General features: G+C 37.8%; 1 protein-coding gene and 1 pseudogene across 1 annotated transcript; one reads left to right on the top strand and one right to left on the bottom strand.

The window, feature by feature from the left end:
• The first annotated feature begins 20196 nt into the window (after window positions 1-20196).
• Window positions 20197-25020, top strand: LOC149832285 (peroxidase 9-like; annotated as a pseudogene).
• Window positions 25021-25404: 384 nt separating this feature from the next.
• On the bottom strand, window positions 25405-44594 carry LOC149832286 (uncharacterized). The gene is made up of 18 exons (XM_090012410.1): window positions 44537-44594; window positions 43786-43853; window positions 43477-43565; window positions 43342-43380; window positions 42024-42077; window positions 41418-41495; window positions 39760-39825; window positions 39584-39629; window positions 39420-39468; window positions 38703-38796; window positions 38561-38613; window positions 38161-38245; window positions 37943-38045; window positions 37781-37873; window positions 27086-27152; window positions 26010-26076; window positions 25837-25890; window positions 25405-25687 (listed from the first exon to the last, which is right to left on the bottom strand). The coding sequence occupies exons 2-18, from the start codon at window positions 43823-43825 to the stop codon at window positions 25550-25552; spliced, it is 1215 nt and encodes a 404-aa protein (XP_089868536.1). The 5' UTR covers window positions 43826-43853; window positions 44537-44594; the 3' UTR covers window positions 25405-25549.
• Window positions 44595-72089: the final 27495 nt, after the last annotated feature.

Genomic DNA, 72089 nt, shown 5'->3' on the forward strand with positions numbered 1-72089 from the left:
AAGTTAGATATTGATAAGCTACACGTAATGCAATTTACATGGGAAGCAATATAATGTATTACATACTTGTTCATGCAAAGGGCTTGGTTGCTTTTGCTTAGAGGTTGGTTGTTTCTTAGACATTTTCTTGCCAACCAATTCTAGTACACCCTTTGTCCTCCGACGACTGCGATCAGAGGTAAATTTTCTTTTGATACCCTTCGTTAGGTGAATTTTCTATCATAATCTACAACATTGACTCCTGACTTGTTGAAGATGATGTTTACGCTTCAGCGTAACTTCTCATGTAGGTCAAGGGAAGCATCATTTTTACCTATGTTGTTCGCTTTCATTTTCTTGGACTGGTCTTCATGAGCTGCAACAGACTGATGGTGAATTAACTGCACATTTTCAAGTAACTCCCTTGACACTTTTCTCATACATACATAGGCTTCTTCACTTTTCAATGCCAAATCTGCAACATGCATAAGTGACTTACATAGTTGTTGGTAACAGAAGGCTATGTGGCACTTCTCATCAACACCAGATTGACTGACATTATTTGTATCCAGCAGTTCAATCTTTACTTGTCTAGTTCATCTTCACATTAAATATGACTCAGGTATTTCTTGTATCTTCTCTTGATTAAGTGTCTTTAATGCATATGACATAAAATACCTTTGAATTCATATATTTTGCACGTACATTCAACTGTTTTGTTGTCAACATTGTACGTAATATGTGTTTTTTGCCTTTTTAGATGCTCTTCATCCTCCCATACAATATGGTATTTGTGCATATTCTCGGTTTGCATGTGTCCTTCTATGTTGCAATTCATGACCTGCATAATCCCATTCTTAATTCATTTAAATACAGCTAGTGTATACAGATCTACAGGTCACATCAATATTTATATGTCCAAAGTTACAGGGCGTGTATTGAAGCATTTCATATCTTGTTCAAGCTCATTTTGTCTAAGATCGTCTACAAATAATTTATATTGTTCCATGAAGTGAAACATTGTTAAACAAGAATACATGGTTTTCTTCAGTGTGGCATGCATAGATTCAATTTTTTTTGTGCTTATCATACATGCATAAAAGTATTGTCTTCCATATGCCAATGCTCACTTCTCTTTTTTTGTATATAAATTTTATAACCACACAGTCTTCAAGGTCGTACATCTGAATCATTTTCTCCCAATCAGACATAAAGGTGACATCGTCTACGCTCTCAAGTACACACCTTATAAACTTTTTGTCAAACTCTGTCTTCTGATTAAATATGTGGCATATGTTCTTTGCTGCATTTTGAAAGATATGCCACAAACATAGGAGATGATGTGCATCTGACTATGCATGAGACATTGCAGCCGCAATTGCGTGATCACCATCTGTAAGTACAGCTTTAGGTTGCTTCTCATTCCATGTATGTGTAAATACTCTGAACAACTCGTGAAATAGGCTCAATAAGCCTTACACGAACAAGAAGTCTTCTGCTCAAATCAACTTGTGTAGGCTCGATAACTAGTAATAAATATGTTTTACATATATTTTATAATAGACTGTAGAGTTGAAGTCTTTAGCTTGCAAGCACTAAGACTAATCTTAGTGTTTACAACATTCAAACAATGAGCTTATTTTCTAAATGAGCCAGTTTGAGCTTGGATAGGGTTTATAATCCATTAATTTTAGCAATGAAAAATATAATTGTTTCTGTAAATGAGCCAGCTCCAGCTAGGGATGGTAGTGGACTAGGGGGAAATGGGGCCCCGCCTCGCCTCTCCCCGTTTGGACCGGGGATGGAGGGCATGAAACGGGGATGGAGGTTAAAATCAAAACTTGTGCTGGGATGGAGGCAGAGATGAACTTACGCTTTTCCCCATCCCCATCCTCGATCCTCGACTTGTCGCACCCTGCTCTGCCCTGTCCTCGATCCTTCTTTAGAGATGGCAGTGGATCGAGGAGAAACAGAGCCCTGCCTCACCTCGCTCCATTTGAACCAAGGATGGAGGACATGAAATAGGGATAAAAGCGGGGATGGAGCTCAAAATCAAAACTCATGAGGGAATGGAGGCGAGGATGGAGGGTAGGATTTTGAGATGGGGCAGGGCGGAGACCTTGTCCCACGCCCCGGTCCACTGCCATCCCTAACTCGAGCTTGGTGGCTCACCACAAGAACTAGTCGAGAGGGTCGATCCACTATTCGGTTTGTTTGACTTATTTAAGAATCTCAATGGGGAGTTGTAATTGAAGGTGGAATATGGATCATGCTATGTCAGACTCAGTTCGGGCTTTAATAGGACTGATCAGCAGGTTGTATCCAGCATCAGCCAGGCACAGTAGAACCTGGTAAAAGTGGTAGGTGATTAAGAAGACGACTTTGCCCACCGTTAGCCCAAACCATCTCTAGCTGGACCTGAGTCTTGTAGGGGAGATCCCTTCTCATTCATGTATAGTTGTGCTCATCAGGGCCAATTTAAGTATGTTAAAACTTTTTAAGTCCCATACCAAGCATGGCCATTGGGCCAGGCCAGACTGGGTCTAATCAGGTCTCTAGCATCACTAGCAACTCAAACTCAGTCCGTCCAGACTCACTCCCCTAGTTGATCATTCAACCAACTCATTTTTGTTTTCTTTAATAACAGATAGGGATGGCAGTGGACCGAGGCGAGGCAGGGGACAAGGTCTCCACCCCCGCCTCATCTCTAAAATGTAACCTTCATCCCTGGTCCACCCTCGTGGCAAGGGAGACTTTGGACCTCCACCCCCGTCCCATCTCAAAATACTAATCCCCATCCCCACCCCCGCCTCATCTTTGCCTCTCCCCCGCCTCGTCCCCGTCCCCTACTTCTGCAAGTCATCTAAAAAGTTGGCCATAAGTCATCTAATAAGTTTTCCGGAGTCGGGAGAGGAGGATGAGGTGGATGCCGAGGAAAAGGGTCCTCGGTGTTGCTTGGTTTGGGCAATGGGTGGCGGGTGTTGTTGGCGATCTATGAAACAGAGAGTTGAAACTTTGAAGATGGAGGTCATGAATTTGAAGAAAAAAAATGATGTTGGTAGTTTGAATTTTGAAAGAAAAAAGAAGATGGGGACCAAGAATTTGAAGAAAAAAGATTAATCGTGAACAACATATAAGTTAAATTGATAAAAAAAATGAGAATTCTTACCAGAAGAGGACAAAACCTCTTCCAATAGTTCAAAACCTTTTAGAATATACTCGTTCCCATTTGTGGGGTAGATCAAATCGTCTTCACAGAGATCGTGCCACACGAACCCGTTCTTATAGCCTCTGTTTTTTCACAAAAACAAGAGAAAGATTCACAAAACCCTAATCTTTCCAATGCAATATTTAAGGAAGAAAAAAGAGAGACAAAAATACCTAATTAGCATTGCTAGCCACAGAATCAAAGAAAATAGAGGTGTCTGAGAATAGCATTAAGTGGGTATAAGAATTTTACATTTAAAAGATGAAAGAATGGAGAAAGAAATGGTGCCAACCAAAGAAATCCCAGTTCTGTGTGTTCATTTTCATACCTTTTGCAGGACCACGAGTATAATGCAGGCATCCCCTTCCCGCTTAGAACATTTAGACGGTCTACAAAATCTGAAACAATATAACCACTGGTAAGAATCAAGAATCTTGAAAGAAAAAAAGTAAAAACATAGAAACCCATCTTGGGAGTTCCTGTTTGGGGACTCGATTCCGTTCACGATCACCTTTAAGGAAGAGGTCGTGGGAAGCGGAAAGGGGGGCCTCGATGAAGTGCGGGTGTTCAAGATGCAGAGGTAGTAGAATGCAGATGGAGAAGGGAAAGAGGCGACGACGATGGCTCCGACTGATAAAATAGGGTTAGGGTTAGTAAGAGAAGATAAAATATGAAGGGGTGGGGGAAAGTGTCAGTCCATCCCCTCACGGGGATGAATTTTAACCTTCATCCCTGCCTTCATCCTTGTTTTATGCCCTCCATTCTGTGAACACCCCAAATTTTCCAAAAATCCAAAATTTCCCTTTTTACCCCTGACCTCCGCCTTTTGAATAATCGGGTCAATTTTTAACCAAAATTCCATTCATTTCTCGGGTTCACTGGAATCCAAACTCAATTTTTATTTCTGACTCAATTTCTAATCCAAATCGGGACCGAATCCATTTTGGAATCCCAGTTTTCAAATTTAACCTGACATTTTCCAGAAACCTCATTTTTCAGAAAATCTTACAATTTCAAAACAAAAAAAAATTGTAAAATTGCTTCAAGAAGCTCATTTGGGTCCTGCTTGTTAAAATCACACTTCCCTTATATTTCTGGACCCTCCTTCCAAAAAAATTAGAAAAAATAATTCATCCACTTCACAAAAACACCTTTTCTTTTTGCTAAAAAACCCTTTTGGAAAAAACCCTTTTTGAAAGAAACTTTTGGAAAAAAATTGGAAAAAATCGAGGAGCTCCTTTGAAAAAATTGCAACGGTTTTTTGTTGCGATGCTTCTCGAGCTCTCTCCCTTTCCCTCCCTGAAGCTCTCAAAATGCCTTCTTGAGGCTTCTTCTCCATCTTTAAAAAGTGGCACACAGGGTCTTTTTCTCTTCATCGCTTTCACCTCTCCAAAGTTCTTCTCTTCTCAAATCCCCTTTCTTCTTCATTTTCAGTTTTGAAGGGAGTCCAACAGCAGATCCTCCTTCACCCCTCCCCTTGTGTATATATGATTCCTTTTTTTTACCTTTCGATATCCTCTTCTCTCTCATAGTCCTCTGACCTTTTCTTCTTTCTCTCGAATCTTCTCTGATGGAGAAGATGAGATCAAATCTTCAGCGGTAACTACAGCCTCTGCAGCAGTAAACCTGGAGGTAAGCCAAAGGAGGTAGGCATATCTACAGTTGCAGGGCGCACAGAGGAGATCCCACTCCCTCTAGATCGACTCTCGGTAAGAACCATTACTCTTCTATTACTTTCTTTGCCTTCTTTACCCTCCCAATTTCTCTCATCTATGCACCCATGTGGGTTCAACTTGCGTATAGCAAAGATTGGTCCACGTATGTGCAATACAAACAAGAATGACCATATTCCGACATAACATCAGTGGAATCATCGTATTCCAGTATTTTTTTTTTAATTTAATTTGTTTGTCTGAACTTTTTCCATTTAGGGAGATTTAAATCTCTGTTCATGATGTTTTGATTCAATATTTCGTTTATAGTTTGCCATTAGCTAACCACCATATTTTTTGCGATTCTCTTTTTTTTTTTTCACCACGAGTATTGTTTCCTCCCAATTTCAATGGCTTGTTCAGTGTTATTGGTCTGCATCGAATCATGGATTGCATGTGTTAGTTGTTTCCTCTGCTTTAACATTCTAGATTTGTTTCACTACATTGTTGTCTTACCAGTCATATTTCAGCATCCATTGTCCCCATTCCAATTTGGTTAGCTTCTACAAACGAGAGTCTCTGTGTACGCTATTTCATGTAAGGTGATGGCTCAAGCCTATTGGGTTGTGTTAAGGTCCCAGATCTGTTCAAGGTTGAATGATCTCAAAGCGATAATGTCGATATGCTACAGTAGTCATCAAGTTATTTCATCTCCTGATAGTTCATGTTTAATTTGCATTAACAGCAATCTGGCCTCGAGGAGTGGATTCTCTTGCCCTTATGAATCTTATTCTTGAAAATATATGTATTAGCTTGAATTGTAGTTTAAGCTACCATCATTGGGTAAAAACAACCAAGTTTTGGTTATAGATTGAACTCTTATTTTTCTAAGGGTTAAAGAGATAGTTTTCAAATGGTGAGAAAGTTCAAGGACCGTCATGTACAGTAGATGGTCATGATGAAATTGGCATATCCAGTCGCTGACTGGAACTCAATTTTCTGCTGAACATCCAGTTTTATGATTTCTTCTTGGTGGATATCACTAGTTCAACTGGATTTTTGGAGTTTCTAGAACCTTGTCGTGAAGTTCAGTGTTGTTTGTTATTGAAATGATCTTCTGAGCATATCTGCAGAATTGTCGGAGCACATGGTGCTTAGCTAGATTGTTGTGACCCTCATAAAGCATCCACCTCTCATCTTCAGTACATGCATTCTATTTATCACATATTCCCATTTCTGTATGATACACACATATATTGGGGAAGAGTGAAAATGTCCATTTAGTTTATATTGTTTGGAAACTCTTTCACCCTTGATGTTATATGTTGTTTCTTTCTGAAGGAAAATCTTCAAGGCATCGAGCATTGCCAATGGCTTTGCCACTATTCATCACCACCCATAAATGCATTCTTCATTTCGCTGTTTGTGTTAAAACTGGAACAACCTGGCTTGGTTTTGCAAGAAGAAGTTAGGCATATTGTTCCACATACAAGGGAACCATTGTCCTTGGTAAGTTATTGAGAACTTTGGTATACACGTTATTACATCTGCCACCATTGACGGTAGAGATATAGTCTACGTTAGGCAGCATCCATTCATTTTGGTTGTTTTCTTAGCATCATACTACACTGATCCCCAGCATCAGCTATGTGTTTTGATCTCCTTATTGCATATAGGCACTCACATGTCATCATCGGTTTTACAATCGTGTTTTCATTGCATCTATAAAGATTTTGGAATATGATTCACCTTGTATTTCTTTTTGCTTTAGTTTATTCTCTTGCCCCCTCTCCCCCTGCATTTGCTCTGACTGTTTGGATAACTTATCACATTTTGGTTTCCAGTTTGCATTAGATTTCTTTACTTACTCTGGGCTATACTTGATCGATCTTTTTAGTTACATTTTTTTTTCTATTGTTCTCTGTACTGTGTTCATGCTTGTTTACCTGCCATTGGCATCCAATCCATTGCAATATAAATGTCTGGTAGCTTTACCTTCCATGTGTCGCCATTAGCTTTATTCTGCATTATTATAATTTCATTAACAATGAATACATGGGAGAGTTTATCATCTTTCTCAAAGGCAAGACATAATGTGATTTACGTTTGGGAGTGGGTTCCTGGCTTGTCATTTTACTAAACAAAAATTTCAAATGGTCAAGGAAGAAGAGATTGCGTGTGCAGGAGTATACATATATATACGCCAGTGTGTTCCTGTGTGTGTGTTTGTCATACTACATCCCCTCAAAAATTTCATGATTTCAGTTGTCATCTAAAGCTCTGCATAAAAGCAAAGTTGGGCAAATGACATTTCTCAGGCTCCTTGGCTCACCTTTCTGAAGACTCAACTTAATTGGGCTTGGCCAAGGCATTTCCTCTTCAGCTGACTCTACTTGCAGGGGTTTTAGGAAGGCTATTGCAATGGCTTGAAGAAGCTACTCAAGCAACTGACGTTGTTGTTGTTCTAGCATCTTATGACAATCTTTTTTTTGAGGATGCTAAGCTCAAATGCAGTATCTACCATAACAGCAGGAACTGTGCTTGGTGTCTACGAGGGTAACAGGTTTAAATCAGAATCGAAGTCATCATTTAAATTTGTGGGTACAATTGGCCTTTCTGCGATTTAACACAAGTAGGTGATTTGCTTTGTCGTAATTTTGGGTTGGGAGTTGGTGAATTCCCCAGCCAATGTGCTCACACCGAGTGCACTGGCAGATGAGGCTTCAAAGATGGCTTCCATATTTAGTGATGTGTTGACAGCAACAATGTGAGATGCTGAAATGGGTTCCTGCTTGTGTGTTGGGGTTCCTGCTTGTGTGTTGTTGTTACATTTACAAATCCTCTTACTGCATTCATATGTACATCCCTTGCACATGTCCAGCACACACGCACTTCACTTGACTATAGCTACTCACTAGATTTGCGCCAATGCAACACTTCTACACCATGCTCCTTCACACCTCCAGCATGTAGACACATGCAATACCTTCACAGTGCCATTGCCACCTGTGAGCTTTCACCTAAACATAGCAGCCACCAACTATGGTTTCATTTACTTAAACACTCACCTACTTCATCTATCAAACCCATCTTCACAACCTCACCTAATATTCCACCGTCTACTTCACTTCCATTACATTGCCTTCACCTATATTCACATCATTCCACCACTGTTTCACATATACCCCCTGCAACTTGTTGTCCACCTATCACCCACACTGACCTCCATTGGCCATATTGTTGTCCCCTTTTTCCTGCAATATCTCATTCTCATTAACACTTAGTCTCCATTGGAACCGCCTCCATCCCTGGTACACAGTAGCATCACCAGCATATGCTTTAAACACCTGCCATCACAAGCCCTCAGCCCAATTACCTATAACACTCCACCTACATGTTGTCACCACGTTGCAGCAACAGTACACTCAATACCTCATGTGTTTCATCCTCACTCCATCTCATTACATTCCCAGCTGCAACACTTCCAGCAATAACCTGTCACATTCATACACAATACGCTCACTTCATTGTTCAACATGTCATTCCCATGTACATCGATACACCATTTCCCTTTATGCATTTATACTTCATCTAGCACATCTCATAGCCTCGGCAGTATATGTATTTAGCCTTCTCATTGAAATTACATCATAGCTCTAGTATGTATATATGCCAAATCAGCTCATGCATGTCTTCTTATGACTCCATCTCATATGCATTCTCATAGATGGATACTCAATGGCATTGACATAGCATGTCATGTATCACTTAGGCATCCTCACATATATGTGTATATCTCCAATAAAGGATATGCATGACATTTAGATATTATATATGTATCTTTCACTGAGAGTAGGCTTAATATGTGTGTCTGCATTTTTTTCATTATCTCTACCTTGTACTAACCCAACTTTACAGGAAATACTTGGAAAATGCCACTTTCCATCCTAAATTAGCGATTTTGTAATTTTTCAATTTCAATTTCAATAATGTAATAGTTAGATATCAATGAGAATCTTTATATTTTTAGCTTATAATAGAATGTATGAGCATATACATTTTCTAGAAATACTTGTCTTCATATCATTTTCCTCTTTTATTTCAAAAAATCATGAATGGAAACATGAATGGCACGTGCACCATTCTAATAAAAGATGATTAAATCCTAAGTTAATGATTTGCATCAATGACCATAGTCAAGGTGTGAACAAGACTTAGGATTTTCACCTTTTATGGAATAACATTGGATCCACACTGGATCTCTTTTCAAAAATCATCATATTTTTAAATATTTTCTTCCTTTATCAAAGTTTAACTTAAAATTAACTCAAAATATATATCAATGGCCATAGTCAGGATATATTGAGAGTTTATTTCATTTTAAACTTTACAAAGGCACCAAAAATGTGTTTTATTCTTCACTTGAATTTAAATACGATTATTATATAATATATCTAATGACCATAGTCAGAGATGTATTATATTTTCAATCTTATTTCAATTCATTTAAAGAATAAAATATGCTTTTCAATATCTAATTTTCAAAATTCTTTAATTCATTCATCATTTAGGATAGAATTACATCATATTTTCAAAATTCTTTTTCAAAATCCAAGTGATTTTTAAGATATATTTTCAAAAATCTTCTTTACTTCTCAAATCAATCTTCAATTTGTATCTCAATTCATCTTTCTATCTCATTTTGAAATTCAAACTTCAATTTCAAAGTCTAATTTGACTTTGAAATTTCAAATTCACTTCTATATTCAAAATTCAATTTCCAACTCAAATCAAATTTCAAAGTTCAAATTCAAACTTTGAAATTCCAAATTCATTTTCAGGATTCAAATTCAATTCAATATTCTATTTCAAAGTTTAATTCAACTTTAAAAATTCCAAATTCATTTCCAGATTCAAGATTCAAGATTCAAGATTCAAGTTCAAATTCAATTTAATTTCAAAGTTCAAATCAACTTTGAAATTTCCAGGTCCATCACCTGATTTTGAAACTTAAATTTCATTCTCTATCCTTCTTTCCAAATTTCTAGAATCGATCTTGGATCTCTAAAATCTAATTCTAAATCCCATCTGAATTCCTCAAATCCAATCCCATTTGGATTTCTCAAAATTCTTTTTTATTTTCTCAAGTCCAAATCCATGTTTTCGAGTTCCATATTTCAAAATCCAATTCCAAATCCCATCTAGATTTCTTAAATCTCATCCAACTTTCATTTTGACTTCAAACTTTTTCACTGTATTATCGAATTTCATCTTGACTTTCAATTCTAAACTCCTCTTTTGAAATCCATATTCAACTTTCAATTCTTATTTTCTAAACTCCCTTCTTCAAGATCCAGGTTTATCTCAATCTTTGATTATTTCAAAACTCAAGATCTATTCTAAAGTCTTAAGTTAGAAAATCTAACTTCTCCAAGTCCATCATCAACTTTCAAAATCCATTTCTTCATCATTTATTTCAAGATCATTTGAAAAATCCTAAAATTTCTAAATCATTCTTCTAAAAAAAAAGCATACATTTCTGCATTCGCATTTACACAAGCATGATTTTTCGTGCATTCTAGACTTAGAATAAATTCTTAGACGATATTAAGGCAAAGAAAAAGGCATAAATTCGATCCTTGGTTCGATTACCCCTGGTAAAGGCGCCAGGAATGGTCGAACCTCATACCGACGAGCGAGCCTCATCTCCCAATTTTCCCGTAAATATTTCAAAACGGAGGCGAGTAATCTTTTAAAATCTTTTTCAAAATTAAGGTCAAGTGAGACCTTCGCAAAAGATTTTCTCTCTCTTCTTTCTTTTCTTTTCTCTTCTCTCTTCTTTTCTGTCTTTTATTTTCTCTCTTCAAAAAGGGAAGAAATAGACACTGGAAAGGAAGAGAGAGAACACCAAGAGAGGAAAAATTTTGCGATGGTCACACATTCCCAGTCCAAACGAGGCGAGGGTGGGGGGGCTTTCCCTCGGTCCACTGCCATCTCTGATAATAGAGTTTTCACCTATATACCAGCGCTGGGTTTGAACTTGAAACCTCCCAATACATCATGATGTGCACTAATTGATGCTACCAGATGAGTGGAGCTCTCATTTGTAACTCATATATTTTTGTGTCAATGACTTATTGACTTTGTACGTAGGTCACATGGACCCAGGGACCCACGAAGCTTATAGCAATACTTGTGTTCAAGCTAGCCTTCAAACCACAGACTTTATACGTAGGTCACATGGACCCAGGGACCCACGAAGCTTATAGCAATACTCGTGTTCAAGCTAGCCTTTAAACCACGTAAAAGAAACCAATAGGGATCATTTTAAGTAAAAATGTCAATGTGTCCAATTGAGTTTTAATATACTTTCAACCATTGTGCAAAGGTCAATGCCAAACCTATGGATGCAGTGCAAATGGATTGGATTCAGTCGGCGATCCTATCTCTGATCTTCGATCAGACACCTTTTTTTATCGGATATCGAAAATCCATTCACACTGAATTCCATCTTATCCATCATAATACGTTTGGAATTATATTTTAACTAGGATCAATAATTTTGTTGGATCTGTATTTGGATTTGGAGCAAATTCAACGTGTTGTTGTTTTTAATGTGAAACTCTCATTTCATGTTTATTTAACCAGATCTAGTACTAGCATATAAAATTGAAGTTGGTTCTATGTGATCTAAATGCATCCAAATCTGGATTCAGACGAGCTGCTTAAAAGTTAGATTCATATCTGCATCAAATTTGATCCCGTCCATGTTCATGGTTAAGTCATGACCTTGTGGTCAAGGGGCAGTCATGAAATTAATAAAAGGTTAGACCAACTTTTTTTGTTTTTCGATGATGAAGGAAAACCCTCACAAGAACCAGGTCACTTAATGGGCCTGCCTCCTTGCAAGGTAAAACTCAGAGTTAGGCAAACTTGGGAGACCTCATGAGCTGCAACTTTGAAGGTGACAACAAAATATTGCAGAAACTTTTTCTCTCATGGATCGGATAAATAGGATCCATTTAGAAAATTAATGGTTCTTTGGGTCCATTTGCTAGGTGACAGGCCAACTCTTCTACTCCAATCCACATAATAACTTCACCAGGCCCGAACTAGGAAGCAATGATCCCTTAAATGTGGCCATGGCAGCATTTTGATTGGAGCCTGCATTCCACTGATATGGGGCCTATAGAATGCATCCATGTAATTGACATAATGGGCAGGGTGGCCCGCAGACCAGCCCACCACGGGCTCGGCCCAAACTGGGCTTTTGGCCCTGCCTAGCCCAAACCGGGTCAACACGGGCCGGTCGGGCCCATCCTGTGCGTGTATATATACCCAACCCAATTAAGCCCACGGGCTTAACATGCAAGCCATGGGCTGATTCATTAGCGGGTTGGACATGCCCACCCTTAGAAATAACTCCATACAAGATTAAGTTAAGAGATTAACTGATCCCCTTTTATTTCATAACTTGCATTGGATATAACTTCCTACGAGATTCCTACATTCATCATGGACATCACAACTCCATTTAGGCTATGTTTTGTTTTGTTTTGTTTTTTTTCATGAAGCATGCGTGGGGAGAGGGCCCCGCCCCAACCCTTTATTACCGTAAAAATGGTGTACAAGGAATATATGATGGAAAACAAGAACCCAGTCTTTGTTAGCATGCAGATTTTACTCTCGAAAAGATTAACACGGAAATCAGACTTAAGAAAAGTGGTTTCTCCCTCGCAAATCATCACACTCTTTGTCAGCATGCGGAGGAATCTCTTTCCCATCTTTTTTAGGAATATGGCTTTATGAGGCACTTGCTGGAACAAGCTTGGGGTGGTATGTATCTTGACTGGGAGGCGGTCAACTTCCCTCGTGACATTGGAAATATGTGTGGCGGGTATGGGTGCTAACTGTCTGAAAATGATCTGGGCTCAACACAATTACAATGTTTTTAGTGGACATGTTGATGTTAAGAAAACCGAATTCAATCAAGGAAGTGCACTGGACTCTACCCAGACAGATAAGGCAAATGACAAGGAACGAAGTGCATTGTACTCTACCCAAATGATAAGGCAAATGGCAATGAACAACAAGGCTACATTCGTGGACCTCAACCACCTCAATGCATTATTAGGAAGAGAAAAAAAATGTGTTCATATTTGATAGTGATCAATGTAAAAACAATTCCCTTACATTGGGACATTTATCCAAAACGTCATCGTGTAACCAGTATGATTCTTATTTATCAATGGCCCCTCATTCTACGGTGAACAAGTGAGAAGAGAGAGTTTTTCAAAAATGTCTCGTATTCTTTTATGGTATCAGGGTTCTCAAGGTTTGCAAAATCAAAAGGGTCTGAAAACATGCCAATTTTATGAAAAAACTAGCCACATAGCCAAGACCTGCTATGAGATACCCAAGGCTTTTTTTGTCATGTCCATGCACTAAAGCACATATATATGACTACTAGTATTCTGACACTAGTGTCACAAATCACCTCACTATGAATGATCAACAACTCTCAAACAAGTAACTGTATCAAGGAAATGAGTCCATCATGGTTGACAATGGTCAACATTTCCTATTTTTAAAATAGGTGACCTAGTATTGTTGTCTAATGGTTCACAATTCACTTTAAAAAATATCTTACACGTACATGACATTATTCAAAATCTCTTATTTGTGGGTCAATTTACTGAAGTTAATGATTGTGTATTCAAATTCACCCTATCTGAATTCTTTGTCAAGGATCGGTAAACAAGCAGGATACGAGTTAAGGGTCTGAAAACTAGTGTGTGCTTTTATCCAATTAAGGCAAGTGAATCACAATGATAGCGACCTATGCAGGAAGGAAATGCATTGTTTGATCTTTGAAGCTAAAGGCTCAATCATGCCAACAAGATTTTTTTTTTTTTGAATTCAAAAAATGTTTCTTTTAGTAGAGATAGAAAAATAAAGATGTGTGAAAGTTGCTTAATCAAGAACGCTCACAAGCTCCCTTTTGGTCGTTCCCTATCTTGCACGTCTAATCCTCTTGAGCTCCTGCATGTTGATGTTTGGAGTCTAGCCCTAGTGATCTCTCGTGAAGGACTTCAGTACTATCTTTTAATTATGGATGACTTCACACGTTTCTCATAGTTTTTTCTCATGCAATTTAAATCTCAAGTATTTGATCGTTTCAAACATTTTAAACAAGCCGTTGAAAATCAATGTGAATCTATTATTAAATCTTTTTAATTGGATAATGCTAGTGAGTTTACAAGTCATGACTTTGAAAAATTCCTCCAAAATCATGGTATTTTCCATAGATTCACATGCTTACATACACCAGAGCATAATGGATTAGTCGAGCACAAATACATGCATATCATAGAGACTGGCTTAAGTATGCTAAATGGAGCATCTTTATCATACGACTTTTGGGTGGATGCCTTTTAAAGGATGACCTACATTATCATCAAGTTCCCAACCTTGGTCCTTAACCGTAAGTCACCCTATAAACTGTTTTTCAAACATCCTCCAGATTATCAACATCTACGTGTTTTTGGCTCACTTTGCTACCCACTAGTCACCCCCTACAACACGTTCAAGTTTCAACCCAAAACTAAGGCATGTCATTTTCTCGGATATGCATCTCGCCATAAGGGATACATTTGCTATGATCCCCTTTCTCACTGAACCTGCATCTTTAGACATGTCTACTTTGATTAATCCAACTTTTCTCAGGTCACTCCTTCCATAACAATAACCTATGTTGACCTCTCACCATGGGGTCTTGCTCTTCTAGTTGTACTTGTTCCTCCTTCCAGTGGGAGTTTCGCTCAACCCCAGATCCCCCCCCCCCCCGACACACACACACACACTATTTCGCTTGACAACGGCCCCACTAGGCCCACTTTCTCACCTGACCCTATGCTCGCCTCTCATCAACAACACTCGCTAGGTGGTCCAGTTCTCATTCTTCCCAACATTTTTTAGTATGAAATAGTTAGTACTAATAGCCCTTCTATTTCTACTTTTGTGTCACCCTCTCCTACTCCATTATCATCTGACATCTCTGATATCTTCCAGCCTCTCTCATCCCATTGATCATCCTCAACACATGATCACTCGATCCATAGTTCCCTTAAACTCAGGTTGTTTTTGTCTACTTTGTAATCTATTTCTTTAACTTGTTTCAATGTTCAATTGCTTGAACCCAAGACTACTTCTTTCAAATAAGCTACCAAGCATCTCAAATGGAGACCAGCAATGGAAGACGAATATCAGACCTTAGTCTACAACCATATTTGGCATCTTGTCCTCCCCAATCTGACTTCAATGTAATTGGCTCTAAATGAGTCTATTAAATTAAACATCATGCTAACAGTTTCATCTCTCGTTATAAGGTTCAACTCATCGCTATAGGATTTCACCAAAGAAGAGGTTGTTGATTTTTTTAAAACATTTAGCCCGATTATAAAGCCTACTATCATTCATGTGGTTCTTACTCTAGTTGTCTCTATGCAATGACCAATACATCAGTTGGATTTCAACTATGCCTTTTTAAACAACTTTCTTTCTGAAGATGTTTATATGTGTCAACCTCAGGGCTTTGAGGATGTTAGGTTTTCTCATTATGTGTGTAAATTAGATTGGGCCATCTATACGCTAAAATAGGCATCTCATGCTTGGTACCAAAGGCTCATCTCTCATGGGTTCTCGGTTTCTCAGTATGATGCCTCTTTGTTTATTTAAAAAAAAAAAATAGTTCATGTTATATTTATTGGTCTATGTTGATGATATTATTATCACAAGTAGCTTATCGCTTGGCAAAGCATTCTCTATTAAAGATCTTGGTTATCTTCACTACTCCCTTGGGATTGAATTTATATATTCACCAACCAGTCTCTAATTATGCCAATGCATTTATGTTCTTAACCTCTTAAGAAGTGCATCTATGGCTAACTCTAAGCTCATTTATACTCCAATGAACTCAAGCAATAAGCTAACTCGAGATGACTTTTCTTCATTTCGTGATGTCACTTTGTACTGAAGCATTGTTGATGGACTTAATTATCTCACCATCATTCAACCTAACGTGGCATTTGCAGTTAATGTTAATATATGCACCAGCCATCATTGGTCAGTGGTAAAACACATTCTTCGATATTTCAAGGCTACTATTCATCATGGTCTCTTGTTCATAAGATCTGCATCGCTCCAACTCAGTACCTATTCAGACGTTGACTGGGCTGGAGATCCAGATGATTGAAAATCCATTGGTGATTTTGCTATTTTTTTTGTCCAAACATAGTATCCTGGTCCTCTCCCAAACAAAAGACAGTGGCTCAGTCCAACACTGAGCTAAGTACAAATCTCTGGCGTGTAGCTTAAGTCGTTGCTTAAGGAACTTGGTTTCTTATCTTACTCATCACCTATTCTTTTGAGTGATAATGTTAGAGCTCTATATATTGCTGCTAATCCGGTATTTCATACTCGGAACCAAGTACGTGAAAATAGATTTTCACTTTGTTTGTGACCATGTCAGCAAAGGCCATATTCAAGTTCGTTTTCTCTCGGATAGTTGATGGTTTAAACAAACCTCTTCCTCTTGCAAAATTTGTTGCTATTCATACCATGATCAACGTGTGTAACCCGAGCTTGTAGGCACGTTAAGGAAACCGAATCCAATCAAGGAAGTGCACCGGACTCTACCCAAATGGATAAGGCAAATGACAAGGGAACGAAGTGCACTAGACTCTACTCAAATGGCAAGAAACAACTCTACATTCGTGGACTTCAACCACCTCAACGCATTATTAAGAAGAAAAAAAGAATGGGATCACACATGATCACATTTGATAGTGATCAATGTAAAGTCGATTCCCTACTCATCTACATTTGTAATCTGATAGGATTATCGTTCTATCTTTTCTGTTTTGATTTTCTTTTTTTGTATATTATCATTGGGATGTCTATCCAAGACGTTATCCTGTAACCAGTATGATTCCTATTTATCAATGGCCTCTCATTCCACAGTGAACGAGTGAAAACGGAGAGTTTTCCAATCTGTATCGTACTCTTTTAGTTGAGGTGGGAGGTGACGAACAAAGCGCGTTTTAAATGGCCTGATCACTCGTTGGACTGGATTGGCAGTAAAAAAATGTTTTCTTGATACTTCTTCATTCAGCCCTGCCATTGCAGCTCCTGTATTTTCTTCCTTCGTCTGTTTATGTTCTGAGTTTCAGCTGATCATTGTTGCTCTCTTTCCCGTCTGTCGGTCGCTGGTCTTCAAGCTCTAGGACCACTTTCGGGATCCTCTGTTACCTCTGTTTCAGCGGGTGGGATCTCTCATCACGCCCTGCTTTACTACCTATGTATTTACTGCTATATCAATTTAATTTTTACTTCTCTAAAAAAAATAAGAACCCAATAAAAAATATAGCATCTCACTAACTCTGCAAGGGCTCCCAATCACAAGGCAAGTAATGCCATGATTTCCCTTCTCCTTCATTGAACCGGCAGTTTAGAGAACTGTGTTCTTTAGGTTACTGCCCTAGGTTGCCACTTGACACGTAAGGGAGTGAGCAAAAGAATGGAGCAGGAATGGTGATAACATTAGTATATGCCCAAACTTTTACCATCCTGGAAGCATCCCTTGACCAACAGAGATCTTCCAAAAAATTTCTCGACAATGGGGCCAAACCTCCTTAGCTTTGATCATAGAAATGCTGGAGTCATGGAGGATAGCATTCCTCATATTCTAAACCCTCCAAATGACAATGTGAAATACTAAGTCCCAACATTCTTTTCACCATGGAAACTTTATTTTAGCAGTGAGCCACCACATCAGTTCCTCTTGAATAGTGGAGCTTGGACTTTGGCATTTTCCAAAACGAGATTCACTATCTCCAGATCGTGGCAACAATATAGGCTATGTGTAGCTTATATATAGCGATATAACACTATTTGTTCATAACCTATAAATTTCTCAAAAAAACAGCCAAAAAATAGGTATCGCGATATATCACTTGATAAGTTATGAATACAAACAACTATATTTTCCTTTCTTTTGTTCTTTCTCCAGATTTTATCTTCTCAAATGACGTGAGTTTGCGAAGAAACCAATTTCTAAGGTATTCATTTGAGAGAGTTCATGATTCCTCAATTTATTTATATTTTGTCACTCATTTTTATAGAAAGTAATTGTTTTTTTATCTTTGCTCCCTTAGCTTTCTTTTTTTTGTTCTTTATTTTTCTTTTCACTCTGTGGGTTTGCCGTGGTTGGAGGTCTAGTCTTCTTAATTATGCATATACACATTCTCGGTTTATATTTTTTTAACTGTTGGTTGCAGCTACTGAAAGTAATTTAGTGCCTCAAATTTATTGATGTTCATGTATATTTTAATAGTAGTAATGCTATGGTGATGGGGAAGCACCTACTCCCGCATATTAGAAATCATAGTTGTATGTTGCATCTTCTCAATCATACCTTATATATGTACTTAATATAGTTTATTTGATAGGAATCGTGTTTTGGATCATGTTTTTTAGCATAAAAATAGATTCTTTCAAGTCATACAATTTTTGCACATTGTGAGCAATTGATTTTTTGAGATAGTAAAAAACCTACATGTATGCCATAATCACATTATCCAAAACTTGTTTTCTACTAAATGATGATTGTAGATCATATATATATATATATATATATATATATATATATATATATATATATATATATATATATATATATATATATATATATAGGGTTGATCAACAAAAAGAGCTCAAATTTTTTGAAAATTTGAAGCTTCTATTAGGTGGGACCGTGGGAGTAGGTTTATCATTGCTATTTTAATAGTGACTAAGTTGCCGATAAATTAATGATATATGGGCTATATATAGCCGATATGCAATAAGTGTGGCAAACCATAAGTTGCCGATATACTAACTTGTGACCATGCTCCAGATAAAAGCAATAAGAAGGTTACAATATATAAAGAGGTGCTTGGCATCTTCTTCCTCCTAATTACCACACAAAAGACACATGTTGGCCAGGGCAATCCCAAAAAACTGAAGCTGATTTTGAGTTAAGAGCTTACCTTCACTAGCTAGGTATAAGGTTCATGGAGCTCTAGGTAAGGTATTGGGCCCCAGATAAGGCACCTTCATCTCTGCACCGGGCGCTTTTCACGAACCTCTTCCCATATGACGCGTTGAGATGCATTATGAGCACCACAACTCTTCCACAAAAGTTTGTCCTCCTCTAAAGACCGATAGCTAGTAGTGATAGTCGTGTGGTGAAGAATTCTTTGAGCGGTCTCCCTCAATTGAGGATTTGAGGCAACATGCATGTTGGACGAGAGAGTGAGCTGACTTTGTCCAAAATTGGGTGGGACAAGCTCAGTAGAATGGGCTGGGTCCAAGGCGATGTCCAAAATTGCACCTTGCCTGTTTGGAATCTAGGAACTGGGATAGGAGTTAATGCATTTGGCAAAAAGTTGGTCAAACTATTACCTGATGGCTGTTTGGAAACTGGTAGCTAGGATGGGAAGTGACATTGTATTTACACTAAAGCATGGAATTGACAGCTACCACCTGTAGAAGGTGGTAGGTGCCAATCCAGGATTTGGCAGCTGCTACTTCCTGAAATGCCACTTCCCATCCCAGCTACTAGTTTCCAAACAGGGTTAACCAAGTTGCTTATAGCTCCCTAGACCCATAAGCCCACGAGCCTCAAGCTCTACTCTTGACAGTCCATAGGCTAAGATATTTATCATGTATGAACCTAGATCATTATAACGAGTCTAATGGATTCAATATATCACAAAGTCTAGAGCTCAACTGATTGTCAATGCCAAGGGGTACAAACAGCGATTTTTCAAGGATCCACCACCGTCTCCCAATCATCTGAGGGTAACCCATGCCAACCCTCACTACAGCTGGTTCATCATGTCCTGAACTCGGCTTTGCGATGTCCATGATCGATTCCGGCTCCTGGTCTGTGGACAGTGAGACCTTCTCCAGTTCGATCTCTGCAGCAGAATTAAGGGTGTCATCATTGTCAAGGACGACAAAACTATTGGGCTGATGAGCTTGTTGGATCCAACCCTGGGTGGGTTTAATATGTTGATGCATCTTCACTTGTTTCTACTCATCCTAAATCCTAAGGAGGATCAACCTTAACAAAAGAGCCTGCCTGACGAACAGGGCATGTGAACGTCGAATGATTCATCGATCCACAGTGCGAACAATATTTGATCTTCTCTCAAATAATTTCTTAGGTGAAACTCCATCGATTCAAAGTCGTTATCTCTAATTAAGGAACGAAACACAAATGCTGGCAAATGCACAACGTTCCATTGCCTTCGTATGACTGTCGATATCCAGCAAGTCACCCTGAAGGAACCTCGTGATTCTCTCAAACACATCTATGATCCAGCATTCAGCGGACAGACCCAGAATACAGATTCAAAGAGGGACTTGATTCGGCGCTTGGAGTTTCAAGTCCATGTTGAGAGTTCACTGATGCGCTGCCAAGGTGAGACCAGCCACCTTCCATGGACCGCCATGGAAGATCCTAGTCATCTCCTTCATCTTGTTCAATCTAATCAAGGACAACCCATGATTGAGCGAAGAAAAATTGATTGAAGAAGCAAATTTTCACAAGGCCAAAAGCTCCTTTACTACCCGAAAATCCCACCAGCAGAGCCCACTTGAACATTTTTGCCATGTCACTTAGTAGAGATCACCAAGTGCATATGCTCACCTTGTTGAACCACAACGGCATTTGGCATCGAAACACAAGGCCATGGTTGTCGGAAATAGAAGATGTGGAAACACAAAATTGATGGGCTGAAGTGTGCGCTGTTACGCTCGAAATCGCCATAAAGGTCCTCACTATTCAGCACTCTTTCCTTGCATTGATTCTCTTTTACTGCTGAGAATTGCACACTAGATTCACTTTTCTTCCATACAACACATTGCACTTATAAGAGGTTCAAGATGGGAGAAATCCCTTCAACCCCAAGAGACACATCTCTTGTGTTTCACACTTGTAAATGTATTTTAAGCATGATTTAATTATTATCTAATTATTTATATGTAATCTGTTTATTCTTTAATGAATGCTTGCGACTGTCAGAATGACCTCTCAACAATCATCTTTCCAACCTGTTTGCATCCTTGGTTGTTGCGCTGGATGCATTTTTTACCCTTCTCCAATTAGGGCTCATGATACTGTTAAGCGCCGAGTCTCTCAAAGCAGTTACACATCCACTAGATGTATGTTAATGAGAGAACACTACTTAGCAGATTACTCCTTATTCGCTTTTACACTACACAAATGACACTGTTAAGCGCAAAAAATTGGGCCTTGGAATTTAGCCCATGACAGACACAATGACCCAAGCAACCTATTAGCTACTGCCTGACGCGGTTTCCCATTGGTCAAAAAAATCAAATCTGGGCTTGGGTATGGATGTGGTGTTATTTACATTTGGGGACATATAGTGCCCATGTGTTGTAGGGCTACAGAGGGAGCCTGGTTTGGTATGAAAGGGGGGCACGTGAACTACCTACAGCTGTCTTTCATATGAAAACTCTTCCCCAACCCTCCCAGTGGGCAAAACTTTTCACGTGAAGTGTTGAGACCTGCTAGAAAACTCAAGGCCCAATGCACTGCCACAAAGGCAGTATGTTTTTTTCCCAGATTTTGTCTGGGAAAACCGTTTCGAGGACTGGAGATGATGTCGCCATTCCTGAGGCATAAAATGATAGGGCTAGGACCCTCACCCCCAAGGCCTATGCAGGGCTTCTGCATATGCAAGGGTGTGGGAGTCGAACCCTGACTGCCTGTCTGACACCCAAGGCCCGCTCCAACCCCTTCGGGGTCACATAGTTTGTGTTAGTCCTGCATTTTCAATGGGACCATTTGTCTCAAGCAGGTGGCCAAGGGAGCCATTTTGATGTGAAAAATGGCTCCTTTTCTAGTGAATCAAATGGGCCCGTAAAGATCTATTGCTAGACGGATCAGACACTTATGTATGTTAGAAATTAAACACGCATATTTTTATTAAAACTAGTTTTGGATACTGGAAGCACATGGCCTTTGCACTACATTTGTATGGATCCACATCTAATTAAGAGATAAGATATCCAGATCCTTATCCTGATTCCAGCCGTGGGCCTTTCCTAGCTGGTAAAGCATCTCTCTCTCTCTCTCTCTCTCTCTCTCTCTCTCTCTCTCTCTCTCTCTCTCTCTCTCTCTCTCTCTCTCTCTGCTTTAGTGGACCCAACCTCATCATCCAACGGAATGGCATAGTGCATATGGAAAGAGTCAATTCTCTTGAATCAGCCACAAGTATCGCTATCAGTGGATTCGGTGGGGAATGATCGCCATACTGCCCTCACTTTGCCCACCAAAACTACAATGCTTCTCCATTTGATCTCACATAATAAAAAAAACATGGTTTCCACCATATACTAATAACGAAAAAAAAGTGTAAAATAGTATTATGTGTCACAACCCAAAACGGGAAAAGAAAGTTCCTTGAATGCAAAAGAGGGCATTCTCATGTTGGTAGGTACAGGTGAAGTGGAGATAGCATTACCTGCACCATGTTCATGAAGCAGGTAAAATAATAACCAACTGATTTTCTTTTACACATACAAAAGAAGTAAAAAATAAAACTAGTAAAAGAATCTGAAAACCCACTCCACAAATCGGTCTTAAGAGTTGGAATTGGTCATCACCAACTATGTACTTTCTTATGTTTTGGTGTTTATCTCAATATTATATAAAGCCTTGAGTAGCCATGGGATGGCTGCAAGTGAGAACAATGGCTTTGTTTAGTGGGTCTTCTGTGGCCTTGGTACTCAGTCTCTTGTGTTTCTCACCTCTGATTTCAGCTTTTCCTGGCTACAACTGGGAAGGGGACTATGGTTTGTGGCCTGAGTTTTATGACTATACATGCCCACAAGTAGATGACATTGTAATGTCTGTGTTGGAGAAGGCAATCTCACATAACCCAAGGATTGCTGCTGCTTTGGTGAGGATGCACTTCCATGATTGCTTTGTGCAGGTAAAACAAAAAAAGGTGGAACAATCCTTTTGGTTAAATAAATCTTCTTTGCCAAATTGATGGGCTTGTGCTACTATGGCATCTTCCCAAGAAGCAAGACCCCACCCATTTTTATTTTTTCCCTAGTTGGCAATATGCACCAAGTCTCTTTTCAGGTGGATTCACACTTCTTAACATGTTCATTATTGGAATGCAACACTAGCATCTCTTTAGAACCCGAGTTGCACCCTTTAAAACAAAAGTATTGCAGCTTGAAGTTTATTGTTTAATTATGAGAGAGAGGTGTGTGTGTGTGTGTGTGTGTGTGTGTGTGTGTGTGTGTGTGTGTGCTCGTGCTAGTCTAACAGCTAACCAAGTTACTCAGTGGAACTGCTTAATTTCTCTTTTTTACAAAATACAATTTCAGTTAAAAAGATGCTAAAAACTTGGTAAGTAAAGTGGTTTCTTCTGTATCATGTTTCTTATGGAGCTGCTTAAATTTTGAACTCTTGGTACTTGAAGGCGAGCATCATTTGTTCACAAACTAACTATTTACTTCATATGGCTTTACACAGGGGTGCGACGCATCTGTACTCTTAGACGATGGCCCAAACATTGTCAGTGAGAAAAACTCGAACCCTAACAGGAACTCCTGGCGAGGGTTTGAAGTTATCGACGAAATAAAAGCTGAGCTGGAGGCAGCGTGCCCTGGTGGTGTTTCATGTGCTGATATCCTTGCTCTTGCTGCTAGAGGATCCACAAGTCTGGTATGCTTAGAAATACATTACTGGCATAACTAGTAATACAAGATCTCATGAGCCTTACAGTTCCTTTAGTGATTATAGGAAGGCTATCTTTATGAACATATACCATTACGTGTGTTTGTTTCTCTAGTTTGGGCACTTGAGAAATCAACTACTCACAACATGGTTTTGGTACAGGCTGGTGGAGCAAGGTGGGAACTGCCACTGGGAAGAAGGGACTCAAAGACTGCAAGCTTGAGCTCGTCAAACACTAACATCCCTCCACCAACTCAACCCTCCAAAACCTCAAGAACCTCTTCAGTCGCCAAGGACCTGATGAAGTAGACCTTGTTGCACTCTCTGGTAATTGTCACAATCACTTATTTTGCCAAGTTGTACTTCATCTTTTTAGGGGAAACCACTTGAGTGGGATGTCCGGCAGAGAAGGATTCGCTGGTATGCTTCGTAAGGACCTCAGGTCCTCAACCACTCCCTAGCGAAACCATTCCCACCAAGGTGAAGAAACCCCAGGATTGGGTCCTGGTGCACTCAGGGTACACCCCGCTGTCTCTTTAGTAGTGATTGTCACTGTAAAAGTGCGTAAATTGGACATGACCTATTCCAGATTGCCGTTAAAATGCACCACAGTTGATTGGTGATGGCATTTATTTGTGGATGATTCTCCCATTGTAATAGCCATTATTTACAAGTTTTTCCTATTTTGTGCCATTTTTTTCTCTCCATTTCCTTCTATTGGAAATGCCTAAACAATGTATCAATCCGTGCAGGCATCAGGCCTTTCCTGATCCAATACGATCCTCTTGGGCTTATTATAAGCAGGTCCAAGACCTCTCTCATTGAAAGGTGCATGGTGCTCGCACACACACATACACACGCGTGCATAAAAACATGCACATTTACTCGTGAAAAGGTTAAAAAGCATTCCCTTGATTGCTCTCAATCAACTTCCACAGGTGGCCATACAATTGGGGTGGCAAGGTGTGTTAACTTCAAGCAGAGGCTCTACAACCAGAATGGAAATGGTCAACCAGATGCATCATTGGAGCAAACATACTACCAAGATCTCAAATCAGTGTGCCCAAGATCAGGGGGAGATAACAACATTCTCCCCTTTGGAGTTTATAACCCCTAACAAGTTTGACAACTACTACTACAAACTCATACTCTGGGGAAAGGGACTCCTGAACTCGGATGAAGTGCTCCTGTCTGGAAATGGAGCAGAGAGCAGCATGAAGTTGGTTCAAAGCTATGCAGAGGATGAGCATCTTTTCTTTGACCAATTCGCAAAGTCGATGGTTAAGATGGGGAACATCAGCCCTCTAACTGGTTCCAATGGGGAAATAAGAGCCAACTGTCATAGGGTCAACTGAAGAGTTCCATTGTAGCTTGGGATGCTCATGCATGTGTCTTAATCTTGTAGGCTGTCAAGCCTTTAGAATTGTGTGTCATAGATGAAAATTGGTCTTCTGAGTTCTGTTTTTCTTAAGTTTGGTTGATCTTCTGAAACAAGTGAATCGACTAAACTCCAACTATATCCAAGAACCGCAAAGTGCAATGCAGAAGCTGGTTTAACGTATAACCCTTTTGGGAACTCCTGGCTGGCATCTTCACTCACCTAAATTCATAGTCAACTCATGCTGCACGTTGCCTAAGTTGCTGATTGGCTTCTTATCATAGCTGAGCTTCAGGCATTTGTGCTACTCAAGCAAGCTGACAGAAAAATCAAAACCTTGAAATACCATATGGCCTCAAGCTGAGTAGCAATTTTTAATTCTAATTAACATGGCAGAACAATAGCCAGGCTTTTAATACCAACACATGGGATGATATTGTGTATATGAACAGTTTGATACAGAGATACGTTTAAGCTGATAAGAAAATGAACATATGAGAAAACCATCATATGGACCCATAACCTCGGTTCCCTGACCTTTGTGTTCCTTGTGAGGAAACAGGGAGGTGATCCCATGCTGCTTGGTCGATGAACGTGCTGCTAAGATTCTCTGAACGATTGTGGCCTGTGTCCGGTCCACTCACCTGAAATATAACCGATTACACCATTGTGACAACTCAGCAGAAAAGAAGTATTTTACCATTTTCTTAAAAGTTGATGATAACAAAAGCAGCTTGCTTAATAGCACTTGTAGTATGATAATACTCAAGAGAGTAATGATTTAATAACTTACAGCTTCTAAACAAGCAGAAAGAATGGTCATACCAGGCAATGCATTCAACCCATACTGCAGAAAGAAAGCAGATCATGTAAATTTAAATAGCGCCAGCATACTTTTTTATATCTAAGAATAATAAGAGCAGAAATATTTTACTGTTTCTTGCAAAATGTTATCACCAATCTTACCTGATGCTCAACTCTAGTCCTGTAAATGAAACCCGCACAACAAAAGACTGTTGATGCTACAAGTAATCTGCTTGGAAAACAATTCATGTCATGAATAGTAAATAATGTAAAAAAATAAAAACTTGCAAACAATTAAAACAATTGGCCAGTTAGAAAGCAGAAAGAATAGCACCAAAGACCTCTTCTTTAAGCTATATCACAATGCCATTATAATCATCATAGCCAACCAGTAATAAACAACTTATTTCCCCAATGACGAAATGATGGAGAAGATTTTAAGAGATGGAACCCATACAAAAGAGAACAAGACTCCTTCCTTATTATGCTATATCTTTCAAGGTGACCAGATAGGCAGGCATAAGTCAGCAAATGTCTCATGGGAATGAGATTGAACGAGTTCAACAACAGAGAAACAAAATGCTCAATAAACTGACCAGAGCATGATTTGAACTTACACCAGAAGCACATAAGCCAAAATGCATACATTAGATCAGCTTTCCTTTAAAAATCATAGTTGCAGGTGTTTTTTTTTTGTCTGCTTAATCTGAACCAGTAGATGTATTTATCATAGTTAACTTTACCCAGTAGAAAAATTGTTCTTAGGTACTTTTCATGCTCAGATGTGCTTTAGATAGATAAAAAGTTAACAGATCAGGTTACACTAAAACTCGATGATAAAATATTCAATATCTTTCAATAACTTAATTTGATCAAAAGCACGCCTATGAGTAAATAAACAACAATGATTACATCTATGGGTTTAGATTAAGCAAAAAAAAAAGCTTGCAACTATGACCCTTTGTAAGAACCTAACATATATATATATATATATATATATATATATATATATATATATATATATATATATATATATATATATATATATATATATATATATGCTGCCTACTGTATATGCAATCTAGTTGGACAATCCTAGATGCAAGTTGTATCCACTTGATCAGATTTATCAGTTTCATCCAGAAGAACAATACCTAACAATGAAACAAGTGACTCATGTCACAGATAAAACAAAATACCAGAACAAGCTATAGTACCAAAATGTAAAATCAACATACACACAAGAGATCACACCAAATGTAGCCCATCCTCTTGTACCATCACTATTTTCCTCTTGCTTATACTCTGCAAGCAAAAAGTAGGAGATAGCATCAAACACTTCAACAATTAAAAGAAAATTTGTAACACAAAGAATTAACTAAACTTAAAAAATGAAAATGAATCTTTAGCTGGCCATGACCAAAAACCGCCAGTTTCACTTGGTGGGCAAGGAATGCCCAACTTATCAAACTGTCCAATAAATTACTCAAAGCTAAACATGGCCCATATGGATTAACTGCATTCTGAGCTGAGCTCATTTCATACTGGAGAAACCTATGTATGAACAAGGATTCATTTGACTTCCCCATCTATCTACTAATGGCTGGGGTGGGTCCGAACGGGCAAGTTTTGAAACCTGAAACACTCTTCCATACTATGTATCTGGATTACATCACTTCATTTTCTCCAGTATCCTAAGCTATGGTGGTATTTATCATGTGCTTCTTGGACCTGAGACTCTTGAAGAATCCTTTCCATTCGCAGTAATGCACAAAGAGTACAAAAGAAAATGACCATGGTAAAAGATATTCTAATTGAAACACAGTGCCTTTACCTTGCAGACCAACTTTACCTTTGTTCGGTAAATAAACTCTTCTAAATAATTGAATTCCTGAAAAGTGTCCAACTAGATAAGGACTATAAATGCCTGGAACTTGATGCTTGTTTACGTAGAACTTTTGATACATAGTCTTCAAAAGATAAATACTAGTAGCCCTTCAAGAATGATTAAGTAGAACTTCCTAGAGTGAAATTTTTTTCAGTTGCCACGTGCTTAACCATCTGTAAAAATCAAACTTCAGGTGACAATGTATCTTTACAATCATTAAATTTCCAGAGGACCAAACATTTCCTTGATGGAATCTGGAGAACTTTAACCCTCAAAATTGAACCTTTCAAACATGCAATGGCATCATTTTCTGGTTTGCAATTTTCTGTATGCAAGTTAAATTGATTATGTCATGAATTTACTAGTGAGAGTAAATAAATTTTGTTGAATCAAAGATTCAGATATGCATTATCATTCCAAAACAGATATAAATTGTCATTATGCATATTACCAAGAAAATGTGCCGTGGTGTATGTTGTTTGCTGATGATATTGTTTTGATTGATGAGTCTAGAGCTGCGGTTAATGCTAAGTTAGAATTATGGAGACAGACATTGGAAGCAAGAGGTTTTAAGTTGAGTAAGAGCAAGACAGAATATATGGAATGTCGGTTTAGTAAGCAATGAAGTAGTGATGGGAGTGTAGTGAAGCTTGGTGATCAAGAAATACCGGTGGATGATTGTTTCAAATATTTGGGATCTATCATTCAGAAGTACAGAGAAATTGATGGAGATGTAAATCATAGGATAAAGGTTGGGTGAATGAAATGGAAAAGTGCAGCTGGAGTGTTGTGCGATCGTAGAATGCCATTGCGGTTGAAGGGAAAGTTTTATAAGACGACTATTAGGCCCGCTTTATTATATGGTACGGAATGTTGGGCTGCCAAGAGACATCATATTCAAAAAATGAGTGTAGCTGAGATGCGTATGCTTAGATGGATGTGTGGAAATACAATAAAAGATAAGATTCGGAACGAGGAGATACGTAAGAAGGTAGGCGTTGCACCCATTGAAAATAAGATGAGAGAGAATCGTTTACGGTGGTTTGGACATATTCGGCAAAGGCCTAATGATGCTCCAGTTAGAAGGATGGAGAAATGAGAAAATATATTTGTAATAACCTCAAATTTTGTAATTTATTTATTTAAATTTATTTGAAAACAACGAATATTTTTTCTAAATTTGGGCCTCGGATCCGTTACCGGATCCATAATAGAACGTGTAAATAACCCACAATGGGGTATTAAAACTATACTTATAATAGTTAAATAATTAATTAATAGTATAAAAGAAAAGAAAAACCGAGTATTTAAGGTTGGATCCGTGTTTGGATCCAAATGGATCCAACATATGGATCTAAGATCCATAAAATGGCCTTTATATCCATATTCATAATAAAACTAATAATATAATATATAAATAAAATTTAAATTTTTATTTTTTTTAATTATCCGAGGATCCACAGTTGGATCCATTCGGATCCAACTGATGGATCCATATGGTTGGGGGTCGGGTTACGGGCCTCGGGTCCAGACCCTAGCCGCACCCCCTGGGTAACCCTTTTAAAGAAAGGGGCAACCCGATAGGGTTGCCCGATAGGGTTGTAGCAGAGCAGAAAAGGGGAAAGAGGGGGGGTTACGCAGGCGTAACCGAAACCCCCACCCATCTCGGCAAGAAAAGAGGGGGGGGGGGGGGTCGGCGATAAATGGGAAGTGGAAGAGGGGGGTCTCACCCTCTTCCCTCGTCTCCCTCGTTTCTCCCTTCCCTCATCTCTCTCTCGTGTGGGCGTACAGTGGAAGGCTGGGGGTCGCCGGAAAGCTGCAGCCACCACCAGCCCTCTTCTCCTGTCCTCTTCCCTGGCGTGCGACCATCACGACACCGGAGCAGTCGAGGTCGGTGGAATAGCTCGCCTCCTCACGTCAGCCGCAACCCCCAAAACATCGGATTGTAAAGGTACGGGTTTTTCCTCTTGATTTCGAGTGGGAAAGAGGGTGCGAATTTTGTTTTCCATGGAATATTTTAGGAAAATCGTTAGAGGGGCAGATTTGGGGGTTTGAGTCGTCGGAACCCCAAATCGTCAGTTTTGTGAAATTTGAGGCTATGGGTTATACTGGTACCTTATTGGGTGGGTTGAGGATGCTATCGAAATTAGTTTTGTGGCTGATAGGTTTGTCTAGCAGAAGTTTTCTCCATGATCGATAGTCTAGTAATCTGATTTTCAGTTTTTTTTGAGGTATCGAGTTGCACATGTTGAGATTGTGTGGCTGGTTTGGTATTGTTTAGCATAAGTGGGGTCTATCGTGATTTTGTGGGGTATTTGTTCCAAGGATGTGTAAGGGTTTGCAATACACTCCCTATGAGTGGACTAAATCATTTCAAAACCTTAGTTTTGTGTGTATGCTGAATATCATAAAAGGTTTTTTTTTCGTAGGTACTGATTTTAGGGATCCCATTTCTTTTAAGAGTTTGTCTATTCTATTGGAATGTATATGACCTTGTGTAGTATATAATTAGACATGTGCTTGCTGAAATCAAAAGTTGTCCAGATCTTTTATGGTTTTGGCTACATTCATTTATTTTTCAATAGACCAGTTCATTTAGATATGAAATGGGGATTAGAAATTCTGTTTTGTCTATACTAAAAAGGGGTGTGTTATTTTTATTATCCTGCATATATATATATATATATATATATTGTAATGATCCAAGTTATCTGGTCTTTTATTAATAATATCGATTACTTGATCTTTTTTTTTATGGTCTTGCATATTCTGTTGTTTTGAGTAGGCTGCATTTCTGTGTTTTGTTTTAGCTGCTGTCAGTGAAGAGATGAATAATAATAACTTAGAAGTTATGATTATTATGCCTGCAAACTGAAAACCTTTTTGGTATGCTAATGCTCACTCTTATCAAATACTCTGATATGCTTGTTGGGTCTGGAAGTCTAAACCAGTCTGTTTTTGGGATGCTAGATTAGACCATGTAACCTGTACATTACATTCCACCCATCCAGTTAATATACATCATGTTATGTTATTTTCTTGTAAGTAGAAATACCCCTATTTAATTGTAAAGTGCATAATAGTCATTCTTTATATGAAGGCCAAACAAATTTTAATTGGGGGACCAGACTTAACATATGTCCAGATTGTCTGACTGCAACATATGCATACACGCTCGGTTGGTTATGTAGGGGGCTGAACCTATCATTACCCCATTATTGTACACACACACACAACAGTTATACCGATTTTATAGTGTTACCCTGGTTATATTTTATCTCATGACCAACATGTGTATAATGGTTTCTTGTTATATGTTACTTTATGTTCAACATATGTAAATGTTCTGGTTATACTTTATCTCGTGAACAATATATATATGAATGTGACTACCTTTGCAAAAATCTGTTTCCAAGTTCAGTGTCCTAGAAAGATTGTACATGGTTTACTAAGATTGTGGTGTATGATTGGTGAATTGTTGACTCGTGTTTTGGGTGACTTTTCTACATAACTCTTTTTGGTCCAGTAACCAGTGCTAGAAGCTTCTGTTTGGTAAGCCAACATGGTCTTGGTCCAGGCCGCCCAGTGTTCACCAGTGCTACTTAGACCATATGCCTAATATTCATATTATTTGTCAACCTTCAAAATTCTTGGAAAAAGTTTTGGTGCAAGGGTTGTGCATTTTTATCATAATAAAAAGAAATCTTAGGACACCAAATCTATCTTGATTTATGTTTATGTATTTTGTTCATGCCCATTTACATGGTGATCAAGATACGTAGGATAGCTTATGCTGCGTTACTAATGGTAACACTTGGCTGTTTTCTCATGCATGAGTCTACATGGAATTGAAGTATGTCTACATGCGAGTGGTTGTATGAGTGTGCACATAGCCGTTGTACGTGTGTATTGCAGGGAAAGCATGCATACAAATACTCAATGAAATCATGTCGTTGACATGAATATGCAAATCCGAGGGACACATGCAATAAATATGAGACTGCGAATTCATATGCATGCATATGCTTATCATTGTTTAGTGCGCATTTTTAATTGGCATGCATAAATGTACATTGTGAAACATTCAAAAGTGATGCTTTGTGGTATGCTATTCATGGTTTTTGCATATGGTGCATCGATGATAAATTGGATCATCAGGGGCTGGGTGAGCCTCGAGAACTAGTTGTTCTCCGTTTTAATTTTTTTTGATGCATTGCAACAAATCAAATGTGATATTGTTGTTTTACCGCACTGTTCTATGTTGTCACGGGCTGTGGTCCCGTGAAAAGCTTAGCATGCTGATGTGCAAGCGTATGTTATTAATTCTGCATGTAAAATTCGCAAATGTAAATGAAATGAATTAATAACTAGATTAAAGAAAGTAAAGAACAGTGTAATTCACTTTCTCCTTGATGTCCCTGCTCTAGTATGGGAGTCTTGGATATTGCGGTTTAGGGGAAACCGTGAGGATACAAAAACTCCGTATGCATTTTGTTGCCCCTGAACCCGATATTGAGGTTCTTCTCCTGCCCACGGTTTTAGGGAGAGTCCGCCACTTTACCCGGGAGTGGTGTGTTAGTCACAGCTGTGAGTTTGTTTTGGTATACCAAGAAAGTGGCGCCAGAGGATGCTGTTTTCCCTGGTGTCCCCGACTTTGGATGCTGCTTTCCAAGGTTCCGATGGATGGTGCTGTTTCCTGATATCGGTCGAGGGCTAAGTTTGGAACCCGGTAACAAAATACAAATTGTGTGTGAAGCTACCCCGGGAACCCTACTTGACCTCGGGGATTGTACCCGTTTGGTGTATCTGCGGGCCACTGTAATTAAAAAGAGGAACTTAATGATGTGTGCATTTAATAGGACATGCATATGGAAAGAGGAAAACTTAAATGGAAGATAATAAATAGTTCATGCATTGCACATAAATCATGCATATTCTTGTTATGCATTAGTTCATGCATGTTTACCTGTTCACTTAGTTGTTTATGTTGATCATTGTATGATGTTGAGCTCTTTTGCATTTAATTGCCTTATTGATTAAGTTGTGATCAATGTTACATATTTCGTGTTCCCTCCTGTTAAATGTTACATGTTTAATTATGCATGAATGGTTAATTGACTTAGGAATTAAGTATAATCGTATTCCTCAAAATATTACATGAATCTTATTTATTCTCTTTTTCTTATTTGATTCATTAGGGAAACCTGTACGCAGAATTCTTCGGATTTCTGACCCTCTTATTTTATTGGTTTTTCACAGGCACAGGTGATCAGTGAAGTCGACTCGCTTCTGAGGGATACTAGGGTCACATTTGTTTCAGACGGCTTCACTTACGGACAGAGTGGCTCTACTGTTATTTCTTTTAGTTCTTCTGATTTCCTGCAATTTGATATTTCACTTTTGACATGGAACATATTACTCTTATTGATTCATTAATAAAAGAATTCAGTGGATTGGTTATGATTGATAAATGTAAGTTGCTTTCTGGTGTGTGGTTATCCAACTGAAATTGGAACTGTAGGGACCCCAGGTCTCTAGGAAGTTTTCCGCGACTCTTAGAAAAAAAAAAAATATTCCGCATTTTTCAAAGGTAGGAGTTGGGGTCGTTACAATATTAGTTAAAAGCTATGTCACACGGACTCGGCTAAAGGGTTGCCGCACCCGCGTCGACACGCACGGACTCGGGTGCGGACTCGGGTGCGGCTTTGGACTCGGCCCGGACTCGGTCAACGCCGAGTCGGACTCGGTCAACGAGTCCGGGCCGAGTCCGTCCACATTTTGGACTCGGTCAACTTTGACCGAGTCCAAAATTGTCCAGTTCGAGTTTTAAATTTTGTTTTGGATCCGGGTCGGGTCGGGTCGGGTCCAAACCCGACCCAGATCCAATTTTTTTTTGGCAGCCGAACCCTAAAAGGGGTTTATCGACAGGGAGAGGGGCTTACCCTCTCGATTTTGCCTCTCCCCCCTCAGCCCCTGCAGCTTTCTCCTGCAACCACGCCGGCGATCCGAACTCCGGCAACAGGCAGCCACCGTCTCCCCCTCCGTCAGGTATGTCGACCCTCCTGCACCCTCTGCTCGTAGCCTCCCTCCTTGCACCCTTTGCACGCAGAAGAGGGGCTCGGCCCCCCTCCCTGCACCCTCTGCTCGTAGGGGAGGGGCTCGGCCCCCCTCCCTGCACCCTCTGCTCGCAGGGGAGGGGCTCGGCCCCTCCCTGCACCCTCTGCTCGCAGGGGAGGGGCTCGGCCCCTCCCTGCACCCTCTGCTCGCAGAGGAGGGGCTCGGGCCCTCTCCCTGCACCCTTTGCACGCAGAAGAGGGGCTCGGCCCCCCTCCTTGCACCCTCTGCTCGCAGGGGAGGGGCTCGACCCCCCTCCCTGCACCCTCGGCCCGCAGGGGAGAGGCTCGGCCCCTCCCTGCACCCTCTGCTCGCAGAGGAGGGGCTCGGCCCCCCTCCCTGCACCCTCTTCTCGCAGGGGAGGGGCTCGGCCCCCCTCCCTGCACCCTCGGTTCACAGGGGAGGGGCTTGGCCCCCCTCCCTGCACCCTCTGCTCGCAGAGGAGGGGCTTGGCCCCCCTCCCTGCACCCTCTGCTCGCAGGGGAGGGGCTCGGCCCCCCTCCCTGCACCCTCTGCTCGCAGAGGAGGGGCTCGGCCCCCCTCCCTGCACCCTCTGCTCGCAGGGGAGGGGCTCGGCCCCCCTCCCTGCACCCTCTGCTTGCAGGGGAGGGGCTCGGCCCCCCTCCCTGCACCCTCTGCTCGCAGAGGAGGGGCTCGGCCCCCCCTCCCTGCACCCTCTGCTCGCAGAAGAGGGGCTCGGCTCCCCTCCCTGCACCCTCTGCTCGCAGGGGAGGGGCTCGGCCCCTCCCTGCACCCTCTGCTCGTAGAGGAGGGGCTCGCCCCCCCTCCCTGCACCCTCTGCTCGCAGAAGAGGGGCTCGGCCCCTCCAATATTCCCTGTTTTATTAACTTTATTTTATTTACTTATTTAATTATTTTCTTTTCAGTTTTCACTTTTCAGATATAATGGCGAGTTCTAGCGGTAGTGTCAATACATTTGGTTTAAGTTCTAACCCTGAATTAGATGTTTCTCAACCACTTTGGAGGCTTGTGACAAAAGGGATAAAAGCTAGTAGTGGTGGTGGTGGGAATGTGCAGTTTCATTGTAATCTATGTAAGACTGTTTTCACAGGTTCTTATACGCGTGTGAAAGCACATCTTTTGCATATTCGTGGTCAAGGAATCAGGGCATGTTCTGGGGTTGACAAAGACATGTTAAAGCAATTAAAAAAAGAACAAGAGGAAGCTGAAAAGAAGAAAATTGCAGAGATGAAAAGCGATTCGATTAATTTGTCTTTTCCTACTGCTAGTGATACACAAGAAGAGCTTTTAAAGAAAAGAAAGATGGAAAGCAATAAAACAATACAAGCGTCATTCAAAAACATGGCAAGAGCAGAAATTGATAAAAAGATTGGTCGATTCTTTTACTCAATCTCAATTCCTTTTAATGTAGCTAGAAGTCCATACTGGAAAGATATGATTACATCTTTGGCTAATTGCAATTTGAATGGTTATGTGCCTCCTAGTTCAGAAAAACTAAGAACAGTCATTCTTGCAGAGGAAAAAAATAGAATTGAAGACTTGCTAGAGACCCAAAAATTTGCATGGAAACGACATGGAGTGTCGATTGTTTCTGATGGGTGGACTGATATACAAAGGCGACCACTGATAAACTTCATTGCTTACTCACTAAATGGGCCAATCTTTTTGAAGACTGTTGATGCATCTGGAGAGTATAAAGATGCTGAATATTTAAAGAGATTATTTGTTGAAGTGATAAAAGAAGTGGGTGAAGAAAGTGTGGTGCAAATCATTACTGACAATGCTCCAGTTTGCAGTCGTGCAGGAATGAATTTGGCAAGTGAAGATACATATTCACATATTTTTTGGACTCCTTGTGCAGCACACAGTTTAAATTTGGCACTTAAGAGTATATGCAATCCATCAAAAGATGATGCACATGCACATGCACATGAAATGTGCTTATGGATTGAGGAAATAGAGCATGATGTTCGAAATATTAGAAATTTTGTTGTAAACCATCATCATGCCCTTTCTATATTTAATAGGCATTCTGATCTCAAGTTACTGAAAGTTGCTGAAACTCGTTTTGCTTCTCTAATTGTTATGAGAAAAAGAATTAAGCAACTCAAGAATGCATTGATGATGATGGTGGCTGATCAAGATTGGGATTTTTATCGTACTGAAGATGATGTCAAGGCTCAAGCTATCAAAAAATGCATCTGTGATGATTTTTTGTGGGATAAAATTACATATTTTGTTGAATTTACAGAGCCTATTTGGGAAATGCTGAGAAAAGTTGACAGAGATGTACCCATGCTTCATAGAATTTATGAAATGTGGGACAATATGATTGAAAAAGTTCAAAGTATCATTTTTAAACATGAGAAGAAAGATATTGCACTTGATGATTCAGAATTTTACAATCATGTACATTCAGTTTTAGTGAGAAGATGGGATAAAAGCAATACACCTTTGCATTGTATGGCACACTCTCTCAATCCAAAATATTATGCAAAAAAATGGTTGACAGCAGGTGTTGGTCGTGTTTCTCCAAATGAAGATCCTGAGATATCAAGAAATAGAATGATATATTTGGAAAGAGTTTTTAATGATCCTCACATGTTTAAGGTTGTAAATAGTGAGTTTGGCAAGTTTTCTACTGGAAGATTTGATTCTTTAGCAGCACTTGTGGCAAGGGACGAGGAAGATCTCCTTAATTGGTGGGCAACATATGGATCAGAGACACCAAATCTGCAACGTCTTGCAATGAAGTTGTTATCCCAACCTGCTACATCATCTTGTTGTGAAAGAAATTGGAGTACATATGCTCAAATTCACAACATTAAAAGAAACAAACTCACTAGTAAAAGAGCAGAGGATTTGGTATATGTTCACTCAAATCTACGATTAATTTCTCGCCGCACCAAAGAAAAGTATAGGTACTTTTTTTTCTTTGTATTCAAAGTTTGTATTTAAATATTTCATATTTGTATTCAAAGTTTTAAGTTAGATACTAATATAGTGATTTTTTGATGCAGTTGTGGACCATCCAAGAATTGGGATGTAAATCCAGAAGATTTTGACTTGGAGGGAGAACATAATTTACATACTCTCAACATGGACTACCTCGATCTTGTTCTTCCTTCTAATTCAGACGATGAGGCAGATTTATGATAAGTTTTGTTGTTTATCACACTCACAAGCTTCTTTATGTGTTATATTTTGGTAAGTTTGTGTTGTTAAGAATTGCTTTTTTTTGCTTTAAAATTTACAATCTTTATGTGTTAATTTATTGTTATATATATATAATTATAATATTTAAAATATATATATTTATAATATATATTTTTTAATATATATATATAGCCGAGTCTCCGTGTCCAAATTTTTTGGAATTGCGCCGCACCCGTGTCGCACCCGCACCCATGTGACATAGGTTAAAAGAGGTCGGGGTAGGCCTAGGAAGACATGGATGGAGATGATAGGAAAGGATATGAATGCTTTGAACCTCACCGAGGACATGGCATTGGATAGAAATGATTGGAGGAGAAGGATTCATGTGGAAGACCAAGAATGATTTTCTTTTTTGGTTCATATCGCCGACCCCAATTGTTTTGGGATGAAGGCGTAGTTGTTGTTGTTGTTGTTGTTGATGATGATGCATATTACCAAGCAAGTCTAAAATCCTCAGGCATCTGATTTGCACTATTCACGTTCAAGTTATTTTAAAGCCATATATAAAACCATGTTGGCTCGGAATAGAGCTGTGGCCCAGGAAAAACAGCATATTTTTAGGCTGAGTGATTGTTCCAAAGAGAACACCAAACTGCTAGTACTACTACATATCTCAGACACTCAACATGAGAAAAATGAGAATGTATCTGTGAGAATATTTAAATCATTAACCTATAACACACATATGTTCAATATCATTAAGCAAGAGACTTGGAGGTGACAGAGAAACAAACCACATGATTTCATAAGGGTGAACTCAATAGGTTCATAACCCTTGACTGGGATTGAAATGGAAACTTCATATGGAGCGTCGAGGGTTTTTTCACCTGAAAAAGGAACATAAATAAATGTCTAGCACATAATAGAAGGGAGATGACATATAAAAGAAGACTCACATCTCCAGCTAACATCCAATATGGTAGGTGACAAGGTTGTAGGTGGGCTCCCAACTGCACCTGATCCAGACAGCTTAACCCCTAGACCCTTTTCTGGGTATACCTGTAGTAAGAAAACAAGACCAACCCATTATGATCAGCAGGGCCAATGATGACTAGAAAGTAAAAGTTGCAAGTCCAAAGAACATGTAGATGTGTTATATAACTTTGAAGAGCACCTTAAATTCTGGCTTTCCCACTAGTCCAGAAAGGGCAGAGACAGCAGTAAGGTAAAGAGGAACATAAGTGTGTTCTGTTGCAAAGCTGCGAATTTTGAGAGCGCTTCTAAGTATGATAAGCCAATAAAAAATGGCAGCTCGTATATTGAAGTCTAGTTGTTTTGGAGATCATTTTCCAGTGTTAAAAACAATAAAATACTTCCGTATTTCAGACAAAAAATGTATTCAGGTATTTGCTTCATATAATGAAGAATGCAATGAAATCCAAGTTTGAGATCATATGTTTCTGCTAAGCAACGAAGAGCTGAATACTTGTAACTTATCAGCATTTTGACCTAACATATAAGCACATATATGTTGAGTATAAGGAACAATGAGAGGTACTGTATAAGCTCCAGACCTGAATTCCTGGTGAGCTTTGTCAAACCCATACTGAGTCATTCCATTGTATACCTGTGCAACCATGAGATCATTAAATTATTCTGTAAAGCTAGATTAATTAATAAGTTTGCAGAAAACAAGGTTCCATAAATATGACTTACAACTTCATATGACCTTGGATGAAACCCAACAGTGAAACCTTCAAATACTCGTGAACCTTTCTGACCACAGGAGAGTGCAAGCTCAACAAAGACCCTAATGAAAAAGAAAATTAGACCCATCTTCCTAGAGTTTCTAGCATGTTAGGACATGAAATGCAGAAAAGAAATTTTAATATCAAAACAGGCAAAAAATAATTTCCAAATGTTGGAGAAGGATGCCTAGTATAAGGTAGGAGCATAAAAATATACAGAAAGGATGTTAAGTGGGACAAATACAAAAAACCAGTCATTTAAAGGAAGATTGCTCGCAATTCCAGTTGGGGTGCATGAGACTCACTTATAGTGTTCTGAATATGCTTCTCTACTGCATTTTGTAGCACACAGCCACAAAAAGACAGTTTTTCAAGCTCCCTCTAATTAAATCTTGCTAGCTTCTTAGGCACTAACCAGCTAATTGAAATAGTATTTATGTTGAAACAGTAAAATGTAAACATTGAAGTTGGTTTCTTTGAGACTGAGGGACCAAGGTAGATCTCCTCATGCTACTGGTCATGGTAGACTAGTTCTATCATTTGTTGATCTCCCCATACTGCTAAACATTGTTGATCAGTTATGTGTGTGTGTGTGTGTGCAAGTATTACAAGAACAAGCATGTGCACACGCAGGGACAAAAACATAAAGCTGAGAAAGAAAGATATCAAGGTCAGGTGACCAAACCTGCACATTGTACTGTCGTAAGATACATTGCATATGCAACCATACTTGTCTGAAATAGCATAAGGCACAACAAAATATATTGAGTTCAATAATGTATAGAGGCGAAGTAAAATTCAACATTTGGAAAAGTGAAACAACACACACACACACACACACCAACCTACCTGTGCATGCCTCTGTGTTTGAACAACTTCCACATTTTATATCAACCTGAAAAATATAGAAGCATCAGGTCGTGCAGTAATGCTACATAACGAACTCTAAAATCTGCAAGATGCAGACACTATTAGTAATTTATTTACAAATGTCATTACAAGTATCAAATAAATGTTATTCCAACCTGAGCAGCACGACCCATTTTATCAAAGCTATGCTCACAATGCTGCAGATCTCCACCATAATATTCCTGTAAATACAGCTGTTGATGTTAAGAAGTAGAATTTTATGATTCAAACAAGCCTTTCAAGGAACAATTCCAAAGGAAATATCAAACACTATGATGGATGCAAAATGATATAATAATCAAGTAACACAGGCATTGCCCTATGCCAATTGGATATATGAATAAGTGCTGAGATACACAAATGTTTAAATGCTGCATAACGGTGTTGTTTAATGGATCCATTATTGGTGATTCACATGCAGGGGCAGAACGAGGGCCGGCTGGCCTCTTTGAGATTTGAGGCCACCGCCTAGGGCATCCTATTTTGGAGGGGCCTCAAATCTCAGAAAAATTAGAAGGGGAGATACGTGTAAAAAAAACAAAGCAATTGGAGTGAACTTTATTGATGTCTATTACAGGAAAGGAGTTTATAAAGCTAACTTGCCTTTCACTCCAGGTGCATATAGGACATTTTGCCTTTTCCTGACTGAAATAGGATAAAGGAAAATTTTGTTTTGTGTGAGTATGTTCATCTAGTTTGATGGTGTGTATTTGCATCATATGAATTGCAATGTATTGAAATTGCTGTTCTGTTTATGTGATTTTAGGAAAAAAAAAAAAAGCACTATTATCCCATTACATGATTTTATGAGTCTTTTAGAGTTTGTTTTTTCAATTTTATGCTCCAATCGGACAATAGTTCCATTTGAAGTGTGGTTTTACCTTCATAACGGATGTTCAAATTAGTAAATATGGAGGATATTAAGAATTTAAGAAAAAAAAAAGGTGCAACCCCTTTAATAAATAATAGAATTTTTTATGTACAATGAAAAAAAAATAGTATATATATATATATGAACCCAATTAGTAAATATGGAGGATATTAAGAATTTAAGAAAAAAAAAAAGGTGCAATCCCTTTAATAAATAATAGAATTTTTATGTACAATGAAAAAAAATTTAGGGCCTCATTTGGAGGCTTCGCATAGGGCCTCAACTTCTCTTGAGCCGTCCCTGGGCAGAACCAAAGGATGGGAAATGGGGGCACTTTCCCACCTAAATGCCAATAACTCTCATATATCCCAAAACCTTTTAGATTAACATCACTGAAGCTACTAATTTGGACTCATACTTCCCCTTTTATTATATAGATTATCAGAAAATAGTAAATATTATTTTGCTACATAATTTCCATACCTGAAACGCATGTGGGGTCTTTTAGGCATCAGAAACAAAGAAAGCAAACAACCTAATCATTTTTTAAATAATTTTATGTCTACATGCCCACATTATACAACCAAAACATTGTCAAAAAAGTAATCACCCAAAACAATTGCTCAGGTTTGACTAGCAAAATGCATACACATCCATAATTGGATTCATCTGCATTAGGGCCTGGACCTGGACCCAGTTCCAGAATGAACTTGGACTGAAATCTGAAATTGCTTAGCTCTGACCAGTTTCTCCAAAGATAAAGAAAATGGACAAAAATGACTTACCTATTAATGTGTATAAGAATTTCTAGCTTCTCAGTCGTAGTGTTTCATGATACTGCTGAGTTGCAAGAGTTCAATGAACGCTAGAGCTGATCGACTACAATTGAACTGACATACTTACTTGAACAAATTTCCCCACACCACTAGAACTTGCGACAAAATAATTAGAGATGTCATAATGTCCAAAATCTGCATAACCCTGCAAAAGCATGCCATAACATAAATCACCAAAAGAAGTCTTGAGAAATTATCACTGTAAAGAAAAATAAAGTACTGGGTCAGAGAAAAAAAGAAGACAAAAGGCCTATTTATTGGTCCTACAAGTATATTGGGATTGGAATCCACATTGAAATTGGGCATAGATTCATAACAATTATACTTGAATGATCATGGAAAGGCGCAATTGGCATGTGATTCCAGTGCCAAAACCTCAATTGCCTAATAGATTAAATGAGAAGAGACCACTGCCAGCATGTAACACAAATCTGGAAAGAATGTAAGGATTACACAAGCAATAAGCACAATTAACCTTATGCTATGCAGTTTCACAGAACAAAGACCATTATAGTTTCATAAAGTAGTAGATCATGGGCTCAAATGATGGGTCTAGGACAGTACATTTTTTCCCTTTACGATCTATGTTGCAGTTGCACATGTGAAACTAACACAACCTCAGAAGAAATTATTTAACCAAATCAAAACCCAAGAAAAGCATGATCTTCTGTACCGTCTGTGATCTTTGCTCTACATCCTTGCAAAAGCGAACAGCTATATCAGAGTCCTGGGTCATGAAAACCATAAAATACATGAACCTTTGAGAAAATTTTCCTAAGCACTCATATAAAGCGTCAAAACCAACTACAGTTCCAAGTATCTGAATTGTAAGAATTAAACCGCCAAGCAAAAGAAAGAAAAAGAAGAGATATCACCCAGACTGAACACAAATCCAGCACGAGTACTGCAGAAAAATTCATGAATTAAGCAAAAATGTAGCACAATAATGGCTATCATATCATTTGATTATACAAGGGGACTAGATATAACCGAGAACAATCTATAGCATGTGCGGTTAAAGAATAATCAAACAACCATACATTTGACAACTAACAATTCCGTACATGAGAAACTTTATGAAGAAAGACAAGCTCGGGTAATAGAGGGTATAACACATCAAAAAAAAAATTGAACTCCCTTTCTTTGTGTCCTGTGGAAGTGAGATTCTCATATTTTTCTTCAGCACACAAAGTTGACCAATCAAGAACAAATAGATTATCTAATTGATTCAAAGTAAAGTGCATGAAGAAACAGAAAACTCATCCAAATTTTTCTTAGGAGAAATAATGGGTTGTTGACAAAGTATAAATAATACAAGCATCAGCAATAGCATTAAAACTTCAAAATGTTGTTCAATAATAACATACATGCAAAGATCATAAAGATTTTTTGTTCATATAATAGCTTAAGAATGGGAAACCGTATCATCTGTCCATAATCTATTCTAACATTAAGTGCAGCAGATATATGGCACTAGCTTCCAGTCATAAAGATGCCCTTACCAACCTTACTATGAGAAGGTGGCATAATAGCTGTTTTGGTTAAATAAGCCATTACTAAAGCCATTGAAAATATCTGTCATTCATCGACTAGCTTGACATGAATACTAGATCAGAAATCTAATCCTTTTGTGCTTACTTGTATAACTGGAACAGAATTACATAAAGTATGTGCAATGCAGATGAGGTCTGTAAACCAAACATAATAAAACTAGTACTTCATCTCAACACTATTGAACTCTTTTCAAATTGTTCAACTGTTTACAGTTCTAGTTATCACCAAAGATATTTTATTTTCTGAAGATCAATATATTCTCACTGAAAGACTGCTGCATGCATCACTAATCATATTGCGATGTGATAAAAAAGGAAATAGAATTTGGGTATCACAAATCACAAAGGCAATTAAGTTGGAGTTCAGTGTAGCCAGCAAAAACTAATCCACTGCATAAGAACCACAAAAGAGTAAGAACAACGGGTTCCATAAATTACCTTCCCTGAATACTCAAACGTGCGACCAATCCAATCTGTCTGAAACGTAGTTCAGAAGCAACATGTTTATTGGGACTGCTAAGTTTTAATCCAAGAAGTAAAACAAGTGTTTCTTGTAAAAGTATTAAAGGATACAAAATCAAGAAGCTGGCTACTACTATCAATGACATAACAACTGGAACTTGGTGCCACAACGCATTCAACCCTAGAAATCTGTAGAAAAGCTGCAGTCAAACATCTAAAACAAGTAAGAAATAAGAGCGAAAGCAGGCCAATACACAACTAAAAGGCAAAAATCAAATGAGAAAACCAATTTCCATGAAATATCGAGATATTAACTAACAGAGCATATCATAATATCAGAAGAACCCGAGCACAAATATATCCGATACAGCTCTCAGAAAGATAACACAAAAGAAATACGGTATAAGATTGAAAGCTTACCTACAAGGAAAGCTAACGATGACCAGTTGAAATTTTTCATAATTGAAAGCTTCCACCATGAATAATGTCTGCCACATTTACAAAGAGCGAGCTTACTAAGGCAAGCAACAAGACCCAATAACACAGATTACACAGACTATAGCAGAAATAGACAATGATTTACACAACACCACCACCTTTTGAGATAAAACCTAAATCCTAAACCTTAAAATTTGTGGTTCCATCTACAATAAAAAAAAATGAATGAAAATAACGAGCCCTGATCTGGTCTAACACACCCACATGCATGCATTAGAAAATTAACAAACATTTATCTAGAGTGAAATTCAAAGCAATTCCAGAGTGAAATTCATCTCCGTTTTCTATAAATTAGTTGCAAAAATAGCTCCTGGAAACAGTTCAGCAAAAAAACGCAATTTTTGAAATTTCTAACGTTTCTTTTGTAGAGCATTTTCTTCGGAACTAAATGAAACCAATCATCCAAATGTATATAAAAAAGAACACAACAAGAACAAAATTTCCGTAAATTATAAGAAATTCTGATAATGGTACCGCGCCGATTAGATGGGTATAATTAAATCAATTCCCATAGGACCCTTTAACAAAAAGACGTTCTTGCGCCATTTTCTTATCAAAAGGTGTACGGAGTGTCTCATTGATCACCGGATAGCAAACGAAAATGTGGCATTTATTGAAGAAATTCTTTGCCAAAATTTGAAGAGGAAGAGTAGAAAAAAATGAAGAAAACTACCTGGGATTAAATGGAGAGGAATGCGGCCAAATGAGGAAAATAGAGGAAATTGAAGAATGCATATAATACTACTGCAGAAAGAGATCCACGAAAAAATGGGAGGCTGTGGAGAAATAATAGCAAATTTCAGACGAAATTCGAGACCCTGAACGACGCTCTTCACTCGAGCCCCGCAAGCGAACGAACGAGAGAGAGAGAGACGTGACCTGAAGATCAAAACTCGTTGTTTTTTCAATAAAACTTTGAAAACTGAACAATTTTTTTTTATATTTACACTTTCAGTATTAGAGACCTAGCACCTATGGGGGCTTCGCTTGTCTGGCTAAGAGCAGCTATTACACGTCACCTTGTGTTGGGACGTTGCAAGTTCAAATCCTAATGGTATCCTTGTATAACTGGCAAGGATCTACCTAACCCCAGCTGCCTTCAATAAAAAAAATCAGCCTATTTGCAGCGTAAAGTTTCGTGGGGCTTACTCTTGTGATTAGAGTAGCTAAGCTTTGACACACATGAGATTTTGTAAACACCTCAAATTTTCACCCTCATCTAGTGTTTACATTTCATATATCATCGCAATATCATTTCATCCATTCGGCATACCATTGCATAGCATTGCATGTCATCACATCTCATTTTCGAGATCCAGCATTCTTGTTTTCAAAATATTCAATCCAGAATTGAGTTTTAAAGTTTTTCTTTCAAAAATCAATTTCAAAACCTGGGTTTTTATTCAATATTCTGTCATTTTCCAACCCCAGGACTTTATATTTCGAAATATTTTCTCAGAAAACAATCTGAATTCATTTTAAATTCAAATTTCAATTGATTTCAATTCTCAGATGAGACTCATTTAGGTGTTGTCGCTTCTGAATTCCTTTGTTTATCAAATTTCTCAGAAATCTAGAGTTTCAGTCCGATCAGGACTCTGTCCCAGAGTCCTAATCCAGTCAGGAGTCTGTTTTGAAGTTCTGTTTTACTTTCATTTTCAATCTCTTCCGTTCGTTTTCAAAATTTAGGTCATTTTACAGAGTCCAGTTAATTCAGGACTCTATTTCTGAGTTTCGGTCGAGTTAGAAGTTTAACCCTGACTGTATTTTCTGAATTATTTCATCATTTCTTGATAAAATCTTTCGAAAATTCTTTCATTTGGCTTTTAAAATCCAAAATCTCAGAGTCCTAAGAGTTCAGGACTCTAACCCGGAGTTCCAGTTCGCTTGAGACTCTATTTTCAAAAAATCTCAAGTTTCAATTAATGATTTTAACCCCTTTTCAAAGTCATTTTTAGTGCTATTTCAAAGATTTCCAAAGAGTTCCAGTTCATTTTTTCTTATCAAAAGGTGTACGGAGTGTCTCATTGATCACCGGATAGCAAACGAAAATGTGGCATTTATTGAAGAAATTCTTTGCCAAAATTTGAAGAGGAAGAGTAGAAAAAAATGAAGAAAACTACCTGGGATTAAATGGAGAGGAATGCGGCCAAATGAGGAAAATAGAGGAAATTGAAGAATGCATATAATACTACTGCAGAAAGAGATCCACGAAAAAATGGGAGGCTGTGGAGAAATAATAGCAAATTTCAGACGAAATTCGAGACCCTGAACGACGCTCTTCACTCGAGCCCCGCAAGCGAACGAACGAGAGAGAGAGAGACGTGACCTGAAGATCAAAACTCGTTGTTTTTTCAATAAAACTTTGAAAACTGAACAATTTTTTTTTATATTTACACTTTCAGTATTAGAGACCTAGCACCTATGGGGGCTTCGCTTGTCTGGCTAAGAGCAGCTATTACACGTCACCTTGTGTTGGGACGTTGCAAGTTCAAATCCTAATGGTATCCTTGTATAACTGGCAAGGATCTACCTAACCCCAGCTGCCTTCAATAAAAAAAATCAGCCTATTTGCAGCGTAAAGTTTCGTGGGGCTTACTCTTGTGATTAGAGTAGCTAAGCTTTGACACACATGAGATTTTGTAAACACCTCAAATTTTCACCCTCATCTAGTGTTTACATTTCATATATCATCGCAATATCATTTCATCCATTCGGCATACCATTGCATAGCATTGCATGTCATCACATCTCATTTTCGAGATCCAGCATTCTTGTTTTCAAAATATTCAATCCAGAATTGAGTTTTAAAGTTTTTCTTTCAAAAATCAATTTCAAAACCTGGGTTTTTATTCAATATTCTGTCATTTTCCAACCCCAGGACTTTATATTTCGAAATATTTTCTCAGAAAACAATCTGAATTCATTTTAAATTCAAATTTCAATTGATTTCAATTCTCAGATGAAACTCATTTAGGTGTTGTCGCTTCTGAATTCCTTTGTTTATCAATTTTCTCAGAAATCTAGAGTTTCAGTCCGATCAGGACTCTGTCCCAGAGTCCTAATCCAGTCAGGAGTCTGTTTTGAAGTTCTGTTTTACTTTCATTTTCAATCTCTTTCGTTCGTTTTCAAAATTTAGGTCATTTTACAGAGTCCAGTTAATTCAGGACTCTATTTCTGAGTTTCGGTCGAGTTAGAAGTTTAACCCTGACTGTATTTTCTGAATTATTTCATCATTTCTTGATAAAATCTTTCGAAAATTCTTTCATTTGGCTTTTAAAATCCAAAATCTCAGAGTCCTAAGAGTTCAGGACTCTAACCCGGAGTTCCAGTTCGCTTGAGACTCTATTTTCAAAAAATCTCAAGTTTCAATTAATGATTTTAACCCCTTTTCAAAGTCATTTTTAGTGCTATTTCAAAGATTTCCAAAAATCGATGTGAGCCCACTCAGTTGGAACCATATCCAGAGGAGTTCTGACCCAGTTAGAACCCTATGTCATTTCAAAAAATTTAATTTCAAAATTTACTTTTGAAAATCTTTTGAAAACTCTCTCAATTTCAAGTTTTAAAATCATTTTTTTGAAAAACTCAAGTAGGGCCCACTCGGAGTGGCGCCATATTCGAGTAAGTCAGGGCTAGACTAGGGTTAGTCAGTGTCTTGGTTAGTGTTAGAGGTTTAGAAGAGTCAAAAGCTATTTTAAAAACTCATTTTGAAGTTTAGATTTTAAAACTAGTATTTTTAAAGGTTTTTAAAGAACTTTAAAAACCCAAATGTGGAAAATGCCAAGTGGCATCACATTTGGGTATTTTTTAGGTTTAGCTAGGGGCTAATTAGGACTTAATTAGGATAATCTAGGGTAGGGGTAGTTAGGTAAACTCACACCAAAATCGCCCCCCCTTGTTAGAGTCCAAAATTTTTAAAAGACTTGATTTTAAAACCTAATTTTTTATTATAAATAGAGGCCATAGGGGGTCGATTTTACCATCTCTCTCATTGAGGTTTTTTGGAGCTTCTCCCTCCTCTACAGCCCTTCCTCCATTGTTGCAACTCCAAGGTAAGAAATTTCATTAATTTCTTTAGTTTTATTTAATATTTTTCATGATTTAATGCTAGTTTAGCCATTGGTACCATCTATTTCATGGATTCAACCATAATTCAACCTCAAGAACCATCAAGAACGGTCCAAGAAGATGATCTAACTCTATTTTTTTTGTGTTTTACAGGGAGTCTAATTCATTAGAATCAATTTTAGCATTGTCTTTTGCATTATTAACCAATAAAACATGTGATTTACCCTTTTAATGGGTTAAATCCATGCTTTTAAAGGTAAAATCAAATTTCCGCTATTGATTCCATAATCTTTATTTGTTTATTTGTTTATTCATGTTTATTACACATTTTACAACATAGAAATAATTTTTATTTTACTTTTTTAGTGTTTATTTTATTGTTTTTCATTAGTTAATGCATGTTTTCTCAAATTTCTTAGATTTCTGTGTGTTTTAAGTTTAGAACAGTAAAGAGCATGCTATTTCGGAATGAAATACTTACTGTTAGTGTCTGATTTTTTTATATGTAATACATGCATGTGTAATTCAACTACTGTAAAAAAATCAGAGATTTTGGAATTCGGGAACCTTGTCAGAAAAATCAAACATCAAATTGGGGTTTTAAAACTTTAAAATCGTTGTTAAAATCAGAAGGGTACCTTGCACTTGTGTGGGTTTTCTCATCCGATGTCCGATTCAAGATATGTAAAATGCCATGGATTCATATTGATGAGATCTATTTACTGTGAAATTTTGGGAATTTTTTATCTCTTTTTAGTATTTTTCCTCTGTTAGAAAGTTTGATTTTTAATTTAAAACTCGTTAGGGTTTACCAAAACCTTAATCAGACTTGTAATCACCATAGATCTCAAACCACAGATTTGATTCACAATCTGTAAAGAAGGAATTTCATTATTTTTATGTCTACTATTCACTTCTAAAATTTCAGAAATTTTTGATTAATTTTGCTATTTATTTCTATATTTTCAATCCTAAGTAGTTGTTTTAACCCTTGTTAGATTTGTTATATTTTAGTTCAGATTGCCGAAAGGGTTTCTCCCTAACCGAAGATGCTTTTTCCAATCTGTAAATTGGGAAATCTCTGTTTTCCTTCCTAGTTTATCTCTGTAAAAATTTAAAAGTTTTCATGGAGGACTGACCCCTGATTCGGGTCTAACTCTGAAACTGGTTTGTGACTTAGGTTAAAAATAGCATATTTTAGGGTTTTAATATTATTTTCGGATGAAAATAATGTCAAAAAAATATTGTTATGATTTCAATCTGACTTCAGAGACATAACAAGTGCAGGTACAAATTTTTATGAAATTTGGAATCCGTTTGATGCCTAAATTGATCAAATTGCAAAACAGGACCCCGTAGGATCCCGAAACACTGCCAAAATCACAATTTTTGTGACATTTCTTGATTTTCGTGCATAAGTGTGTGTTTTTAGGGCTTGTTCATATTTATAATTATATTAGGATATTTCATGTTTGATTTTATGTTTATTTCAATCATAAATCCTAAGTTTTTACCAAAATCTATTTCAGAAAACCCTGATTTCAAGGCCATAGTCTTGTTATCAGGGGCATTTTGGTCATTTGACCTAAATTTCGAAATTCTAAACCCTAATTTTCATATTTTTAATCATGTCACATCATATTTTGTTTAATTTATCTTCATTTTAATTTTAAAACTTGCATTTTACAAAATATCTTTCTGAAAACCTTGATTTTAAGGTCATAGTCTTGCTATCAGGAGTATTTTGGTCATTTTGACCCTAATTTCGAAATTTCAAGCATCATTTTCATATTTCTTCTATTTTATTTCATATTTTATTAAGTTTATATCAGGGAATCATGGAAAATGGCTTATGTTGAACAAAATCCAATAATTTCTATATATTACTAGATAAATCTAGAAAAGCCAACATATTTTCACTAACCAGTTTTTCTAGTTTTGCAGAAACATTGAAGACTTTATTTTCCTTTATTTCCTGTATTTAAAATTGATTAGTGATGTAAAATTGTAATTAATTTTGGAATAAGAATTTCAATTCCTGCATAGAATAGGATGCATTGCATATAGTTTTAAACTTTGATATATAACTGCTATGTATGCCAATTCATGCACATTTTTTTATAAATCCACTATGGTCTACACGAATGGCACGTGCACTAGCTCTTATGGAGTTGACAAACTCGGTGGAATTTGTATTTATGGCCATAGTCAGAATACGAATGAGACCCAGATTTGTAATCTTCGTATTAGCCACATTCAGCCTACACTCTTAGGCTAACTTCAAAATGCACTGCATTTCTCAAAAATACAAAAAGGATTTTCTCAATTCCTCAAAATCAAGTCTTTCAAATCCATATTCATTCAATTCATTCATTTGCAAATTCCAATTTCAATTCAGAGAAATCAATTTTCTTTCTAAGTCTTATTCTAAAATCGATTTTATCAAAACTCTAAGTTTTTAAATGATATTTCAAGTATTTTTCAAAGTTCAAAATTCGATTTTTCAAGTTATAGCTTCAATTCCCAAGTTCTAATTCAAAGAAATCAAGTTTTTCCAAGTTATTTAAAATTCCTCAGAAATCGATTTTCATAAAACCTCTGGATTCTTCAGAAATCAATTTTCATTTTCCTCGAAAATATTCTCTCACTAAGTTCATGATTTTCCAAGTGTTATCTTTTCCAAGAATTCTGCAAGTATTTCAAATCTCAAAGCAAACATCATGTTTTCAAATATGCATTTTCAGAAATTCATAGCACATGCCTGATTCTTTGTGCATTTAGGAAATAGAACATGATTTAGACAAGTTGAGCAAAGCTAAGCATACAATTGATCCTTGGTTCAATTACCCCTGGTAAAGGCGTCACGAACGGTTGAACCTCGTACCGACAGGTGAGTCCCATTCTTCGAAATTATCCCGCATTTTAAAACGGAGGTGAGTTATTTTCAAAATCATTTTCAAAGGTCAGTTTGACTTGCAAAAAGTAAAAATTTTGCGATGATAAGAGGTTTGGCGACCGTGATGGGACCTGTCTTCGCCTGATCAATTGTGCGCTTAACTTAGTTCAAATTGTCAAAATCGTGTTTCATGAAATGTCAGCTTTTATTTCATGATATCATGTGAACCTAGGAGCCTAGACTTAAACCCAACTGACATGGATTGCATGTAGACTAGGCATGGTTTGGTATGACCATATTGAGGAGAATTATTCATGCTCATATAGACTTAGGTCTAATACAACCCTCCTCAATCTAGGTTTAATTGAAAACAATGTTTGCTTCTTCAAAATTTTCAAAATTCTATCTCTTTAGGACTTAGAGCCTTCTGATTTGTTTGTATGTGATCATGTTTTCAAAAAACCACCCCACCTATCTTTACCCGGTCTTCACGTTGTTGGGCTTTCTTCCAGAACCATAGTTCGGGATAAAGCCTCACAACTGGGCCACCTATTTGGGTGAAACCCCCCCTGCCATGTACCAAGGGCCATAGTCCAATGTATATCAGCAGGTGCTCAAGGATGTTGGAAAACTCGAACCTAGACCCGAAAAAATTGATTTTATGCCATGTACATCGAGCCTTCGCTCGAGTAGATAGGCATAGCATGATTGGACACAGATGATCTGAACCTTAGAGTTAGGATTAAGGTCCTACAGCTATTTCAAAACTTGTGCATCTAGAGTCAGCTTTTAGGGAATGTTGCATGTGCATACTTGTTTGTGCGGGATGTAATTGAATGTGTTATAGTCATTTCCTTGTTATTTTTCATATTTTCCCAATTTTCCAAAATACTAGACGATTTTTCAGAAATCCCCAATCCATTTCCATATATTGTCCATGCTTTAAACCTTGGACGATTTTTCAAATACTTCATTTTCCATTTTATGAAGTATTCCTTCATATTTCATCAAACCCTGGACGATTTTCCAAATTTCCCTTAATTTCCTTCAAAACTCCAGGTGATTTTTCATCCTTTCTCTCTTCTGGATCTCAAATTTCCTACTTCATTTTATCTTGCCTGCATTTTTTCAAAATCTCTATATTTTCCCAAGTATTATTCCAATTTTCCGTGTTTTCCAGTCTGATGGCATCCAGTCAGCTTCATTCAGTCTTCCCTGAGGGTCACCTCTCCTATGAGGTGCGACAAAGTCTTCCCGAGCATCGAGTCCTCAGCACCGGATCTTTTTTTCCCCGGTGGTACTATTCATGGTTCAAGAACTTCTCTCGTATGTTTCCGGACCACTTGGACGATTGTGGGTTAGAACTAGCGTCCGCAGTGGGAAAGCAGACAGTCAACGACAATTTGATCCATGCACTAGCATAACGGTGGAATCCGAGCACTTCTACTTTCTGGATCCCATGGGGCGAGATGACGTTGCTGATAGATGAATTTTCAGAGATTATGGGATTACCCGAGCCAGCCGGTCAGCCTGGAGATCTATTGGAGAAACAGTTTTTTATTAATGTCAAGGGTCTGGACCCTAAAGATGCCTTAGCTCGCATGACAGGACGCAAGTCTTGGCCGCTGATCGAAGAAGATGGAAATGAATATGTAAACCTGCTCGAAATCTACAGACAGTATGGGGCATTTGTGGAAGTCAACTCCTTGTCTCGAACAGCTCGAGAGAGAATCCAGCATGCGATGGTTCTATGCATTGTGGGATTAGCTCTCTTTCTCGATGGACAGAATTACATGGATATCAGCATAGTTCAACTTCTGCGAAGGTGGGGAAGTCGACAGACCAGCCGCCTCTCCATAGCCATGGTTGCACTTGCTTTTCTATACCGAGGGTTAACCCATTTCACACTCGGAGAATCAATTCTAGTCGAAGGGTGCACCTATGCTTTACAATCTTGGTTCCTCCGGCATGTGCCAGCCCGAGCCAGCTCATTCAGATACAATGGTGAAAAGCTTCTTCCAATTGCTCGATACCGGTTCTTGATCGACAACCTTTAGGAGGAAGAAGTCGTATGGGACTACTTTGATCGTCAGGAATCACCTCCCAGATATACTTATGCATATGGCAAGCGATTCAGGCTACTTGGCCCATTCTTCTGCGCATACTACCATCCAGAGCGGTGTGTCAGGCAGTTCTTTTAGAGACAGAAGCGCATAGAAATTCGCCCACTATCAGGGATCTTACCAGAGTTCGATCTCACATCAGATCAGTGGTCCGAAGCAAACCATTCTGCCAGACATGGCTGTGAGTCTTTTGTTACTCTGACTATTTTTCCTGGTCCTCGAGTGTCCTCTGATTATCAGGAGTGGTGGAAAATTGTTCGACCCCCTCCCCTTTGTCAAGTTTATTATTAATAAAATCATGTCTTCTTCCTTCAATAAAATTCCCTTAATTTTTATCCTATCTTGGTTTGACGACCTCGCCTAGGTAACAAGGCATATTTTCAATTGTTTATTTTGCAAAGAATAGCAGCGTAATTGTCGTAACTCCAGCGACGACTCAGTCCCTAGTAATGGGACATCCTTTAAATCGTCTACCAGATATTGAACAAATATTTCCTATTCAAAACCATTTTCAGCAGCTAATCCTCAGTTTTGCTCTGCAGAGAGCACTTACATCCTTACATGGTTCAGACGAGGTCCGGAAAGAAGATCGCACCAATCCAGCCTATCAGTTCTCTGTCAGCTTCAGCACAAGAAATGGTCTCTTCACAATCTCCTGGAAACAAAAGTCAGGAAGCTAATGATAACATTGACCCACAAATGTACTCGTTGTTCTGAAAAATGCTGAGCAAGGCATTGTTTGAGGAAACAGGGGCTGGTTCAGGAAAAGCCCGCAGTAAGAAAAAGGTTAAAAGTCGAACAACAAAGAAGAGCATAAAGATTACCAGAAAGCAGAATCGTCGCGAAGAAACATCTGATGAATCAGCAGAAGATACTGATGGCGAATATGAAACTCATCAGGCATTTAGAGGGTCTACTCAAAAGCATGAGTCAGCCTATCAATTTGGGAGTCAGTTAGTCAATGACCCTACTCAGCCACAACTCCGAGATATGATGAAAATAGTCAAGGATCTGCAGGCCCGTGACCAGGGTAAAAGGGTTTTTACGAGCGAAGCCTTTTATGACGGACTGGATGGGGATGATGATCTTGACAATCTCCTCAAGAAATTTATCAAATTCGATGGTTTGGGTGACCCAAAGGCACACCTCACCCTTTTCTTTGCAGAATGTTCCAAGTTCAGAAGGAATAACCAAGCCTTATTCCTTTGTTTTCCTCGCAGTCTGGAGGGTATTGCAGCAAAATGGTATTCAGAGCATATTAAGCCCATAGAGCTGAAAGAGTTTGATAAAGTGGTCAATTTGTTTATCAAACGCTTTTTATTCAATGTCGAAGCCCTCCTGACTCTCAGCCACCTCTGCATCCTCAAGCAGAGAGAAAATGAAAAGGCCAGAGATTTTATCCATCGTTGGATGTCAGCCTGTAATAAGATGAGAGATCTCATATCAGAGGGGCATGCTTTGTCCCTAATATTGAGTAATTTCTCGCAGCCTCTGAAAGGCCTCATCTCCACCGCACCGTCCAGAACATTTATTGAGTTAACAGAGCGAGCCGAATGGCTCGAGTTGAGTATGGAGAATGGTTTCTATGAAGGCTTTACCTTCACCAAGAACAGCAATCAAAATGAGTCAAAGAAGAAGGCTCATTTCACTCACTCTGCCCGAAATGATAAATGGAATCATTGCAAGAGGCAGAATGGAGACTTCTGTTATGGGGCATGAAATTCAAACAAGAATGATCAGAAAGGAAAATTGATCCCGCAATTCAGCAAACCACTTCAGTTAGAGCAGGAACCGAAACCTCGAGAGAAAGTAAAACATGAAGGATGGAGTTATGACAGGAAGTTCACTCCATTAGACCAATCACTCGAGACTGTGCTCGAGTATATGTTGACCAAGGAGATGGTCAAATTGCCTAGGTTGGTTGATCCTTCCGCTCCTATGGAAAAATTCAAGGATCAATTTTGCAAATTCCACAGAACAGTGGGGCATAATACTGAGAACTGCTTCGTTCTCAAGAATATCGTTCAGGATCTCATTGACAAGAATCTTCTGGTAGAGGGTGCCGAACACAAAAATATAGAAATTCTGAAAAAGCCATTTCCTCGTCATTCCACAGCAGTCGTCACCGAACACTCTTTTCAACCACAGGAGCATATCAGGCCATGCTCTAAAAAAGACATACAAGCTCAGCATCAGGTCCTTGTGTTGCAACAGGCTCAGTCCAAAGCTCAGAAAATGGACCTTATTTTAGCCTTTGGAAAAATGAAAGTATCTAACAAGCCCACTGGGATATCTCCTGAGATAGCCAGAAGAATGCCATGGATCCCCAAGCATTTTATTAAGCCCGCCCCAGAAGAAAACGATGCATCGACTGCAAAGTAAATTACAACATTATCCAATGTCTCAATTTTGGACTTAACCCAAGCTTCTGCTAAGCATGAGCAGGTGTTGAATGATCTACTGCATAAAATCAAAGTGAAACCAAGCATAACCCCTGAGGACATGGCTCATATAGTCAATCAGGCCATGACTAATGCTCCAGTTACTTTCTCAGACGAGGATCTCCCTAAGCCTCATGCATTTCACAACAACGCCCTGTATGTTGTGGTTCGAACCAGAGGGATGACCATCCCTCATGTGCTGATAGATGGAGGCAGCAGTCTCAATATATGTCCAGAAATGACAGCCAAAGCTTTGGGCATTAAAGAAGAAGAATATATTCTGGATACTATCACCATCTATGGGTTCGATAATCATGGCCAAACAGCGAGAGGAAAAATCTTTCTGGAAATCTTCATTGACTACTCGGTCCATTCAATCCTCTTTCACATGGTCAATGTGTCGCCCACCTATAATCTGCTTCTCGGGAGACCATGGATCCACAACACAAACGCAGTATCATCTACTCTGCATTAGTGCATCAAGTGGTCAAAAGGTGGTATGATCACAACAGTCTTGGGCGAAGATCCAAAGCAAAGGTTGGCACAGCCCATGGTTCCGAGGCCCACTTTTACTACTGATATCCCTAGCAATAGGGGTATTGAAGAGGTCAACTTTGAAGAAAATTCAGGAATATTGCAAATGACAGAACAACCCGAGCATATAGTGGCTATGACCCAATGGGAAGGCCCACAGTTCTTCAAGATTGGAGGATGAATTGACTATAACACACTCAAGGATCATTCTCTATTCTCTCAATTTATGAAGGCCAAAAGGGGATTTGATCTATTAATGAAGCATGGCTATTAGCCTTTTCAAGGCCTAGGCAAAAATGAAGATGATCGTCTCGAACTAGTGATTCCTCAACATTGCCCTAAAAGGGCCGGATTAGGCTTTTGTGGCAGAAAATCTCAGAAGGGCACTATTTTCGTCAAGGGAACACATTAGAAGAATTCATTCATCTTTTCTTTTCTACTCTTTTGTCGGGATGATATCCCATTTCATTTTCATCATTGTCATTTTGATCAATTCTATCTTTCAATAAAGTTGCAAGTTTTCTTTATCTATCTGGATGTCATTTGTCTCTTTACTTCTCATTATCAAATCTTTGCAAAATTGTCATTACTTTGATCTCTTATTTTTCCAATTATCTTCTCAATAAAAGCAATTTATTTTATGATGGGCGATTTCCCTGAATCAATTTACTCTCCAATTTTCAGAATGTCTGCCTGATCTATCAAGAAGCTCATCCTTAATCCAAATGCCTGTTCGAAGTCAACAGTAATTCATCAGGTCAAAATAAGAACAGAATGCAGACAAACTACAAAGCAGTCAGAAGAGTCCGCAGAGTTCGATTCAGTTCTTCAAGAATTACCAAAATTTGCATCAGTTCAGAAACAAGATGAGCCATCATCCCTAGTTCAAGATCCGACTAAGGACATCAATATTGGATCAGAAGATGATCCTAGAATTCTCAAGATTGGCAGCGGTTTGAGTCCGGGAGAGAAAGAAAGGCTCACTAATTTTCTCAAGCAGCATTAAGAAGTATTCGCATGGACTTATGAGGATATGCCAGGTTTAGATCCTAAATTAGTAGAACATCGCCTCATTCTGAAACCTGATGCGAAACCTGTTAAGCAGAAGTTAAGAAAAATGGATCCTCGAATCGAGCAATCGGTCAAGGAAGGACTTGAGGATCTGCTTAAAGCAGGATTCATTCGAGCAATTGATTATCCGGACTGGCCGACAAATATCGTAGCAGTTCCCAAGAAGAATGGCATGGTTCGAATCTGCATTGACTTCAGAGATCTCAATAAAGACACTCCAAAGGATGATTATCCGCTCCCAAATATTGATCTCCTAGTTGATAGCACGACTGGACATGCTATGTTTTCCTTTATGGACGGATACTCCGGATATAATTAGATCAAGTTGGCCGCTCGTGACCAATCCAAAACGTCCTTCACCACTCCTTGAGGCACTTTATGTTATACGGTTATGCCTTTTGGGCTTAAGAATGCTGGAGCCACTTATCAGCGTGCTATGACCATCATTTTCCATGACCAGATGCATAAAATCATGGATGCATATGTCCATGATATTCTGGTGAAATCCAAAGAAGAGGAAGATCATATCGAAGCTCTCAATCAAGTCTTCAAGCGACTCATTCTTTACAAGCTAAGACTCAATCCACAAAAATGTGTTTTTGGAGTCGAATCCGGCAAGTTGTTAGGCTTCTTGGTCAGCAAGAAGGGGATAGAAATGGATCCCGCTAAGGCCAAGGCTATCATTGGCATGCCACCCCCGACTAATCTCAAAGAATTGTGTAGCCTTCAAGGACGCATGCAATCAGTTCGGCGATTTACATCCAATTTGACCATGAGATGTGAGGCTTTCAATCATTTGCTCAGAAAAGGAGTGAGGTTCGAATGGGGACCATAGTATCAACAGTCGTTTGAATGCATCAAGAAATATCTTCTCAATCCTCCTATTTTAAAGCCGCCAGAATTAGGGAAGCCCCTATTGCTATATATTTCAGTTAATCAATTTGCTTGCGGCGGATTCTTGGCGCAATATAAAGAAGGCAGTCTGATAGAGCATGCCATTTACTATGTGAGCAAAACCTTCATTGATTATGAGAAGAAATACTCTCAAATAGAGAAGACATGTCTAGCTTTGGTTTGGATGTGCCAGAAATTGAGACACTATTTGCTGGCATCTGAAGTCAAGATTCTATCCAAATTAAATCCTCTCAAGTACATTCTAGAGCAACCATTCCTCAGTGGACGGATTGCCAAATGGCAAGTTCTATTAATGCAGTATGATATGGAGTATGTCTCCCAACAATCTATCAAAGGCCAAGCAATTGCAGATCAATTGGCAGATTTTCCTCTGGCAGAGGATGTTAAAGCCGAAGACGATTTCCCCGATGAGCGGATTTGCAATGTTCAACAAACTCCAATTTGGAATTTATTCTTCGACGGTTCCAAGAATATGGCAGGCATAGGGATCGGAATCTTGCTGATCACACCAGAGAAGGAGATGATTCCCTTTTCTCTCAAACTAGATTTTCAGTGCACGCATAATATCGCCGAGTATGAAGCTTTGATACAAGGTCTGAAAATTCTACAGGACTTCAATGTCAAAAGAGTGCATACTTATGGCGACTCTTTGCTCGTCGTCAATCAAGTCCTAGCTGAATGGCAAGTGAAGGATCAGAAATTACTTCCTTATCAGAAGATGGTCTTAGCTCTTGCGGACAAATTCGAAGAATTCCAACTTTTCCATATCAAGAGAGACTTCAATCAAGTTGCAGACAGTTTAGCCAATCTGGGATCCATCATGTCTTTCAAGAGCGAAGAATCTTGTCGTTTCTTTGAATTTGGTAGACTTGATCAACCTGCTTTTGTCCCAGTAGAGCAGATAAACCAGGCGGAGCAAAAGAAGAAGCCCTGGTATCATGACATCAAGAATTTCATTCAAAATTGCAAATTTCCTCCAGAATTCTCAAAGAAAGAGCAACGAGCAATTCAGCGCATGTCTGTTTGATATTTTATTCTTGTCAACGTCCTTTATCGTTGTGGATTCAGTTATGAACATTCCAGATGTTTGGACAAAGATGGAGCCAAAGAAGTTGTGCAAGAAGCACATGAAGGTATTTGCGGTGGTCATGTAGGCTATCAAACTCTTATCAAACAAATCATCCGAGCAGGATATTACTGGAGAACTATGCAACAAGATTGCTATCGTTTTGTGAAGAAGTGCGTTCAATGTCAGATGCATGCGCCTTCCATTCATGCGTCAGCGACATACTTGCAATCTGTCGTCTCGCCATGGCTTTTTCCATGTGGGCTTTTGATGTTGTAGGCCCCATTACTCCGTCTGCCTCAAATGGTCACAAATATTTTCTTTCCGCAATAGAGTATTTCACTAAATGGGTAGAAGCAGTCACTCTACGCACAATAGAGGGTTGACACATGGTCTCTTTCATTCACAAGAATATCCTTTATCATTTCGGCATACCGCATGATATTGTGTCAGACAATGACAGTCATTTCAAGAATGAGAACATTTTGCTCAAAGTTCCGAATTCATCATCATTTCTCTGCTCCTTATTATCCTCAAGGGAATGGTCAAGCAGAAGCCACCAACAAGATTCTGATTCGAATTCTGGAGTGAACGTTGGAAACAGGCCATGACTGGCACGAAAATATTCATGGCGCATTATGGGCATACAGAACCACTATTCAAACTCCAACTAATGCTACTCCGTCAGAACTTGTCTACGGAACTGAAGTAGTACTGCCTCTACATGTTCAGAAACCTGCTCTAAAATTTGCATCACTTCTAGAATTACCTCTTGATCAATATCAGCAACAACGGCTAGTACAACTTGATTTGCTAGATGAGAAAAGGCTTAGAGCAGCAGAGCACGCTCAATCGTATCGTCAAAGGATAGCCAGACAATATGCAAAATCTGTCATTGAAAGAAAATTTTGAGTCAATGATCTAGTGCTCAGATCAACGACTTATCTCAAGCACCGCCCAGGTGACAAGTGTCACCAAATTGGTAAGGTCCCTATGTTGTCAAAGAGGCATTACCCCGCAATTCATATCGGCTCATCAATGTCGATAGAGTGGAATTACCAAATCCTATCAATGCTCGACATTTGAAAAAATTCTATACTTAATCATGTCCTATTCTTTGTAATTCCTCAATTTTTCTTCAATAATGATCGAATTCTCCTCTCCCAGTTATACTGGGGCATTTTTAAATTTCGTCTTTATCTACCCTGTATGCAGGCAGGATAAACAAATCTCTCATTATTGCATATATGTGTATTCATTTATATCATTTTCGCATTTGCATACATCTGCATTCATTTGTATCAATTTTCATTAGCATGAATTGGCATCAAGTTCATTCCCCGCTCAGGAGAAGGGGTTAATCCTGAAAATAGGCTTTGAAAAACTAACTATGATGGTTCATTCAAATCATGAACTAAGAATTTTATTTCCCAAATTCAAAACCCATAAGTTGAACCCTTCTTTCTTAAACTGTGATCCTTAGGTTAAATCTGTATGGAATTGATAGTTCGTAGGTCGAACCCCTGCGAAACCGATGTGATCCTTAGGTTAAATCCTCATGGAATTGATAGTTTGTAGGTCGAACCCCTGCGGAGTCAATGTGATTTGTAGGTTGAACGCCTGTCAAACCAATACGGTTCATAGGTTGAACCCCTTTGTGAACCAAAAGTCCTTCTCAACCCAGTCGTTCTTAGGCTAAATCCCTATCAAACCCATGTCATTCCCAATGAATCAATTCTCAATTTTCAATTTCTAATTTTCAAATTCCAAATTTCCAATTTCGACCTTCGAGTCAATCAATTTCCAACTTCAAACTTCAAATTTCAAATTTTCAATTTCGACCTTTAGGTCAATCAATTTCCAATTTCCAATTTCAAATTTCGAATTTCAAACTTTCATATTTCCAATTTCCAGATTTCCAACTTCCATTTTCAAATAACAAATTTCAGAATCCAAAATTCAAATTTCCAATTTCTAAATTCGACTCTTTTGGGTCACCCAATATCCAATTTCAATCATTTTCTCTTGCGAGAGACCCTTTTTATAGGGAGAGTTTGAGGGAGCTCGTTATTTTCGCATGCTATCCAATTCGTTCACTTAGCCCCTTTTCAGGGAGAGTTTGAAGGGACTCGTGTCTTTGTGAACCGTTTGCAAAACAAAATTTCAATTTCATACAAGGAACCCTTAGTTCAGGGAGAGCTTCGACGGAAGTTCGCTTTCCTTGTGACCATAATTTCAGACTAGGCCATTTCATCATGAAGGACCCTCTTTTCGAGGGGAGTATGATGGACTCGTTCCTTCATGACCAATTCACTAACCTCACCAATACCGGCCCCCTTTCCATAAGAGAAGCCTAATGTTTGAAAGTTTTGACGAAAGCTTAATTTCTCTTCGAAAGTTCGTTTTGCAAACATCTCCTCTTCAAGGAAGAGAGGAGTAATTTCTAATTCCAATTTCTGAATCGTCTCCTTTGGGGAAAGGAGAAGAGAATTTCTGTCATGGATGTGTTGCGTTGCACCTCAAATGCTCACTTTCACAAGGGATTTCAAGAAAATTTTGCCAATTTGTCGTCAAATATTTGTTGATTTCAAAAATCTTTATTGCACAAAATTATTACCTCAGAATATCCTCAGTATTACTTTCGAAAGGACAAAGCTTTCACAAAAAAGGATTCAAAGTTCGAAATCTTTCTATTGGCAAACCAAAAGGATGAAGAATAAATCCGCGACATGACCAACAAAGAATATTCAATGTTATTGCAAAGCCATGAGTGATTGATATTGATCGCAGTCAATGACACATTTTTAAAGACCATTCTTGAAAAATAAAGCAATCGAAATATCCTGGGTGACACAGAAAAATCCATACCATCTCTATATCTCCTCAATCACCTAAGCTGCAATTAAATATCTGCAAAAGAGATCTCTCAACTGTCGTCAAGATGAAGGCGAATTAGGCGAGTAGACCCCTGGGGCCAAAGAAGATTTGAATCATCTCCAAGATGACGGAGTTTGTGACAGATCCTTCCATGGAAAGTTCAAAGCACCGTGAAGATGAAGGCAACTGCGATGAGCCTCTTGACAAACCCTAAAAGATAGTTAATTTCTTCTATCACCAAGAGATTTCCATCCAAAAAGCCAATAACTATCAATATAATCCCTGAGAGAAAAGAAGGATCAGAACATCTCTGAGATGGAGTTTGTGACGTACCTTTTCAAAAAAAAAGAGAAGAGAGAAAAGTCAGGACATTTCCAAAATAGAGGATGATGTAATTCCCGAAAAATCCAAAAGAGCTCCAATTCTGTTAAAAAGAGAGTGCAAAAAGATCATCATGAGAAAAGAATCCCAGGATATCAGACTGCCAAATCTATCGAGAATCTTTTTAAAATTTTGTGAAATTCTTTTATCAATATTCTTTCACCAATAGCTCTCACAATATCAAGAATACTTTCTTTTCCGTCCATATCAAGGAAATTGATAACCTCCTTGAAAGAAAGCCAATCGCAGGCAATTTGAATTCGAATCTTGATTCTACGGAGTTAAGCCCAGTCGGAGGTAATACTTTCGGTAGATAAGAAGGAATATTTTTGCACCAATGTGCATCATTTTCCAATCATTTTGAATCAAAAATAATTTTCAACATTTTGACAATATTTTCTAGCTATCCTGGCATGAATCGAGAGCTTGAGGTTCATCTTTAGCGCATCCTGACACCATCCCTTTTAGGACTTGATAACGAGAGTTTTCAAGATTTCTTCCCTTCTTTGGTATAATCTAAGTGCATGGGCTCTCAGATTCGCACACTTCCATGTGTCCCCACTGTCCCACCATAGACAATCCAATTTCGGCTTGAGGTTAAGCCACCAATTTTAGCAAAACGCAATTTCAAAAGTTATTTAGTCTCAGCCATGAGGCGCCCAAAATCCATTCCCTTTTCAAACTTTAGGGACCCCAACTCCATCCTTTTGCAAAACCCTTGTCAGATTTATTGTGCAAAATCCGAAAGTTCCATCACGGTCTCTTCTTTCAAGGATTCCGTTCATTTCTGGCCAATCAGGTCAAGGGTACAAACCTGAGCCTCCTTTGATGAGGTATTCCATTTTCAACCCAGTCAGGTTAAGGGTTAAGCCTGAGCTTCGTTCCATACGAGGTATCTCCTGTCCCATCCAGGTCAAGGGCAAAGCCTGAATCTCACTTCTTTTGAAGCAAAATTTTCTCCTTATTCTCCATTTCATATCTACCATCATCACTTGGATTAATACCCAGTCAGATTCATCTAACTGGGGCATTTTTATAGTCTGAATTTGGTGTGTTTTCTTTGCCACTAAGCTCGGCCCTATACCGGCTTAGTAGCAAAGAGGGGCATCTGTAAACACCCCAAATTTTCACCCTTATCTAGTGTTTACATTTCATATATCATTGCAATATCATTTCATCCATTCGGCAAACCATTTCATTGCATTGCATAGCATTGCATGTCATTACATGTCATCACATCTCATTTTCGAGATCCAGCATTTTTGTTTTCAAAATATTCAATCTAGAATTGAGTTTTAAAGTTTTTCTTTCAAAAATCAATTTCAAAACATGGGTTTTTATTCAACATTCTGTCATTTTCCAACCCTAGGACTTTATATTTTGAAATATTTTCTCAGAAAACAATCTGGATTCAATTTAAATTCAAATTTCAATTTATTTCAATTCTCAGATGAGACTCATTTAGGTGTTGTCGCTTCTGAATTCCTTTGTTTATCAAATTTCTCAAAAATCTAGAGTTTCAGTTCGATCAGGACTCTGTCCCAGAGTCCTAATTCAGTCAGGAGTCTATTTTGAAGTTCTGTTTTACTTCTATTTTCAATCTCTTCCGTTCGTTTTCAAAAGTTAGGTCATTTTACAGAGTCCAGTTAATTCAGGACTCTATTTCTGAGTTTCGGTCGAGTTAGGAGTCTAACTCTGACTGTATTTTTTGACTTATTTCTTCATTTCTTGATAAAATCTTTCGAAAATTCTTTCATTGGATTTTAAAATCCAAAATCTCAAAGTCTTAAGAGTTCAGAACTCTAACCCAGAGTTCCAGTTTGCTTGAGACTCTATTTTCAAAAAATCTCAAATTTCAATTATTGATTTTAACCCCTTTTCAAAGTCATTTTCAGTGTTATTTCAAAGATTTCAAAAAATCGATGTGGGCCCACTCAGTTGGAACCATATACAGAGGAGTTCTGACCCAGTTAGAACCCTATGTCATTTCAAAAATTTTAATTTCAAAGTTTACTTTTGAATTTTTTTGAAAACTCTCTTAATTTCAAGTTTTAAAACTGTTTTTTTGAAAAACTCAAGTAGGGCCCACTCGGGGTGGCGCCATATTTGAGTAAATCAGGGCTAGACTAAGGTTAGTCAGTGTCTTGGTTAGTGTTAGAGGTTTAGAAGAGTCAAAAGCTATTTTAAAAACTCATTTTGAAGTTTGGATTTTAAAACTAGTGTTTTTAAAGGTTTTTAAAGAACTTTAAAAACCCAAATGTGGAAAATGCCAAGTGGCATCACATTTGGGGATTTTTGAGGTTTAGCTAGGGGCTAATTAGGACTTAATTAGGATAAGCTAGGCTAGGGGTAGTTAGGTAAACTCACACCAAAATCGCCCCCCCTTGTTAGAGTCCAAAATTTTTAAAAGACTTGATTTTAAAACCTAATTTTTTATTATAAATAGAGGCCATAGGGGGGTCAATTTTGCCACCTCTCTCATTGAGGTTTTTTGGAGCTTCTCCCTCCTCTCCAGCCCTTCCTCCATTGCTGCAACTCCAAGGTAAGAAATTTCATTAATTTCTTTAGTTTTATTTAATATTTTTCATGATTTAATGCTAGTTTAGCCATTGGTACCATCTATTTCATGGATTCAACCATGATTCAACCTCAAGAACCATCAAGAACGGTCCAAGAAGATGATCTAACTCTGTTTTTTGTGTTTTACAAGGATTCTAATCCATTAGAATCGATTTTAGCATTGTCTGTTGCATTATTAACCAATAAAACATGTGATTTACCCTTTTAATGGGTTAAATCCATGCTTTTAAAGGTAAAATCGAATTCCAGCCATTGATTCCTTAATCTTTATTTATTTATTTGTTTATTCATGTTTATTACACGTTTTTCAGCATAGAAACAATTTTTATTTTACTGTTTTAGTGTTTATTTTATTGTTTTTCATTAGTTAATGAATGTTTTCTCAAATTTCTTAGATTTTTGTGTGTTTTAAGTTTAGAACAGTAAAGAACATGCTATTTTGGATTGAAATACTTACTGTTAGTGTCTGATTTTTTTATATGTGATACATGCATCTGTAATTGAACTACAGTAAAAAAATCAGAGATTTTGGGATTCGGGAACCTTGTCAGAAAAATCAGACATCAAATCGGGTTTTTAAAACTTTAAAATCATTGTTAAAATCAGAAGGGTAACTTGCACTTGTGTGAGTTTTCTCATCTGATGTCCGATTCAAGATCTGTAAAGTGCCATGGATTCATAATAAATATATCTATTTACTGTGAAATTTTGGGAATTTTTTATTTTTGTTTAGTATTTTTGCGATGTCAGAAAATCTGATTTTAAATTTAAAACTCGTTAGGCTTTACCAAAACCCTAATCAGACTTGTAATCACCATAGATCTCAAACCACAGATCTGATTCACAATATGTAAAAAAAGAGTTTCATTATTTTTATGTCTACTATTCACTGCTAAAATTGCAGAAATTTTTTATTAAGTTTGTTATTTATTTATGTATTTTCAATCCTAAGTAGTTGTTTTAACTCTTGTTAGATTTGTTATATTTTAGTTTAGATTGCCGGAAAGGTTTCTCCCTAACCATAGATGCTTTTTCCAATCTGTAAATTGAGAAATCTTTGTTTTTTTTTCTAGTTTATCTCTGAAAAAATTTAAAAGTTTTCATGGAAGATTGACCCCTGATTCAGGTCTAACGCTGAAACTAGTTTGTGACTTAGGTTAGAAATAACATATTTTAGGGTTTTAATGCAATTTTTGGATTACAATAATGTCAAAAAAAAAATTTATGATTTCAATCTGATTTAACAGACATAAAAAGTGCAAGTACCAATTTTTATGAAATTTGGAATCCGTTTGATGCCTAAATTGATGAAATTGCAAAACAGGGCCCCGTAGGATCCCGAAACACTGCGAAAATCACATTTTTTGTGATATTTCTTGATTTTCGTGCATAAGTGTGTGTTTTTATGGCTTGTTCATGTTTATAATCATATTAAGATGTTTCATGTTTGATTTTATGTTTATTTAAATCATAAATCCCAAGTTTTTACCAAAATCTATTTCAGAAAACCTTGATTTCAAGGCCATAGTCTTGTTATCAGGGGCATTTTGGTCATTTGACCTAAATTTCGAAATTCTAAACCCTAATTTTCATATTTTTAATCATGTCACATCATATTTTGTTTAATTTATCTTCATTTTAATTTTAAAACTTGCATTTTACAAAATATCTTTCTGAAAACCTTGATTTTAAGGTCATAGTCTTGCTATCAGGGGTATTTTGGTCATTTTGACCCTAATTTCGAAATTTCAAGCATCATTTTCATATTTTTTCTATTTTATTTCATATTTTATTAAGTTTATATCAGGGAATCATGGAAAATGGCTTATGTTTAGCAAAATCCAGTAATTTCTATATATTACTGGATAAATCTAGAAAAGCCAACATATTTTCACTAACCAGTTTTTCTAGTTTTGCAGAAACATTGAAGACTTTATTTTCCTTTATTTCCTGTATTTAAAATTGATTAGTGATGTAAATTGTAATTAATTTTGGAATAAGAATTTCAATTCCTGCATAGAATATGATGCATTGCATATAGTTTTAAACTTTGATATATAACTGCTATGTATGCCAATTCATGCACATTTTTTTATAAATCCACTATGGTCTACACGAATGGCACGTGCACTAGCTCTTATGGAGTTGACAAACTCGGTGGAATTTGTATTTATGGCCATAGTCAGAATACGAATGAGACCCAGATTTGTAATCTTCGTATTAGCCACATTCAGCCTACACTCTTAGGCTAACTTCAAAATGCACTGCATTTCTCAAAAATACAAAAAGAATTTTCTCAATTCCTCAAAATCAAGTCTTTCAAATCCATATTCATTCAATTCATTCATTTGCAAATTCCAATTTCAATTCAGAGAAATCAATTTTCTTTCTAAGTCTTATTCTAAAATCGATTTTATCAAAACTCTAAGTTTTTAAATGATATTTCAAGTATTTTTCAAAGTTCAAAATTCGATTTTTCAAGTTATAGCTTCAATTCCCAAGTTCTAATTCAAAGAAATCAAGTTTTTCCAAGTTATTTAAAATTCCTCAGAAATCGATTTTCATAAAACCTCTGGATTCTTCAGAAATCAATTTTCATTTTCCTCGAAAATATTCTCTCACTAAGTTCATGATTTTCCAAGTGTTATCTTTTCCAAGAATTCTGCAAGTATTTCAAATCTCAAAGCAAACATCATGTTTTCAAATATGCATTTTCAGAAATTCATAGCACATGCCTGATTCTTTGTGCATTTAGGAAATAGAACATGATTTAGACAAGTTGAGCAAAGCTAAGTATACAATTGATCCTTGGTTCAATTACCCCTGGTAAAGGCGTCACGAACGGTTGAACCTCGTACCGACAGGTGAGTCCCATTCTTCGGAATTATCCCGCATTTTAAAACGGAGGTGAGTTATTTTCAAAATCATTTTCAAAGGTCAGTTTGACTTGCAAAAAGTAAAAAATTTTCGATGATAACAGATTTGAACTAAATCTCCTGCCTAGCGGCCTAGGCCCATCCCCCAAACCCTTTGGGTCTTTAAAACTGAACAAATATATATATACACCCTTTTTTTATTAGAAAGAACTATCTTTTAGGGCAACGTCTAAGGTCTTTTGGTTCAAGATACTGGAAAAATAAAAATTTAGATATATTTTTTTAGTGTTTGAATACAATAATAAAAAATCAGATTAACCAAAAAAAACTTGAAATACTTAAAACCGATGCATACTTGCATTTGGAAAACGTCTGTCTCAGAACTAGGAGGAGTAGGGTACAACAAATTATATTTATGAAACTTCTTTTGAAAAAAAAAAACATAATTTTGAAATTCTTTTATCAATCTTGAGTTCAGCTCACATTGAGATTTAAATTTAAATCTCCGTGTATCCTAACTTGGGTTTTCATATACGTTACTCACACTTGCAACATGCTCACGCTTGCACGTGTTCATGTTGTTAATTACTTAAACAAATATTTCATATATTTACTTGTTTTTTGATATTTATTTACCTTTTTTTTTTTTTGCTATGACGATAAAACCCCACGATGATTATTCGATATCGGAACAAATTCGATTTTGTTTAGTTGTATTTGATACAAGAACATACGCAGTTTTCTTGATATTTCATATTCATACCTAAAAAATTGTGACATGATTTTATGTCTTGTTATTCAAATGCATACCCACCATAAATGTCTACCAATTATACCTTCGTCTCTCTCTCAACAGGTTAAATATCCAACTTACCGAGGTGCATCCTCATTGAAAAAACCTGGTCTATTTGTTAATTGGTTCATACAGGATCGACCCAAATAGTACTTGTGTCTGCATTTTGATGCCGGAATTGAATGGAGTCAAATACTGGGCAGATCAAATCCAATATATTTATAGTTTTTTAGAAATGTACCGGGGAAAAACAGAGCCCCGCCCCTGCCTCACCCCAATTTGGACCCGGGATGGAGGACATGAAACAGAGATGGAGGCAGGGATGAAAGTTAAAATCAAAACCTGTGTAGGGATGAACTTACGCTTTCCTTTGCCCTGCCCCCTGCCCAGTCCCCAATTCTTGTTAGTGAAATAACTAAAATGCCTTTAAAGATGACAGTGGACCGGGGATAAACAAGGTCTCGCTCTGCCTCGCCTTATTTGGACCAGAGATGGACAACATGAACCGGGACTAGAGGCAGGGATGGAGGTTAAAATCAAACTCAGTGCAGAGATGGAGGGCGGAATTTTGAGACAGGGTGGGGGTGAAGACTCAGCCCCGGTCCACTGCCATCTCTGTGAATGACTTTTGTTAGTCTTAATCAGTAGAGCAATCTATATGTTGGACCTGGATGCAAATCATACCTGCCAGATGTCATTTGGACCAAACTCAACTTTGGATTCATTAGACATATTTTGGATTTGAGTTCATGACACCCGTTTCTGATCCATTTGCATCTCTATCTACCAGTGGACGTGGAGTAATGGTGGTGGGTCATGTAATACATAGAATGAAGATGGGTTGTATTAGAATATGAAGGTGAGAAATACGAAAAGGAAGCAAGATGGGGAGGAAGATGAAAAAAAATAGACTGTTATTTTAACAGGTAAACTTGATTTGTAAATAATAAATATGATGGTGAAGTTAAGGTTTTGATAAAAAAAAGAGGAGCCGCATCCCAAAGAACTAACTGCAGGTTAGTATTATGGTTAACATAAAAAAATGAGGTATGAATTTGAATTATGACTTTTTTAAAATATGAATTTGAAAATAACCCTTCATGTTTTGCCATTGAATCTGACAAATATTCAAATTTGAAGAATATTTGAATCTGTTTACATGTAAAAAAAGTAGATTTGGTATCAGCTCTTCACTATCCGAATCTGAATTTGGATTCAAATTTGTTTAACCAATATCCAATTAGTCAAATATGGAATTGGTCATATCCAATCCAAATCTGAACCATTTACATTCCTATTTAGATTCCCTTCAATTGATTTTCATATTTTATTGGCTCCTACATATTTTACACTTTTTAGTTTACATAATTAATTAATTGTAACCCAAATTCATGGAATGAACTTTGCAGCATGAAATGAAAGATCAAAATGAATACTGGGTTTTTGTTTATTGTCATTTTTTTTTATTTCTATAAGCGTGCAATTGTTTTAGTTTTTACCAATATCTTGAAAACAACATATATCAAACTCAACTCTGCTTTGGGAAAAAGAATGATTTAACAATAAATATATTTTTTTAGTGTTTATTATACATTTGAAATTTGTTTTCAAGATCTCATTCAATGACATGAAATACTCGAATCTGGAGCATATTATAAATCATTAAGGCCTCATTTGGGTAAATACTGGGTTTTTTAGAAACCCAAGGTTTGCATCAAGACCAGGATTTGACAAACTTGGTTTGTCAAAAAACTTAAGTTTTAGGTGTTTGGATGACCAAAATCTTGTTGCACAAATATTTGTGCATTAAGCACGCAATGACCTTTCATCATGAGAACAGTGCCCCTCAATTGTGGGGCCCAGGGCTTGATGTGCCGCACTTGGGCTTTGATTGTATGATAGGAACAACTAAGGCATATTACCTTGTGTTGGGACATTGCACGTTCAAAACCCAATGGTATAGTTGTATAAGTAGTAGGGGTCTGTGTAACACCTTGACATGAGACTTCAAGAGTTCAAGTCTGATTGATATTATTTTTCAAAGAAAAAAATATATAGAGTTCACAAAGAAAAAACATGGTTAATTTTTTTTTTCATTATTTTTTTAATAACTTATTTTCTTTCACAAAGTTCATCATTCATAATAAAAAAAATAACAAATATATGAGTGTTTAATAACAAGAAAATAAAAACTAACAAGTATTCTGTGGAAATAATCGATCACGTCCTGCATGCACTAGTGTGCCTGGGACCTACAATTGTAATTATATAGAAATGAGTCTACAACCCAGTAAAAAGTATTTATAAATAAATAAAAACTTTAACTTACAATTGCAGTGGGCTCTAAGCTTCTAGTTTGAGTTTAGTTTTCGACACACCATACAAGGTTTGCATGTTTTTGTTTTCCTGCTTTTGACTCTTTTAAATGCTCACTCACACCAACTATAACATTAAGTTAGCTTTAATGGTTATAGTTATTTATGATGTAGCAACCCACGTAGAACATCTCAATTCTACAATATTAGCCAGACTATGAACCAAATACTCTCAGTGAAATGAGGGAGAGAAAGTGAGGATGGGAGATCAGGGAGGAGGAGCAGTGAGCGGGAGAGGAGAGGTGGCTCAGGGTTGCCAGCATTGAGTGCCCAACGAGGCTGTCGGAGAGGGAGGGCAGTGACAGGGGTCAAAAAACAAGGAGAGAGAAAGGGCGAGGGAGGGTTTCGCGTAATGCAAACCCTCCTCTACATGCTTTAAAGAAGCACGAGGGTGGGGCGTTAAAAGGGGTTAGGATCCGGGTCGGATCCAGATTTTTTTCTCGAAAAAAAATATGGGTTTTACATGGAAGGTCAGACTCAAACTCAATCTCGACATTGTTCATACTACATTCTAACCATGATGACTTTCAACCATTTATGGTTGTCTAGACTCTCAATTATTGCATGTGCATAACCCTAAGTCATATTTTAAGTTTAGTATATTGTACCTTACTATCAAACTTGTGTTTCACTTGTTCTCTCATGAGTGATATCGTGAAATTATCACGATAGATCTCACTCTCAATCTTAGAATGACATTAGGGTTCACACGTGTATCATACTAAGCATGTAACGATATAAAGTTTCTACATCATTGAATCACTGGTGACCCACTCTCCATGGTAGCTCCACTTTAGCCGTAAACCAAGTAGCCCTTTTCATAGGTCACCACTTTTAAGATTTAATGGGTTATGCATGCTAATCTTAATGTGAAATTTATGTAATATGAATAAAATAAAGGGTCGCAAGTCTAATCACACTCTCATCATAATGCATGTTACTTGCAAATCATAACATAGATATCCTATCACAAAAATAATATCTTTCTAATATTCATGACATATCATGACTAATGTGTGTATATAAATATCTCATTACAATAAATGATCATTTATGCATATCATGCTCACACTAAAGAGCTATATTTCTAATTATGATAATACACAACATCAACAATAACATGCAATGCAAAACAGTTTATTAACAATTAAGATTACTTATAATATCTTTTATCTCGAATACAAATGCTGAGCTCTGATCGTAATCGAGTGTCAAGAGACTCTAACA

This window comes from Nuphar pumila, chromosome 7 (genome assembly GCF_984573655.1).
Source record: "Nuphar pumila chromosome 7, dmNupPumi1.hap1.1, whole genome shotgun sequence".
Lineage (NCBI taxonomy): Eukaryota > Viridiplantae > Streptophyta > Magnoliopsida > Nymphaeales > Nymphaeaceae > Nuphar > Nuphar pumila.

Coding starts and splice junctions, on each gene's coding strand:
- LOC149832286 (XM_090012410.1), bottom strand. CDS start 43,825: ATGAAAAATTTCAACTGGTCATCGTTAGCTTTCCTTGTAG. Junction 42,078..43,341: donor CGTTTGAGTATTCAGGGAAG/GTAATTTATGGA, acceptor TTCATGACCCAG/GACTCTGATATAGCTGTTCG. Junction 41,496..42,023: donor TAGAGCAAAGATCACAGACG/GTACAGAAGATC, acceptor ATGCTTTTGCAG/GGTTATGCAGATTTTGGACA.